Genomic DNA, 72089 nt, shown 5'->3' on the forward strand with positions numbered 1-72089 from the left:
TCAGTCTTTATATGTAAACACAGAAGTGGCTAGAAATTGGAAGTAATACAGAGTATAAGTTTAGATATTGTCCCTTTGTACCCTTTCTAACCTTCCCTTTGGTATTTGCTTATGAACAACCGTCTTGTTTTTACTGTAATTTATGTATTGAAATAATTAGTTTTTCATGAGATAAATGGGTTTGCTGTTATTTTAGACACATTAAAATCCCATTTTTGCATCTTTTAAAATTTTTTTTGTGTGGGGAAGGGGCAAATTTACCATTAAATATGATGCTACAGAAAATAAAACTAATGCAGGTTCTTCTTTTCTGTTCTGTTTTTTTTTTTTGCAAACGATAGAAATCTGTGACCGCAGAACAGACACCCTTCTCCATTCTCTCTTAAAGGTCAAAATGTAAAACCGTGGAGTAAACAGGGCCGTATTCATAGTTAGATTGGTTTCTCTACTTCTTTTTAACCTTTTTTACCAGATTACTGGGTCGTTCCTTCTTTATTCACATTTGTTTGCTCCAGCTCTGATGATAAATCAGGTTTTTGATAACGCTCATTTTCTTTTTGAATCCACATATTAAAGGGGTTTTCTGGGATTAAAAAAAATTCTATGATTCTGGAACCATGTAAAATAAATAAGTAATACTCCCCTCTTTCAGTGGCTCCTTGTCCAGCGCTGGAGCCACTCTGAACCTGGATGCAGCAGGCTGCGGTCATGTGCCATTCATGTGATCGCTCAGCCAATCACAGGCTTCAGCATTTACATGCCATTCATAGCAGAATAGCTGCTGAGGCCTGTGACTGTCTGAGCGGTCCTGTGCGCAATGAATGGCGCATGACCACAACCAGTTTCTTTTGCATTTAGAGCAGCGAAAACCATGGCTCCAGCGGTGAACGAGGAGCACTGAGAGCGGGTGAGTATAGCATTTCTTTATTTTATAAGGTTCGCGGCCATAAACTTTTTTTTAAAGTTCTTGAAAACCCCAATAAATATTTTTTAAATTCATTTTCTTCATTTTTATCCATTTCTATGTTCTCCTTCTCCATCATAGCCGTTTCAGAGACAGAGAAGGGGGCCGGATTAATTATTGGAATGAGGCTGACTGCCCGCCCCTTTATGCACATCGCTGACCCAAGAAGTGGGAGGAGTGCTCTCCTGTGTCAGAACAAATGTGGAGGTATAGCAGGCAGAACTCCAGACTGATGCTGACAATGGGACATCAGTATCACCTTCATAATGACAACACATTAGCAAGTTACATTAAACAGTAGCCCTTCCATGGCACTCTGATATATATATAGTTGGTGCTGGAGTAGGGGCCCACTCCTTAAAATACCAAGCAGAACTCTGAACACATATCAAGTCTTTTGAATTCTGTAATTTTATTCAGGGCAATCCACATATCTGACCTTTCGGTCCAGAGGAACTTTATTTATCTGCTGGATGGGTGAAAACTGATAGATCGGTTGGGGTCTGTCCTCTGGGTCCTCAACCAATCCAGAGAATAGACTTCTGATTGATCTCCAAGGAAATAAGACTTGAGGTTATGCAGGTGCATCACTGCTACATTCACTTCAATGTTTTTTTTCTCATCAGTCTCCGGTACTCTCATTGTAATGAATGGCGCAGTGGTGCACCTGCACAACCTCTGCTCTTTTCCCTTGAAGACCCCATGCTCATGATCATTGTGGGGCCCAGCAGTCAGACTCCCACCAATTTATCAGCTTTCACCCATCCAACAGATGGGTGAAAACTTGAAAAAACTTTCAGTCTCCAGAATACCCCTTTTAATTTCAATTGGGTAGCAATAAATAACATTATATTTACTCAGAGAACCCCTTAAGGGCTCGGTCAGAAGAGCGGAGATCCACGCGTTTTTCCACGCGGAACAAAAAAAATGCACCGCATGTGCGGGCAGAAATTCGCACCTACCAAAGATAGAACATGGGTGGCAATGGACGTGGTCATGCAAAACGTGTGGCTCTCCGCTCGTCTGACCGAGCCCTTAAAGACCCATATTTACACATCTTTACTGTAAATGGTGAGGACACTAGATAATGAATGTTCAATTCATCTGCAACACTGCCACAAGCTACATCATGCAACACATAGTTCTCAATGAAATCAATGGCGGTCCACGTAGGGCGTAGAAAGGCTGGTTCCTCCAGAGGAAGAAATTATCATTTTAGCTGCTGTCCATTCCGGCCAATAGATGATTGCCCTGAATATAAGAGTCCTTTGCTATTAATTCAGTAGCGTTTTTAGAAATGACTTCACTTAAACCAGACAATCATGTTAATATTCTTATTACAATGTCTCACTGTACCACAATTTTATAATTATCCGTCTTAGTCTGAAGTATGGGCAGCAGTCGTTACATTGACATATATATGAAAAGTGTTCCATACCACCATTACTCAGTGGTTTCAATTATGAAATGGAAATATTGAAGTTTCTACAGTGAATTGTGCCGGCATTAAGAAGCCAAATAGGAGAAGGTTCACCATATACCTAACTTTCATCACTGTCCTGCTTCTCCAAGGCAGGAAAGACTTCTGACTTGTCATGTAAACTTGCCGATTTTTTCCTTTTACTCTCTGCTCCCATACTTGTAACGGAGTGCTTCCTGAAGGTTGAGAGTCTTCTTCGAAAGTTTTCTCCTGAGAAAAAGTAGAGCATGGGATCAAAGCAACAATTAGAGGCTGCAAGGGCCAATGTTATCACCACCTTCTTCTGCTCCCATAAGGTATCTTCACTACATTCCTTATTCTTGTTAAATGTGTGAAGGTGTATGGCCCGTTGGATGTGATACGGCATGAAGCTTAAGAAGAACACAGTCATGACAATGATAATCATTCGAATGGCCTTCTTTCTGGAGGTTTGTTGCTTCGTCATAGAGTTCTTGAGCAGTGTCTTTATAATCAAGGTATAGCACACCAATATTACGATAAATGGGATAATGAAGCCAATGGTGAAGGCGATGTAGTTGAGCGTGAAGACCATTTTTTTACTACTTTCAGTAAGTGGTGGCTCGAAACACTTGGTTATATTGGTTTGGAGGTCTATATATGACCCACTCTTTAGAAATGGTGAACTTGTCAAAGTGACAAAGAGCCATATTCCTGCACAAGCCCACTTTGCTCTCTTTATGGACACCAAATTGAGATTTCTAACAGGAAAGACTATTGCCAGGAAGCGTGTGACACTCATTGCCGTCAGAATAAAAATGCTGCAGTACAGGTTCACGTAGAAGACGTAGGAACTGATTCGGCACAAGAAATCACCGAAGTACCATTGTCCTTTGCTGACATAGTAAACCACCCTTAGTGGAAGGGTGCAGATGAACAGCAGATCAGAGATGGCGAGGTTGAGCATGTAGATATGGAAAGCTGTTCTTTGGTTGTATGTTTTTATCAGGACAACTAAAGCGAAGGTATTGCCAATGAGCCCAAATGCTGTGAACATTGAGTACGCCGTAGAGTAGACCTTGTTACGGAAATCATCAATGCTGCAAGAAGATGCATCACCATACAGGGCTGTAGTATTCGACATGGTAGGAATCTATGAAAAAAAAAAGGATAAATGTCTTACAAAACTGACCGCCATATTTTATTGTAAAATATTAACCCCGTGTTTTATTGTGTAATTGAATCATATTGACTCAATGAGATATTTTCCACTGGTCTCTATAGAACTGTTTTTTTACAGCCTGCACAAAGATTACTCATAAATGCCTTCCAGCACCTGATGCTGAGATGCATCCTCAAACATGAAGCTGGTACCACTGTGCCTTTTTGTTGGGGATTGCCCATTTATGATCGTGTGAAGTGTTTGGCCAACATTAAAGTTTAGTATCATTTAGAGGCACATGGTATATTATTTGGGAACTATATGACCCTTTTACAGCTTATGGGCAATTTATGCAGGTAGCATTAGTATAATTATTATTTGGGTACTATACGCAATATTACATGGGTTGTTTATACAGCATTAGGTTGGCACTATGTGGAAGAGGTATTTAGGCATTGCTTATACCCAAATATTGCTATAAACTCAGGTAAATAGTACCGTAAGTACTTTGATTGTTGCCCAGGGCCCCATTTTCTATAAGACTGGTCCTAAGAAGTATTTTTACTTAGAATCACCTACTTTCGTCAAGTAGTAGAACTGTGGAGATGTCAAATAAGTAGAGATGAGCGAGTATACTCGCTAAGGCACATTACTCAAACGAGTAGTGCCTTAGCTGAGTATCTTCCGGCTCGTCTCTAAAGATTCGGGGGCCGGCGGGGGGAAAGCGGGGAGGAATGGAGGGGAGATCTCTCTCTCCCTCTCTCCCCCCCACTCCCCCTGCTCCCCGCCGCAACTCACCTGTCTCCTGCGCCGGCCCCCGAATCTTTAGTGACGAGCGGGGAGATACTCGGCTAAGGCACTACTCGCTCGAGTAGTGTGCAAATAAGAGTTTTTTCCTAGAATGGTTTTCTGTCGGCCAATCTACCAAAAACTGCAACAAACAAAATTGACATTCTTCTCTACCATTCCAGCCATAGAAAACTAAACTGTTGTCATTAGTCCCTTGGTGGCCTCCCTCATTGATGCCCTCCTGGCACAGTCATCTAGTTCTGCTTTTGCCAGATTTAAAAAAATTTAATATTCTATATTTTTAATAATTTAATGTAATCCATGGCATAGGGGAGCCACGCTCTATAATATTCATATGCCCTGAACGTACATGTAGAAAGAGGTTGTTGAGCGAGGATAATTCCTTAGGGCCGCCTGCACACGGCAGAGCCGGATTCCGCATGCAGGGCAGCCACGCCCCCCATTTTGGGAAATTGTCATTGAGCGGTGTACCGCTCAAAATGTCACAAAAGTTTTGCCTATGTGGGGCTTGCGTCAAATTGTGCAACATTTTTTAATACCAAAAAAAGGTTGAAAAATTTCCCCCCATGTGTGAAACCAGCCTCAAGGAATTGGACTGCTATTCAAGGACTCATTATGTACCGGACTGGTGACCGGAAACATCTCAATCATTACAGAAGGTGCTCCAGAACGGCTGCGAGTTGTAAAAGGTCTTCTGTTTTTCTTGACCCTGGACTAGCTTCTTGGAATCTAGATTCTTGGTATGCTTGGCAAACCTAAAGGTAAAGCAACACAGTTATTACTTGCACTTTCCTTAGAAATACATTGTATATAAGACTATCAAGTTGTGTCATCTGAAGCGTCACCTTTTGTAGTTTTGGTTTCATTCTAGATATCAACACAATGTTACAGTCACATGTTGTAGTAAATCAGCCATTCCCTTACTGATGCGGGTTACCAAAAATCTCTGCTTTAGAAGAGGACTGGCGTGAAATCACTAAGTGCCGGTTCACACCTGTCTTAGATATTCTGTTAGGAGCCTCTGTTACAGTTTTCATCCAAAATACCAGAAAAATTAGTGCAGCTCTATATTTTTCATTAATATACTGGACACTATGACAGAAATCTGATGGACCCCATTGTCCTCATTAGTGTACCCATTGGTGTCCAGCATGTGTCAGATTGAGCACCGTCTACAGAAAGTTATAAGCTGTAATAGTGTGCAAACGCAGCTATAAACAATCTCTAACCCCAGGAAAATATGAAGAACTCTGCAGCTAATTTGGATGTAGGGTTTCTTCAGTTGGACGTACCTGCAGGTGTTTTTTTGCACACAAATTATAAGCGCGCAATACGCAGAGAATAGAACCCATTGATGTCAGCGGGTTCTTTCACATGAACAATCCCTGGCCACTCTACCTCCATTGACTTGAACATACTCAGGTGGCAGCCTGTGGGATAGCTGTCAGGTGTTTATGCACCCAACGGTCGTCCCATGTGAAGCTAGCTTAAGGGTGGTTAGCACTGTTGCCTTGTCCCATTGGGGTCCAAAGTTCAAATCTGACCAAAGCCAACATTTGCATGGAGTCTGTAGGTTCTTCCCGTGTTTCCACACTTCAAAAACATACTAACAGGCAAATACAGATTGTGAGCCCCCATGGGACGGGGCCCAATGTAAGTGATGACAATCTGTCTACAGTATTATAGAATACATATGCACAATATAAATAAGTTGATATGACTACATTTGCTTTGCTTGGACCTTTGTATTGCGAGGACATCGATTGTTGGTGTTTTAATCTTTCATTGCGAATGTCATTGATTTGATCCTTGACCTCCCCTCCACCTTGATATGAGATCATAGTGCATCTGAAACAGGAGGCTAGACCAGTGATGGGATGATTGAAAAAGTGACAAATGCTCCTTTGACCATAATATCTGCTTAAAATAGTATTTCCTGTATGCATTGTTTGTTAGTATGCATGTTTTGTTATAAACAGTATCTTTTCACCTAGACAGTGAGTGAGGAGACTCAAAAGGCCATTCATGCTCCTCTGGGTAATATGCAAATAAGGGAGATGGAATAATACCTCCACAGTGGGTCCTGTAAAAACACAAACCAAGACACCATAGTGAAAGAGTTTTCTCTGGAAAAAGCAAACAATTTATGAAGATTTATACTCCTGGCATGATACTGCAGGATGTGCTCAAGTCTTGATCTACATGATACGGCACAGAAGAGAGTGTGAGCAAAGGATACCATCAATTTACATCCTTTAAGCTAAACTGAAGCACTGGATTACGCCTCTTACAGATCCCGAACGACCAGAACAGGATTAAATGATGTGAAGGACATCAAAGTGAGAATGGTAGTTCCAATGCTGCCGTCTCAGATCCTGCACTGCATGAGGAATAACACTGTGTAGGCTTCTTGGAGTGTTTTGCTAAGCTTGCAAGTTTTATCGGAAACTAGTAGTGGATGTAAAAAAACAGAGATGTGAGACATAATTACAGAGAAGTCTGTGCTGTGCTTACAGCAAGAGATATACGGGAAAATGAACCCATGTTGCTTCTTGGTGTTCCTTGATTTCCTTAAAGGGACATTTACAACTGGGACCTTTAGGGCATATCCACGGCTTTATGCCATAAAAGTCTCAGAGAGGAGAATCCCACCTCTGGGACCCATACCTGCCTTTAGAACCAAGCCGATCACAATCTGGCAGCATGCAATGGTCATGGGTGGTCAGAAATGACAAACAGCCATGTGGATACTCTGTTTTGTTTTCATAGCTTCCATAGAAGAGTTATGGAAACAGCATGATACAGTGAGTTACGTTGTTTCAACAACTTCTGAGTTATAGAAGTAGCTTCTATTCTGTTCTATGAAAATTACTAAAACAGTGTAGAGCAGCCCACTTGTCTGTTTCCACAACTCTGGTTCACCTCCGGAGATAGGCAAGGGTCTCTGTAGATATGCCATAAAACTTCCAGATGAAAATATCCCTTTAAAGTGCCAAGTGCACCCTCCAGCAATACTCTTGCTTATCATTTTGATTCCAGTGAGCTATTGCATTTAAAGGGGATTGGCATCTCTGCTATACGCCCAGGTATTTCTCCTGCAGTGGCTGCCACATGGGGAGTGTAGCATTACATGGTTGCTTGCAATGTGGCTCTCTGTTCTGGCTTAGAGGAGGGTCTCGAGCTGGGGACCCTACTATATTCCATCCATATGTCTTAATAGGGCCTATGGAGAAGAGTTGTGTTCATCAGACAACCACATTAATAGCTAGTTGTTATGTAGGTATGTTCAGCTTTAAGGAATTACTAGGCAATTGAAGAAGTGATTCCAGTAATATCAATTTATTAGAGAACTGCTTCATTTTAATTACCTAATAAACAGGTCAAAGATCTACATAATGTTTTTGAAGAGAAATCTAAAAAGACTAGAAAAAGAAAAACAACTATTTGTGTGATTTATGAAGTTGACAACTATGAGACTAATGACCTGGAGTGCAGAAAGAAATAGGAAAGTTAGGATGGACAGTTATGGAAGACAGGAAATGTTTGCCTAGTTTCTCAAGTTGATTGATATGCTATTAAATGTCCAAGCCCTACAGTAGTCACTGAGAAGTACTGCAATGCGTTATCATAGCAATCATAGCAATCATAGCTTTTCTGGTTCAAGTCCTTCTCAGTGACATAAAAAATGTAAAAAAAAAAATTAAAATAGTAACCTCTCCCCCACTTTATATATAAAAAAAATAATTAAAAAAGCACATATTTGGTATCATTGTATCCGTAATGACCTGTACAATAAATTGAAAGCACTATTTACACTGCATGGCAAAAAATTATAAAAACTGAGCCAAAATGCTCATTTCGCAAAAAAAAGATGCAATAAAGGTGATCAAAAAAGCCGTATGCAGCCCAATATGCTACCACTAGAATTAAAGATGAAAATCCTCAAAACATCGTTGCATTCTTATGGCCAAAATAGGCCATGTCCATAAGGAGTTAATGGCGATCTAAATAAAAGATACGCTTTTAAATATACACTTGCACCTGGAGTTCTGGAAGACTCAAGCCGGTGTAATAGGAATGAGGCTGTTGGATTCCAGCTGCTTGTCTTTTTATTCTCGGGGAGATAAGCTGTGGCCATAAGTGTCTGCCAAGCGTACATGTGTACGGGGCTTTCAGGTGACATAGCTGACAATTGTCTAATCTGCATGGCTACCCGCACAGACTAGGTTATAGTCCAGAGCTACATTCACAAGTCACAATTCGAAGCTGAAATTTAAAGGGATTCTGTCATCAAGCTCATACTGCCTGAATCTCTTAAAATTACATCCCCCGGCTCCCTATCACCTCATCTAACAGCACCATAAGTTATTTTACGGTGCAGTAGGCTGGTGACAGGTTCCCTTTAAGTTGGCTCAAGCATTTCCTGATCTGCTGGCTCTGCCTGATTGATAGGTCAGCAGATCAATCAGCATCCCTCCCCTGCAGAGCTTGCTATATGACCCTGCTCCGCCTTCTGCTTATGTCAGGAATTGAGAAACTTTTCTGATGTGTGAAAAGTTCTGAACATGATCTGATTTCCTGTGTACCTGTGTACCCTTTCTATTATCCTATCTGCCTATCTATGATTCGGACTTCGGCTGCCCTGTCTGGCTATCCTGTCCTGCTGTTCTGTACCTTGTAGTTCTCCTGCTTCTGACCCTGCTTTATATCTGACCCTGATTCTTGGTTTTCTTTTGGCTCTGTCTCTCTTCTTTGACCTCCTGGCACTGACCCCTGGCTAGTTTGTCACCTTTCAATAAAGTGTGATTGTTCTCAGTAAGAGAAACCAAGTCATCTTGTAGATATGATACCTTTTAATGACTAACAAAAATACATAATGTTATAGTGAGCTTTCCAACCTACGCAGGGTTCTTCACCTTTTAATGGCACCAGCCACTGTTTAATGGCACATCAGGGATTTATAGCAACAGAAGACCGTATTCCACTTGGATGGGGTAAACGGTGGAGACCCACGGTCCCTGGGTGTTCCTAGCCAGAGTAGCCACCTCAAAGTTACTGTCGTGGCACATTTTGTTAGAATGGTATTTCTCCCTTAATGTAGAAACTTTACAGAAATGAAGCCTATGAAGAAAGATGAACCCTTCCTAGAGAGACATGTGGTGGAGGATCCGTAACGTTGTGGGGTTGCTTTGCTGCTTCTGGGACTGGAGGCCTTGAATGTGTTATAGGAACAATGAAATCAGAGGACTGTCAGAGCTTTTTAGGGCAAAATGTGCTTCCAAGTGTAAGAAAACTAGGTTTGCATCAAATGAAATGGGTCCAACAGCAGGATAAAGAGTCAAAGTACATCCAGTTGTACACAAGACTGGGTAAGAGGGAGAAAGGACTGTTTATCCCTTTCCAATCCACTGTCTGACGTCTGAAGACATTCTGATTGAAGGCTATACAGCTTTGATGTCAGAAGATGTCCAGCAGGGTATTCTTACTGTATATTACTGGCTGCTCTGTTGTTGGGGGCCTCTCCAGCATGTCACATACAGCAGTACTGGCTCTAGCCAGCAGATGGAGCCATTGTAAAATGGCAGAAAGAGAAAGCCCCCTAGAAAACCCTGAATCTAAGATTGCATTGCAAAGGGTTAAAAGCAATTAGTCCTAATCTCAACCCAATGGAAAATCTTTGGAGAGAGCTGATATCTGCTATTGGGAAAGCAGCCTGCAATCATTGAAGAGCTTGAGAGACTTGCAGTGCAAGAAACTACCAGCAGATGAATGCAAGAAGCTCTCCGATAGCTACAAATACATCTGCAGGCAGTCATTGCTGCCAAAGGTTGTGCAACTAAATATTAGGGAAGGGTATCTGTAATCCTGTCCATGAAGTGACTGCAACTTTTTTTCTTGAATGCATTTGAACATGCCAATAAAATATTGTAATAATACCACGTTAGTCCATATCCACTGATTTCAGATCACTTTGGGCTTTTTTATATTAAGCAATCAAAAGCGCCAATAATGCGGACCACCACTGTAAAGTGCACTGAACTATGAAGTGATGTCTACTATCTTATAGAATGGAGGTATTCAGGCTTATTTACTATTGAAAATTTGACAATTTTTTTTGGTGCAAATTGTGCCAGAAAGCTGTGAAACATTCTTTGTGCCACATTTGCTATGTGTTTTATACACTTTCAGACCCTTTTTTCACTGTCTGACAAAGGGGCGGTCCGCCATAGGAAAAAGAGTGTGGCCTAAAGGCAACACTGTCCCAAAAATTACACCGAAAATTATCCCTTTTTTTGTCATAAATTAAAGGGGTTGTCATAAATTAAAGGGGTTGTCCCGCGACAGCAAGTGCAGTTATGCACTTCTGTATGGCCATATTAATGCACTTTGTAATATACATCGTGCATTAAATATGAGCCATAGAGAAGTTATATACTTACCCCCTCCGATGCTGGCGTCCCCGTCTCCATGGCAACGACTAAACTTCTTCTCTGGTCGCCGCAATAGTCGCGCTTGCGCAGAGAAGAATCCTCTTCTGAACAGTCGTGCTAGCTCACAGAGGATTCTTCTCCTAGATGGTCCGGGCTCACGAGCTGCGTCCTGGCTCCTCCCCCTTCTCAGCGTCATCGCGTAGCTCCGCCACCGTCACGTGGTGCCGATCAGCCAATGAGGTGGCTGTAATCGGCAGTGGAGCTCAGACTGGAGAAGAACATCCACGGTGCACCTTGTGCGGGAGAAGACCCGCAGTGCACCATGGGAGAAGACCAGCGGTGCACCTTGGGAAATGACGGCGGCCATCTTGGAAGAAGATTTTTATAACTTCATGAAACAGCTTCATGGTGAGTAGAAACGCTCTAAAAACCGATTTACATGGGTAGTTTGTGATGCTTGCTTAACATGGGGGACTGGGGTGTGAAAATTTTTTCGTTTTGGCCGTGGGACAACCCCTTTAAGTCAACTAATAGGTGGAATAAAATTAGACTAGACGATCTTAAAATGTGACAGATTTATAACCCAGCAGAGTCACTAAAGCTTGTCTAAGTTTGCTCTATTAGATATTATTAGTAAATAATCCCCAGTATTCATAATTTCTCAGCTGCTGCAGAACCTCTGTTTGAGGAGTCATGGGAAGATTCTTCTTCAGCATTGATCAATATGAAATATTCTTGTCCTTTATCAAAAGGTCTCCATCGTGTAAGCTTTATGTGGAACGCATGCAGTAACTATCTAACACACATTGCTGGACAAGGCGTCTTAGAAGTGAGACCACGCACTACATGTCAGGCCATCAGTAGTTGGCACAGGAGTAGGGTCCATGAACAGACGGGAGATAAGTAGTGTTTGTGCAGCATCACTTATCTCTCTATGATCACCAAGCGCTGGCATCAGAATGAATGTTAACAGGAATTTCCAATGATGTGTTTATATTGGGAGCAGAATTCCTAATCTATTCTGGAAAGGAAAGGAGATTCCCATAAATGGTCCGTCTGAGATTACAGTAGAAAAAGCATTTGTAGATATTCTCTTCTCTAAGTCCGAATTTCTCCATTAACTGAGCGATAAACAAAGCATTTGTGTTCTCCCACAGCCGTATCCTAATGGTAGATTGCCTTTGGAATGTTCTCCAGACAGCTGATGTAAGTCCAATAGTGGCGTAGTCAGTCTATTGTGTGGTCCAACTTGTGGAATAAGCCAGAGACCTCGTATTACTCTATATACAACATTAGAACGTTTTGTATACTTACACAGATGCATATTGTCAGTATTGTACAATGTAACATTGTATCATGATGAGCTTTTGCAACCTTTACAACCCTCCATCGCTTGATATACAGGTTTTTTTTTTAACTCTTCCTGTACCTATGAGTGATGAGCCATCTGGTTGTCAGACCTCGGGGTCTAAAGCTTCCGTTTGATATGATCTGTTTGATATGTTTCCCTTTTGTATGTTGATTCAAATCCTTCTAGAATATTGTTTCTGGCCACAAGCCGTTCTTGATAGCTCTCAATACAGACAGTTGCAATCATCAAGATGGTCAGCTTGGAGAAACCGTAGGCTTTCATATTAAAGCGACTGCTCATACTTGGACATTTTGCTTTTTTAATCTAAGTAGATCCAACATTTTACACTGATCCATTTCTTAAAGCATATTCAGGCTTTCAGATGATTATTCACAATAAGATGCCATGTGAGCAGATGAGGAGTAACTGAATTACTGGCATAGTACAGCTTGTGTCCTGCCTGGTTGATCCTCTGCAGGCTGTGGGCTCAGTCAGACGGGCGTTTTTTTCGCACGATTTTTGGTTCTTGTTCTTAGGTGAGTGCCATGGCGAGTGACAGCTCATTCATTTGTCATATAGCTTAAGAGCAGCTTAGTGCCATTTAAGTGAATGGAATTGAGATACTGCATCAGATACCGCCGCTGCAAAATGCACAGCACTGGGCCTGGAATGCAGTGAAGTGGCCATGGCACTCACCTGAACTCCATGGCCACTTCAAACAACTAATTGTCAAAGGTTCCAAACAGCAGACCCCTGACTACCAAATCTTGATGACCTATACTACAGGGGAGTCCCAGAAAACCCTTCTAAAAGGGTTGTCCCAGAATATCACTAATGATGGTATAAAGAGAATAGCGATCCCACTTTGCTGGTTGTTCTCTGCTTTCACTCTGTGAGTGCAGGTATACTCACTTCCCTCCACACCGCCCAGTCACAGCGGCAATCCTTTACAGTTGGGAACAGAAGGCTTCCTGAAAGTAACTCTGCTTTATTTAGATGGTGCTCATGTTACAGGATAAAAACCAGGAGAACGTGTTTCAGTTCACAAGGAACCTCGATCACCTCATTTGCATTCTCTTTCCTGTTCCCTTAAAACCACTTTCAATTAAAAACTCACCTGAAACTTTTAGACGCAACGATTATCGCTCACAATTCGCCCAAAAGCCGTCTTTTGAGCGATAATTATAATCGTTGTGTGTAACTGCACTGACATCGTGCATTGATTTCGTTAAGCCGTTGCTCATCGTTGTCTTTCAGCGTGCTGATGATCAGCCGTATCAGGGATTCACAGCGGGATACAGCTGATACTATTGTTTCAGCTGTATCCCGCTCCCTGATAACAGGCTGGGTATGAAGAACAGAGCGGTCCAGCAGCGTTCTCCATACCTGACACAGAGCGCTTAGCTGTATAACAGCCGGGCGCTCCATGCAGAAACATCTGAATGCAGAAGACAAGCAGGGACACCCCGCTTGTCTTCTGCATCCTCCGCTGGCAGCGCAAGGTGAGCGATCATCTTGCGCTGTAAATGACACAACGATGATCGCTCAGAAGTCACTTGAGCGACATCTTTAGAGCGATTATCATTGTGTCTAAATGGGGCATAAACCCCTTCTCCTTCATATGGACGGACAATACCTGTGTTCACTTGTTCCTATAGCAAATACACCTGTATACTCCCTTTCTTATAGAAGAAGATGATATAATATAACACAGCTTTTCACATAATTGAAACACTTACAGAATTATTAGAGAAACTTACAGAACGCAGCATACTAACCTTAAGGCCTCCTTCACACGGGTGACACCGCATCGCATCGCTGCACCGTACAATATAGCTGTGATTTTCTCGCAGCAATACCGCGATTTTGTAGCGCTACAAAGTCGCATGTGACGCTACAAAATCACGCGACTTTGTAGCATCTGCTACTGTCAAAGTTGCATCGCATCGCATGCAAACCGCGTTTTCATGCGATGCAACAGAGAGGAAGGCTCCATAGAGAAACATGGGCTACAAAACCTAGCGTGTCGTGGGCATATTGCCGGACCTGCGAGGTTTGTGTGTCGTTTTGTAGCATGCTACAAAACGTCTCATGTGTGAAGGAACCCATAGGAAAGCATAGGCTTCTCATACATGCGATTTGTAGCATCGTAGCAATGCTACAAAATTGCACGACTTTGTCACCCGTGTGAAGGAGGCCTAATAAATGCCCAGACAGATCCAGCATTAGTGGAATAGATATTTAGTTACATTTTATTTCTCTTTCAATTATAATCTGCAACATTGTTTCCGGTTTCTTTATAAATAGTTTTTCTTAGCTTTTCTTTTTATTTATTGTATTAACTGCCACATTATATTTATAAACTTCACATGTTTTATCTTCAATTATTTATTTATTTTTGCCACATCTAATAAATATAGAGTAAATCCGTTTTGGTGTTCATTCCTGCTGGAGATCAGGTGTTCAATGTCAGAATCCAGTAAGCTTCCCTCTTAAAGACTATTTCTTTCTGGAATTTCTGACTTTTTCTATAGCAAAGAATGCAAAGCTCTTTACATCCCCTGAATGTACCTCTAAAAAATGTTTAGCCGCTCCTGAACTGTTCGGGTTGGAATTATGTACTTGTCTGACATGTTCTGCGATATGCGTGTTATTATTCTCGTAGTGCAACCCACATAATTAATATTACATGCAGTACAAGTTATTATATAAATAACATCAGAATTACAATTTATGAAGCTTTTAATATTACATTCCTTATTACCTTCACTATTACTAAATTTATCTTTTTTTTATTGCCACATGACAAACAGTGCAGCGTGATTTCCCACATCTGTAGAAGCCTCTGTATGTCATCCAACGAGGTTTACTTACTTTAGTTTACTCTGTTTTAGTAACAAGGGAGGAATAGAAACCAAATTATATAGAAAAAGTCCAGCAGGGAATACGATTCTTCATGCCGAAAGTGGACATCCAAATCATGTCATCAGGGCCATTCCCAAAGGGGAATTAATTAGGGCTAAACGAGCATGTTCCACGGTTAATGATTACAACCAAATCAAAAAGGCATCAGACAAAGGTTAAAGGAAAGAGGATACAGTAGAATAATAATAATAATCTTTATTTGTATGGCGCTAACTTATTCCGCAGCGCTTTCAGGCATGGATAAATGCAAAACAATGCAATTGCAACAATTACAATGTGAGGTACATTGGGTTAGACACAAATGGGTTGAGGGTGGTACAGGAGGTGCAGGGGTGGGGAACACAGGCAATAGGAAATTTCATGTACAGATCATGTATTAGAAGGCAAACAGGGTGGAGCACCATAGGGAGGGGCAAGGGACTATGTTACGGCACTCTGGCCCCCGAGCGCCAGTTGGGGTGCCCTGATCTCCCGCACCCCCACTGTCCCTGCCTACTTGCCTCGGCCCTGGCTAACCCCAGGCGGACAACTGGACGGCAGTCCCTGCCCTGGCTAGGGACCTGGCGACTGACAAGCAGGAAACTACCTAATGGGGGGAACAGAGTGCCGACAGAGGAGGCAGATGAATCAGACCAACAAAACATACACGGCTGGAGATGGGACTCACAGGCAAACTGGCAGGGTGCTGGATAGCAACTAGTACTGACTGGGCCAGACTAGATTAGAGGCTAGCAGAACCAACACAAACAGACAGAGTAATAGGGGACCAGAGGGAGCTGACCGACAACTAGGGACTGGCTGAGGCGAACCGCAGACAGACTGGCTAGGTGCATGCAGAACCAATAACTGGCAATGAGCTCACTTCACTGCCAGTCTTTTAACCACAAGGTTCCGCCCAGGGGCGGAGAGTGGGAGGAGGCAACTCCGCCCACTGCTGTATAAGAAGAACGGAGGAGGGCGGGCGGCACCCTACGGGCGACCACGCCCATGCCGCCGCCCACAGCTGCTGGGATACCCTCGACACAGGGCTCCAGGCCGCCGGAGCCGACGCCGGAGCGACGCGCCGCGCTGTATGGTAACATTACCCCCCCTCTGACGGGGGACCTCCGGGCCCCCGGAAGCTCGACCAGGCTTATCCAAAAAACGGCTGTGAAAACGCTGTACCAACCCGAGAATGTGACCCTCCCGAGCGGTCACCATGGACTGATCCTCAGGTCCATGACTTCGGTAGCCTGTGGCTGCCCCATTTCCTTCAGGGGCTCTCCTTTCTACATCTTCTTCAGGATCAACCGTTGACATATCGTCGTGTTTCAGGTCGTCTTCCGAGTCAATGCCCGAACGTTCATCACTATCTCTTGTCCCATCCTCGCTCCCAATGACGCTGTCTTCAAAATATGAGGCAACTCCAATTTTAAAATCACTGTCATCTGAGCTATCATACTCCAAAAAACTCTTCCGGGGCCCCAAATATTGTAAGGTTCCTGTACCCCGGCGAGAATCCGGGATCTCCTGAGCCTCGTGTTCAACTTCATCACAGACCAGGGTGGGCGGCGGGGGGCCGGAGGTGGGCATCACCGAAGAGACAACAGGTTTCGACAACGACTTATGGAACCCCCTGCGACCCCTCCTTTTGCGATTTCCAGAGGACCGGTACCCCTTCTGTCCCACCCTGTACGGCTCAAATACCGACAGACTCTCCTCACAACGCAACTGCCTACGAGACCCCACCCCTTTCTTCCGTCCCCTATGCAGGGCATCGGTGGCGACATCAGCAGCAGGGCGGGCGGACGGGGTTTGAAGGTAAGTGAGACCTCGGGGACTGAGTGCGGTATCGACTGGGCAGGGAGGAAGGGAAGCGTGATGGCTATGGCAGGATGGCCCCCACTGGGTTAGCTCCCCAGTGGCCCAATCGAATTGGGGGTTGTGCAACGCCAGCCACGGCATCCCTAGTATCATGTCTACCGACATTTTCTCCATTACCAGGAACGATAGACCTTCCGAATGGCGACCCCCCACCGTGAGTTGTAACACTGGGGTCCTCCATCGTACCAAGCCCGAAGCAAGAGGAGTAGCATCAATGCTAGCAAAACGAATTGGCGTCTTTAGCGCCACAAATTCAGCCCTCAGGGGCTCAACGAGACGCATGTTTATCAGGTTAGCAGCTGCTCCGGAATCAATAAACGCCTGCCCTAGGCGGGAGAAGTTCCGGAATCTAACCTGACAGGGTATCAGAAGTCTAGGACGTACCTGAGGTCATAGGCGACCCTCCCTGCAATCGCCTAGGACTGGAAGTCTTTCTGCCGATTCAGACTGTGGACGCTGAGGCCTCCGGGGGCAGGTTATCACCCGATGTCCAGCTTTCCCGCAGTAGAGACAGAGATGATGTAATAACCGAATCCGGCGTCGCTCCTCGGGGTCCAGCAGGTCCAGTTCCATAGGTTCGGGAACAGAGACTGGTACGGGCGGGGAGGGGACAGGACAAATGACCTCCCTGACTCTATGGGTCGGTCTATCTTGCTTCCCAGCCCTGAGCCTCCTATCTGCCTTCACTGCTAACTCCATAGCCTCCTTTAAGGACCTGGGAACGGGATGGGAGATCAACAGTTCTTTGACCGCGTCCGAGAGACCTTGCATAAAAACGTCTTTCAGGGCGCTATCGTTCCATGCAGTATCACCCGCATAGCGTCTGAAACTGGAGCAATAATCCTCCACACAAAGCGACCCCTGATGCAGCGCCAGCAACCGTGAAACCGCCAACCCCACTCTGTCCGGCTCATCGAAGATGCCCCCGAGTTCCTGAAAAAAGGAGTCCACCGAATGCAGGGAGGGGGAACCCTCGGGAATGGAAAAGGCCCAAGTCTGGGCAGAGCCCCGCAGCAGGGACATTATGAGCCCGACCCTCTGGACCTCCGAGCCGGAAGAGCGGGGACGCATCCGAAAGAACAGGCGACACGCCTGTTGAAAAACGAAAAACTTGTTCCTCTCCCCAGAGAACACCTCGGGAAGAGGGCACTTGGGTTCGGGACTGGTAACGGCATTCTGCTCCTGCGACAACGCCCACTGCTCCTGGGCCACCATGCGAGCTGACAAATCCCGGATCACCGGCACCAGGTCTTGCAGCTGGTTTGCAAGGGCGCTGATCGCCGCCATGAAAAGAAAAACAGTATTTTAAGGGCCAGTTATTATGTTACGGCACTCTGGCCCCCGAGCGCCAGTTGGGGTGCCCTGATCTCCCGCACCCCCACTGTCCCTGCCTACTTGCCTCGGCCCTGGCTAACCCCAGGCGGACAACTGGACGGCAGTCCCTGCCCTGGCTAGGGACCTGGCGACTGACAAGCAGGAAACTACCTAATGGGGGGAACAGAGTGCCGACAGAGGAGGCAGATGAATCAGACCAACAAAACATACACGGCTGGAGATGGGACTCACAGGCAAACTGGCAGGGTGCTGGATAGCAACTAGTACTGACTGGGCCAGACTAGATTAGAGGCTAGCAGAACCAACACAAACAGACAGAGTAATAGGGGACCAGAGGGAGCTGACCGACAACTAGGGACTGGCTGAGGCGAACCGCAGACAGACTGGCTAGGTGCATGCAGAACCAATAACTGGCAATGAGCTCACTTCACTGCCAGTCTTTTAACCACAAGGTTCCGCCCAGGGGCGGAGAGTGGGAGGAGGCAACTCCGCCCACTGCTGTATAAGAAGAACGGAGGAGGGCGGGCGGCACCCTACGGGCGACCACGCCCATGCCGCCGCCCACAGCTGCTGGGATACCCTCGACACAGGGCTCCAGGCCGCCGGAGCCGACGCCGGAGCGACGCGCCGCGCTGTATGGTAACAGACTAGGTCAGGACATTTGGTATGCTTCCCTGAAGAGGTGCGTTTTTAAGGCACGTCTGAAATTTCGTGGATCATGAATTGTCGGGATGCCTTGGGGTAGAGCGTTCCAGAGGATGGGTGCTGCTCTGGTGAAGTCCTGTAGGCGAGCATGTGAGGTTCGTATTACAGGGGTGTTTAGTCTGAGTGTGTTAGCCGATCGGAGTGAGCGGGCTGGGTGGTGTACTGACAGTAGGGAGGCGATGTATGGTGGGGCAGCGCCATGCAGAGCTTTGTGAGTGAGGTAGAGGAGTTTAAATTTAGTTCTGCAGTGGATGGGCAGCCAATGCAGCGACTGGCATAATGCAGAGGCGTCTGAGTAGACATTTATTACGGGAATCATCTAGTGTAGGGAATAATTTAAAAGAGAAAATCTTGTAAAGGAGAAAAAACTGGAAGATACTGAAAATAAAAAGAAAGAGCATGAAATATTCTCCAGCGCATGTAGCAAAGACTTCAGTATGAGAAGGAAGGGATTGTATAGATTCCTTCTGATATTTAAGTCAAGTTGAAGTAACCAACAACATTGTGGATAAATGAGTAATGGTGGTGGCAAAAAGGAGTAAAAACTTAGGAGATATATTATATATTATCCCCGAGCCTTTCTTCCCCCACAGGAAAACAAATCACAGTGGCTACAATATAAGGGCTTTGCTAAGTGTGGAAACATACGATGTAGTGTGTGCCATTTGGCTAAGAAATGTAATACATTTACAGATAGTACCGGAAAGAAGGAGTATAGCATCAACACCTATATCAACTGGGATTCTATACATGTTATTTATGTCATTGCTTGTACCATATGCAATATATACTATGTGGGGTGCACAACCAGAAGATTAAGAACACACAGCCGAACATGTACGGCATAGAAAAAATTCAAACATAAATCATTCTGGAGCAACAAAGCACTTTATTGAGCAACATTCCAAAAGCAGGAGTAGTCTGTTTATTATGGGATAGAAAAAGGAAACTATAAAAGAAAACAACAGGTTGCTTAAACAAACATATTAAAAAGGGAGGGTTACTGGATGTTAACCTTGGGAATGAGGAGTCCTGTAGGTATGAACATAAAAACAGACCTTCTTTATAATTTTTAACATAGACTATGGATTTTCTTCCTTTTTTCTTTTTGGGGACTATATATGGTATTACTAGCTGATGTACCCGGCTTCGCCCAAGTTAATTTGGTACTAGTGTTTATCTGGTGTTCACACGGAAAATCTTATGAAGTCGTGGTTACTTTAGAGATACCGAGGAAAAAAATATGTTCACCATTTTGCATGGTTCTTTGCGGTACCCAGGAAACACCACGTGGAGGTAACCATGCGATGTTTCCTTTATATAAAATGACATCGGGAAGTGAGAGAATTAGATTACGTACGTAAAGTTTAGACACTAATTCTTTTGCGCTAGAATTGAATAATCGATTTGGGACCCATTAACTTTTCCTATTTATGACATAATCAATGCCCATGCCAAATTTCGAGTTTCTATGACATCGAGAAGTGGGAGAATTAGATTACGTACAAAAAATTTGGACGCTAATTCTTTCGCGCTTACAATTGAATAATTGAGTTGGGACCCATTAACTTTTCCTATTTATGACATAATCAATGCTCATGCCAAATTTCAAGTTTCTATGACATTGGGAAGTGAGAGAATTAGATTCTGTACACAAAATTTGGACGCTAATTCTTTCACACTTAGAATTGAATAATCGAGTTGGGACCCTTTATCTTTTCCTATTTATGACATAATCAATGCTTGTGCCAAATTTCAAATTTCTTTGATATTGGGAAGTTAGAGAATTAGATTACGTGCGTAAAATTGCAATGCTAATTCTTTTGCGCTTAGAATTAAATAATTGAGTTGGGACCCATCTACTTTTCCTATTTTGGAGATAATCTATGCTTGTGCCAAATTTCACGTTTCTACGACATTAGGAAGTGAGAGAATTAGATTCCGTATATAAACTTTGGACGCTAGTTCTTTTGTGCTAGAATTAAATAACCAAGTTGGGACCACTTTACTTTTCCTATTTTGGACATAAACTATGCTTGTGCCAAATTTCAAGTTTCTACGACATCGGGAAGTTGGAGAATTAGGGGCAAGTCAGTCAGTCAGTCAGTGAGGGCTTTCATCTTTATATACATAGATGTAAAATGGATAACAGAAATCACAGAGGTGAGGAAAAAAAACAAACATTATTCACAGAAAAAGCCAAAAATACAATACCTGAAGGTCTGCAAAGCAGACACGGTCGCCATAAGCACGATCGCCATAAGGCAGGCACAATCGCCACCGGCACAATCGCCGTAGGGCAGGTGCAATGGCCATAAGCCCTGAAGATATGCAGTCAGCCAGACAATAATGTGGAGGAGCAGCTTGTTCATTGCAGGCTAATATGCAGTCACCCACTCAACCCAGCCCAGATTGGGGAGGAGTGACTGCATATACTAATAGCCTGCACATGTGAACGATACCAAAGATGTCAGCCATAGATGGGTGGTGACCCACCATACAGGATATCAACCCTAGGTGATATAACAGCGGGTTGCCCTGTATCTCTAAAGTGGGCCACACTGGTTGACATCTTGGGCTCCCCCACCAACTAGCAAACTACATACAAAAGTACTAATGCATACTAATAAAATGCGGGTGTTGGTACTGCATTTTGGCCAACAGCCTATGCGTTTTGGCCAAAATGCAGTACCAACACCCGCATTTTATTAGTATGCATTAGTACTTTTGTATGTAGTTTGCTAGTTGGTGGGGGAGCCCAAGATGTCAACCAGTGTGGCCCACTTTAGAGATACAGGGCAACCCGCTGTTATATCACCTAGGGTTGATATCCTGTATGGTGGGTCACCACCCATCTATGGCTGACATCTTTGGTATCGTTCACATGTGCAGGCTATTAGTATATGCAGTCACTCCTCCCCAAACTGGGCTGGGTTGAGTGGGTGACTGCATATTAGCCTGCCAGGAACAAGTTGCTCCTCCACATTATTGTCTGGCTGACTGCATATCTTCAGGGCTTATGGCCATTGCGCCTGCCCTACGGCGATTGTGCCGGTGGCGATTGTGCCTGCCTTATGGCGATCGTGCCTATGGCGACCGTGTCTGCTTTGCAGACCTTCAGGTATTGTATTTTTGTCTTTTTCTGTGAATAAAATGGATAACAGTAATCGTAAAATCCAACAATCTCAGACTAGAATGCCGAATTACCTGAATCCATATTTCTCATTATGTGCCAGGGCAAAACTGAATTTTTTGCCAGTAACACTATAACTAATAAGATCACAATTGCATCAATAACGATAGTGTCAGTTCAGAGTAGATTATAATATGATGGGTTAATAGAGGCAAGAACCAGCGAAATATTGTTACAAATGTAACTAGACGAAAAGAAATAAAGAAGAAATTAATGTTGAGACGCCTGTAACTCATACAGCAGAAGGATTTCAGATCATGGAAGTGATGTATCTAATGGGACCCAAGCAGCATTATGACTCTCTCTATGGGAACAGAGAAGTCATTTCCCCAATTAAATCCCTAAGAGGTTAAAAATCAGGTTATTTTAATGAATTTTAATGAATGTTGGTTTTTAAGGGAACAGGAATTGATGTCAAGATGGGGTGAACAAGGTTCAGAGCAATCGAAACGCGTTCTCCACTCATCCTGATGTAGCAGCACCTATTGTTCAATAATTCCCCCAGCCCGAGCTCCCAGAATCTTCGCGATTATTCCATCCAGACGCTGCCGGTGGCGATTATTAAACACCAATGAGCGGCCGCTGAACTTTGCACTATGGTTGGTGATGCCTTCAGTGATGCTTTCCTGGTACACATGACACTGTAGATCGAGGAACGATAAATGCCCACACAATTTTGAAAATAGAATGTTCCATCCATCTGGCGCCCACAATCGCGTTTCATTCACACCCCGATAATTCACAAGGTCTTGCCATCAGCAATGGTGACGAGTGTTCCAGCGCACTCACAAGAAAACACCTCCCAACCTACACAGGTGTGGACGTTCCCAAGCCGTCACCTGAGGTAACGCCAGTTCATCATTAATTTACATACTGCTATCCCATGACTTTTGGCATGCTGGTGTATAATCTCAGTATTTGTGCAGAACTATTGGAATGGTGTCAAAAGTTGTTGTGTCCAGTAATTATCAGCACTAATCTCTGCCAGATAAGGATGTAGTCTATTTTTTTTAGAGGAAAGTGAGCCATATGCTGTAGTTCAGGTGATTCCGGTCCTTAGAGGAAACAAGCAAGAGAGTCAAAAAAAGAAAAACTAATTTTAAATTGAAAACATCCGTTTCGCCGTATCTGGCAGCGTCTCTACATGTAAGGATGTTAAAGGGGCAGAGTGCTTTATTTTTATCCTTCTAAATGTGTTGGAAATGGTTTGCATAGTTTACTTATATACACTCATAAGGCAATCAGCGCCGACATCCTCCCGCACGCGCGCTGTGTTCCATGCCCAGTGTATTTCAATGGAGGAGGCTAGTGGACAGGTCTAGTTATATGCCCCTCCGTCAGTGGCCATGATTGGAATGGGAGCACTGGGCAGTCCATGGATGTGAGAACAAAAAGGATATGTGACTGCACCCACTGTAATCTCTGCATGTCGCGCACGGAATGTTTGTGTGTGCAAAAACATGTGCAAATACATTCGATTGAAGGAGCCCTCACTTGCATCTATATTTCTGTTCCATTATAGAAACCGAAAAAGAAACATGATGGCAGGATCTGTCACATGACTGACGCCAACAGCCCCTGCCGGACCTCATCGACTAGAATGCGGTCCATTAGTATGAGTGATGGTGTCTGTCAGTTTACTTTAAAGAATACTGCTACATGCTGCGCTATTATTTTCAGCATTCAGAGCGGAATCTGCAGCGGAGCTAGGATATTGATGACCTCACAAAATAGCAGTGACATACCGACAATGTAGGCAGACCATGCAATCTCTACAGGGCCCGGCGTGCGGGGGAAGCACGTGGTTGCCTGTGATGCATGGCTCCACCACCTTTCTTACATAGTAACATAGTAACATAGTTCGTAAGGCTGAATGAAGACAACGTCCATCTAGTCCAGCCTGTCTAGCCTCCTGTTTTGTTGAGGAAGGCAAAAAACCCCAAGAGCAGAAGCCAATTAGCCCTTTTGGGGAAAAAATTCCTTCCCGACTCCCTAATGGCAATCAGACTGTTCCCTGGATCAACCCCCTTCTTGTTCCAGCAAGTGCCATACTCAGTGTGGGGAATACTTTAGGCCGGCTCTAGCTTCTAACCCTGCCAGTTTTCACTTGACTGGGCTCCAATATTTGGTGGGGGCGCGGGCCTGCCCCCTGGTTTCATTGCCAATGTCTGAGGTCCGTGAGTTGGCATGCTTGCAATGTTTGACAAAGTCACTCACTACTCTGTACGCTGCTACTGCTGATCTAAAAGGGCAGAGGGGTCCAGTTCTTGTACTGAAGGCTGTTCTTATTCTTGCTATAGAGCCACATAATGTCTCTGTACACCCCTGACAATAGGGCATCAATATCAGATTGGTGGAGGTCTACTACTCAGAACCTCGACGATCAGCTGATTGAAGAGGCCATGGCACTGAAGTTAGTGCTCCACCCTCTTCTCAGACCTGTGACTTCATATTCATTAGTCCCATGGCCTGAGAGCAGCTTAGTCAAGTTCAAGTGGCCCCGGTGCTCAACTGAACTGATTGTTCGGTGTCCCAAGTAGCAGACCACCCACGGATCAGGTATTGACCTATCCTAGGTCATCCATATTGAAGTCCTGAGTATCCTTCCTATAAGTCTAGCTCATCATGGCTTTACGGCAGGGATGCACAGAGTTGCAGGGAATCACACAAATCACAGAAAGCTCTAGTCCAGTATTCGAGGCATTAAAAATTCACAGCTTTATTTACATTCCAACAAAATCCAACATGACAAAAAACAGCTGATGCTGAAGAATTTCAAGCCAGTACAGTCCTTCGTCATAGCAAACATCAGACAGATCACGGGCATGATCAAAGAAATGATCTACCGTGATCGGAGTTGGTCACATGGCCACAAATCCCCCAAACCCGGTAAGGTAAAATAATACTAATGTAGAGTAATACACACAGGTTCAAGGATATTAGTAAGGGCCCTTTTACATGGGATGTCCTGTCAGGCATCTGCACTGAGAGGTTGTCCTAGGGATAATGATTCCTGCGCTTTCACACAAGAATGAGTGGAGACAGGGCGAGTTGGGGATTGTTCCGGCCCGCCTGCCTCCATTCACAGTAAACAGGCAGTTGTCCATGGATGAATGACTGCCTGTTTATACAGGTCGATCCGTCGATCAGTTTTATGCATGCAGGAATTGAGTGATGAATGAGAAGTGAACAAACTCTCATTCATCGTTGAGTCGGGGCATGCCTTTGCACTGAACGATAATCATTCATATTCCCGCTGGATGCAGGAATCTGAACAATTTATCGGCTTGTGTAAAAGGGCCCAGTGGCTTAAATGGGTTTTCCAGTTCTAAAAAAAATGCATGACCAATCCACAGGATAGGTCATCAACAACTGATTGGTGGGGGTCCGCCACCCGTTACCCTGGGCTGATCAGCTGTTCACTAGGCAAGTACCTTGTGCAGTGGCCCGGTGTGGTACTACAGGCACCGCTACCATTGAAGTGAATTGTTTGGACACGGTGACTACTCTTCAACAAATGCATCTGTCACAGTGGATTCACATCCTAGTGTTTTTATGGAAAACAACACTTTTTGGTATAGTTTTTACTAGTGTTTTTCTGAGCGTTCATTTTGGCTTCAGTCAGAGATTAGCTGTAGGGAGCGATGAAGTGCACTGCAAACAGCTTGATTTGTTCAGGGAGATGTTTTTTCTTACTTTTTCTTCTTTTTTGTGTCATTCTATTTTTTCGAAGTAGGCTAAGTATGGACGTTATTTTCAGAACGTTTCCCATAGGGCTCACCATAGAAAAAAGGAAAACCTCTGAAAAAAGACATGTCAAAAGTGTGTCAAGAAAACAGCTACAAAAAAAGGTGGTCAAGATTATGGTGAGTCACAGCAAGTTGAGGAAATGATGGTGAGTCACAGCAAGTTGAGGATGAGGAGTAGGACACCGAGTTGGTGAAATCAGATTTTTTTTTAGTTTATGTTTTAGTTTTTTAGAACCACAGATGGGATTAACAGCTCTAACGGTATAAGGTTACACAGGGATATTGTTCTTTGCACAAAGACTTATTGGACTGGAATTACAATACAAATTCGGCAAACTGTTTCTTCAATACAAGGCTTGAATAACAGATCACTTATGAAGTAAAGATCAGTCTTGGTTCATAAGAAAATCTAACTTTACTTATAATGAAAGTGGGATAATAAAGGCTTTACTCATCCGCGAACACCAGGAACCAATAACCAATGTCCTTTTTATACTCTTTACTAACATGAAGACGAAGAACAAATAACTTGCGATCTCACGGAACTCTTCATCATCGCAAACCCCTAATCTTGCCCCGGGTTACATTCCTCTATTTATCAGCCTGGTTTTTCCTCAGTGAAGCCACTTTGGCGGTCAGTAGAGTAGGCGGAATGGGACTAGCCCAAACACTGAGTGGTCGGCGAATCAATAATGAACTCTAACTACGCTCTCTCAGAGTATTGCTACAGTCTGTCTGGTGAATTCAGACAATCATATTTCTATCTTTAAAGAGGTTGTAAACTATTGATGGTCTATCTTCAGAAAAGGCCACCAAGAGTAAATCAGTGGGGATCCACCACCCGGGACCCCCTATGATCTATTATTCACCAGGCTGGTGCGCTTATGCACTCAGGTGATTTATGCAGGAAGCAGACAGCTTCATTCTCACTGCTGGGCCTGCAATAACTAGTCAGGCTTGTTATTGCAGGCCATTTACTTCAATGGGAACACAGCCTGCAATACCAAGAATGACCACTGCGGTGGGAACGGAGCTGTCTGCTTCTTGCAGAAATCAACTGAGTGTATGAGCGCGTTGGCATGGGGAACAGCTGATCACAGGGCAGCAGACCTCATCCCATCTGCTATTGATGATTTATTCTACAGATAGGCCATTAATAGTACATTTCAACTGGACAACCCTTTTAAGGAATGATAGGTCTCTGCAACCTTAAAAGTCAGATAATAAAAGAGGACACTGCAATATGTTAACATGACTGTGAAATGCCGGTGGAGTTGCGTTGGGGTCCAGTTAGCATTATCATACTCACTCTCCTCTTGGAACAGCATTATCCGAATAATGGCGGAGGTGGGAAAGAACTTGAACCTGGTTGGCTAGTTGCCTTTGCCCCTCAATCAATCGGAAGATACTGGTAGTTATTTGGAGGTCTCCAGCCCACTGAGATACTAAGTAACACAGTGACAAGTCTTCTTTGCTGCCCCTCTCTCTTGAAAATCATTCCCTTCTGCTCTCAGTTGCACTATGTTCTCCATTCAGATGGTGGTACCCCAAGTCACCACTGCTCATCACAACAACCTCCTCCTCCAATGGCTCTGATGTCAGACCTACTGTGCATTTCGCAGGAACAAGTGGTGACATAATGTTGCACAGCTCACTGAATCAGCTTGCAATACAGAAAATCCCTACTGGGGGTATTGCAGAGATGCAGAAAAATGCATTCCTGATTACACAGATTTCTGTCTTCCTGCTACAATACTCCTTTTCTTCTAACTACCACAAACTTAGATCACGTCTTACAAGAAAATGAACATGTACAGTATATATACATCATCTGTGACCATTTGCCGGTTAAACAAAGCTGTACTTCATAGACGAAAATGGCAAGAGTTGATCCATAGGGTAACCCAGAATCGGCAACGACTCAATGGTTAATCATCAGCATATACATCATCAGAAGAGGAGGGGAGCCGCATTATAACATTGGCCAATGATACATTGCATTCTTCTTAAAATGGCCAAGAGATCCATAAAACATCTGGAGTTTATATTACAGAACATTAACAGACCTCTAGAGATACACAAAAAGAGTTTAGCCAGTAGCTGAGACGGTGCTCATGTTAGTACGGCACACGAGGATGCCCCGAGGTGTCAATGATGTCTCACAGTCTCTATCAAATTCCTGACCTCAGTGTTAACCTTTGATACCAATCTCATATCACATCAATCAAGACGGTTTACATCTGCATAATGGAAACATAGATGCAAAGCTTGACGAACAGCAACATCTCGCAACAGACCCTAACGGCCTATTATGAGGGCCATCAGGTTACATCCAGGTGCCTGACGAAGCCTCCAATGCAGGTGTGAACAGAAGCGGAAGTCTTAAAGGGGTTGTCCCGCGGCAGCAAGTGGGTCTATACACTTCTGTATGGCCATATTAATGCACTTTGTAATGTACATTATGCATTAATTATGAGCCATACAGAAGTTATCAAAAGTTTTATACTTACCTGCTCCGTTGCTGGCGTCCTCGTCTCCATGGTGCCGACTAATTTTCGGCCTCTAATGGCCAAATTAGCCACGCTTGCGCAGTCCGGGTCTTCTGCTGTCTTCAATGGGGCCGCTCGTGCAGAATGCCAGCTCCGTGTAACTCCGCCCCGTCACGTGCCGATTCCAGCCAATCAGGAGGCTGGAATCGGCAATGGACCGCACAGAAGCCCTGCGGTCCACAGAGAGAGAGGATCCCGGCGGCCATCTTCAGCAGGTGAGTATGAAGACGCCGGACCGCCGGGATTCGGGTAAGTACTACCCGGTTTGTTTTTTTAACCCCTGCATCGGGGTTGTCTCGCGCCGAACGGGGGGGGGGGGGGGGGGTGTTAAAAAAAACACAAAAAAAACCCGTTTCGGCGCGGGACAACCCCTCATGACAGCTGCAGATACAGGAATGCCCTAAATTGCACAATTTGTGTTACTGAAGGTGATAATAGTTTTGTTACATAGAAGTTGACTTTACGGTAACTATAAAGGACTGTAACTATGAGAGATCTATAAGTTTAATCATACCGACCCGCACAATAAATGTGAATGGGTTGTCTGGGTCTTTTACTATTAGTTGATTGGCAGGGGTCCAACGCTTGGGATCACTGTGATCAGCTGATCGCTGGGCCCGCTGTCAGTGCGTCCATGGTAAAAGTCTGAAACGTCCATGTGTGAAAATAGTAATCAGGCTATGTTCAGATTTGGCTGTGGATCTGCGCCAATTCCATTTGAATTCTGCATCAAATACACAGCAAAATCCACACAAATGCAGTAGGCGCTCCTTTCACATTAATGGGAATCCATACCATCATTTATACACCGCAGATTTTTTCGTGCACGAATTTCCACTTCAGGTAGTGGAAAAAGAAGTGAGACGGAACTCCTTAATATGGAATCGATCAATGGTCTGGAAATCAACACACAGATTTGCCCAATTGAAATGAGCAAAATCAGTACGCGGATCCGCTGCAACTGTGTGTGCAAACCCGCTGTGGATATCCACATTTAGCGCTTTTTCACGTAGGCGATTTTCCCGCTTGAGTTCCGTCTGATTGAGATTTTGCTTTAATTTTTCACTCGGACCGATGGTCTTACTTTGAAAAATTACTGCAATTCCTGCCCGCTCATGAGAACGAACCCCGTTGAAATCAATGGGTTCTATATGCCATGTTTTGCGGGCATGACTCTCACACACCCCAAAACGTGCGCAAACACATTCATCTGTTTAAGCCCTCAATGTGTTGATTTCCTGCGGCAGATTTCCACTACAGAGCGGAGAGAATGAAGGGTGTAGGACATGGACTATGAGAGGAGAACGGCAGGGGGATAAAAAGACAGCAGGGGGTATACAGGGTTTGAGGGGCTGTAGGGTATAAGGTCATATTTACATGGGCGACCGCGATATTGGTCCCAGAAGCTTGCACTTGCAACTTTACTTGAAAGTGTGATTTATGCGCAATTTTCACAACTGTTTTTCATGCATGTGAAAAATTACATGTTGTTTTTGAATAGAAAAAAATTAAAAATTGCATCGCCCTCGCATGAAAAGCGCATCTGTATGTGAGTGAGAAGCAATTTTTTTTCACTCCCATTGAAAATAATGTCCGATATCACCAGAAATAGGAAATGCTGCAATTTTTTTAAATCACTCATGTAAATTAAATAATTGAAGTCAATGGATTATTTTCCTGTGCAAGTTCTATCCGTATCACGAGCACAGGAAAGTCGGCCATGTAAATGCGGCCCAGGCTATCAGGATAAGAACATAAGACTTCTCTGTGCTACTTGGTGCTCTCCACAATACTAGTACCCTTCCAGGAAGAAGAGTTATATGGGGTCTATAGGACAGTATGGGGGGGTGCGGTAATATACTCCAGTATCAGCCGGTTGCAGTGGTGGCTTCTGTTCTTCTCTCCATCTCCCCCCTAGACCCTCTTTTTATCCGCATATTAGCCGTTTACTACAGTGCGGTCTCCGCTGATTAGTCGGGTCATGGGGTGAGTGTACATTTACGGATGGAATGTGTGTTTATATACAACAAATTAAGGAGGGCTGGGACGTGTTGGGATATACAAGGGAACTGGTCTCATGGGTAATAATTCTCTCTCACCCCCCCCCTGCTTCCCCCGTCGCCCCCCCCCCCCCCCCCCCGAGCCTGCTCGGACGAGTATGCAGTTACTCAAGAAGAGCGATGCTCGCTCAGCTCTAGTGATAATGATTAGCCCACTATATCTCCATCTCAACTGCTTGACATGAGCACGATACCTGGGATACACAAACACATCCGGAGCTGTGAAACTAATGCTCAGACCTAGAGTCCCTCACCTAACCCACACTCCTCCAGGGGCAAACACAGGAATGTCCCAGGAATTTACTGACGTCTGCTGGACATGCAAGAACCAAGCTAATACGCTCCAGGTGGGGTGAAGAGTTGACCATCCATGCATAACTTTGTGTGAACACTTCCCTCTACATAAACTAGGCTGGAATTGCTGTTTTATTGTTCATCTCACCTCCAAAAAATGTAAAAAATGGATTAAATTAACATATAGTCTCCAAAATGGTACCAATAAAAACCAAAGCTTGTCCTGCCAGGGGCAACCCCTCACACAAGGGGGTTATGGCCCTCCCAATATGGCATAGTCATTAATGGGATTTTCCCATGACTTAAAATTGCTTCCCAAGCACTTAGAGAATAAACCCATTAAAATCAATAGGTTCTATTGTGGGCGGGACATGTTTTGTGGGCGGGATTTCCCCACGTGCAAAAACGAGTAAAAACACGCTCATCGGTCAAAGCCCTTAAGGCGGACTCACACGAGCAAATGCGCAAAATGCATGCAATGGCGTAACGTTAGTCCCCAGTGTGAAATTGTGCAGCATATTGCGCAATCGTGTGGGTCTCAGATGCACATTGGCGCACGCTGTCTTCTGGCTTGAGGTTGCCACGGATAAACTCCCATTTGAGGCTGAGATGTAAAAGCCAGTGAACGATGGTGGGGTATAACTGACCGGAGTCAGCTTAGTTCTCCCCGGCTCATCATCATCCAGAGACCGACTACTGGCGCTGTTTCCGGAGGCCCCCCGGTATTCTGCTCCCTATATATGTGCTCCCAATTCCTCACGGTCTGGTCCAACCTTCTCTCTGCCCAGTCAAACCCACCTTTACCCATGCCCAAACCCTCTGTGGCATCTGTGTATCATCAGCCCATCCATCTGTATTAGACAGTTTTGTAAATCTTAATGGCTATTTGAGCCTAATGAGGTTCAGATGTGTTCTGTTCCCCCACATTTCGCACAGTGTCACACCCTTCCCCTTTACGCACCTTCCATAAACTTCTATGGGACCTGTGCGAAACGCAGAAAGATAGAGACGGCCCTACTTTTCAACACACGCGCAAACCACGCTCTTGGGAACGGACCCATTTGAACTCACTGGGTTCTATTCCCTCTGTTTAGCCCGCACAGATCAACCACACAAACACGGTCGTGTGAAGAAGCCCTAAGCGTTTTGGTTTGTAGTATTTTTGTGGTGTTTTTGGAATTGGCATTTTTTTTTTCAGAAAACGGCATGTTCTGGGCATTTTGTTTTTCCTGTCGTTTTTCCTTTCTCTGTAGGAGAAAACGACAGGAAAAACATGTACAAAATGGCACAACATAAAAACCGCTACCCAGCACTGCTAGAGAATAGTGTTGCCTACTGCAGCCCCGTGCTGCTGATACTTTACTGACTGTCTACAAATGAAGTGAAACCTTTAAATCCTGGTCCTATGAAATAATAATGTCTGGAGGGCCCCAGGACCGCTGCTACATTTAGTATCCATCAGTGGGTATCGCAGCGAGGTACAGTAGCGCAATAACTTCCCCATGCTGCTGTAGAACATGCATTACATAACAGCGGCTTGGCACAGCTCTCTTACACACAGCTATCAGATTTCAATTGCGTTGTGTTCCTTCTCTTGAGATATAATTAGATTATGTTACAAGAGCGATGACATAAATACAGCCTCTACTTTGAGGTCTTAATGGGGTTTGATACGTCAAGTTTATGAAACAAAGCAAAAACACGTATAATAATAATACTGTATTGTTATTACTAATTCAGTGTATTATTAATACACCGCATGACATCCCCAAACACCCTTCTGGAAGGCATTTCAGACAATGGAGGGAGCTATTGCAACATTTAAAGTAGGAATTGAGGGACCCTAAGTGAGCTTCACATGTACTGTCACCGGCCACAACACGCAGCGCAGTTACGGATTTCATCACATAATGCTGATTTTGTAGTGTTTTAACTGTAAAATGCATTTTGCTTTGCAGAATTTCTTCCTTTTTTCTGCAGAAATTAATTGTGGCATTACATCTCTTCTGTATGTTAGAAATCCGTGGCGACAATCCTGCAAGATGTTGTGAAATTCGCAAAGCAACCTATTCCACTGTGGAAAACATCAATACGGATATGAAATGGTGTGGATTATGGGGTTATGGATCTGTCCGGGCCGACAATGTCGGTATCTGGGCTTTCACACACATTGGGATTTTCTGCAAACAACTGCGGAATATTCTGTGATGTGGAAATATCTGCACTAGAATGCAGTCGGCCGCGCAGGATTGTAAATGGCTGAAGTCTGCCAGCCATTCCGCATCCAAATCCGCATTTAGGCATCCAGATTTTGGTGGAAATTTTGACAGCAGAATATTTTGCTGCGTCTTGCAGGAGTCGGTGGAATATTTTGGTGTGTGTGAAGGTGCTCTAAGGCCAGCTTCAGCCGGGGCAGAAAGTCCACAGAATTTACAGTACAAGCCATGTGGAGATTTCTAAAAATGCTGCACCAAAATCCGTACGTTAGCTGAAGGGCATATTCCACAGCGCTGTTGCAGAATTGCAAAACATCTATCTATTTATCTATCTATCTATCTATCTTCTATCTATCTATCTCCTATCTCATATCTATCTATCTCATATCTATCTATCTATCTCCTATCTATCTATCTATCTATCTATCTATCTATCTCCTATCTATCTCATATCCATCTATCTATCTATCTATCTATCTCCTATCTATCTATCTCATATCTATCTATCTTTCTATCTGTTTTCTAGTATCTATCTATCTCATATCTATCTATCTATCTATCTATCTATCTATCTATCTATCTCTCATATCTATCTATCTATCTATCCAACTATCTATCTATCTTATATCTATCTATTTATCTCTCTCATATCTATCTATCTATCTATCTATCTATCTATCTATCTATCTATCTATCTCTCTCTCTCATATCTATCTATCTATCGCTCTCATATCTATCTATCTCATTTCTATCTATCTCTCTCATATCTATCTATTTATCTTTCTATCTCTTTTCTAGTATCTATCTATATATCTATCTCATATCTTTCTATCTATCTATCTCTCATATCTATCTATCTATCTATCTATCTATCTATCTATCTATCTATCTATCTATCTATCCAACTATCTATCTATCTATCTATCTATCTTATATCTATCTATTTATCTCTCTCATATCTATCTATCTATCTATCTATCTCTCTCATATCTATCTATCTATCTATCTATCTATCTCATATCTATCTATCTTTCTATCTTTTTTCTAGTATCTATCTATATATCTATCTCATATCTATCTTTCTATCTATCCCTCATATCTATCTATCCAACTATCTATCCCATATCTATATATCTATCTCATATCTATCTATCTATCAATCTATCCAACTATCTATCTAACTCATATCTATCTATTTCATATCTATCTATCTCTCTCATATCTATCTATCTATCTATCTATCTATCTATCTCATATCTATCTATCTATCCATCTCATATCTATCTATCTTTCTATCTCTTTTCTAGTATCTAGCTATATATCTATCTCATGTCTATCTCCTATCTATGTATCTATGTATCTATGTATCTATCTATCTATCTATCTATCTATCTCCATATCTATCTATCTATCTATCTTATATCTATCTATCTCTCTCATATCTATCTATCTATCTATCTATCCAACTATCTATCTCCTATCTATCTATCTATCTCATATCTATCTATCTATCTCTATCTATCTCATATCTATCATATCTATCTGTCTATCAATCTATCTCCTATCTCATATCTATCTATCTCATATCTATATCTATCTATCTATCTATCTATCTCCTATCTATCTATCTCCTATCTATCTATCTACCTATCTCATATCTATCTATCTTTCTATCTATCTATCTCTCATATCTATCTATCCAACTATCTATCTATCTTATATCTATCTATTTATCTCTCTCATATCTATCTATCTCTCTCTCATATCTATCTATCTATCTATCTCATATCTATCTATCTCATTTCTATCTCTCTCTCTCTCATATCTATCTATCTTTCTATCTCTTTTCTAGTATCTATCTATATATCTATCTCATATCTTTCTATCTATATATCTATTGTCATATATTTCTATCTATCTATCTCTCATATCTATCTATCCAACTATCTATCTATCTATCTATCTATCTCCCTCTCTCTCTCTCTCTCTCATATCTATCTATCTCATATCTATCTATCTCTCTCATATCTATCTATCTTTCTATCTTTTTTCTAGTATCTATCTATATATCTATCTCATATCTATCTTTCTATCTATCTCTCATATCTATCTATCCAACTATCTATCCCATATCTATATATCTATCCCATATCTATATATCTATCTCATATCTATCTATCTATCAATCTATCCAACTATCTATCTAACTCATATCTATCTATTTCATATCTATCTATCTATCTCATATCTATCTATCTATCCATCTCATATCTATCTATCTTTCTATCTCTTTTCTAGTATCTAGCTATATATCTATCTCATATCTATCTCCTATCTATCTATCTATCTATCTATCTATCTATCTATCTATCTCCATATCTATCTATCTATCTATCTATCTTCCTCATATCTATCTATCTTCCTCATATCTATCTATCTCACATCTATCTATCTCATATCTATCTATGTATCTCATATCTAGTATCTATCTATCTATCTATCTCATATCTAGTATCTATCTATCTATCTACACACACTATATACAATGCAGTAAATTACTGACCAATTCAATGGGTTCATGCACACAAATAAGTAGCTAAGTGTTTCCATCCTGTATAAGTGCGCACATCTGTATTTGTCCCTGTTGAGAGTCACAATTTCCGTAATTTCCTACATGAGATGTACATACATCTAATTCCATAGGAAACCAATTAACTGTTCAGTAGAATTTTAGGATTGTAAGAGTGGAGGAAATGTATAGAAAACACAGCGAGAACATATATACTTCATTCAGAGCACCACTGATTACATTACATTGTGTCACCCACATGTTCCAGGGACATTACAATCAATGACCCCCTAAACCACAGCCCCCAGGATGAGCTCTCAGGACCACATTGTAACACAGTTCACAGCAGCAGACCTTAATAAAAGCAAGATCTCAGGGAAGTCCTAAGGAGAGATCCAAAGTTACCTATCGTGACCTTTAAGTTTTAACCCCCTCTGCTTCTAGAAAGCCACATTTTACAATTGCATCTAAGTAATTTATGAAGACTGAATATCTCATGGACTTACCGATTAAGTTCTTGCAGAGTACATGTCTTAATTTGGTCTGAGATTAGCACATGCTGCAGAAGAGAAGTGGAATGCTGAATGAGAGTGGAGGATATACAAGCAGGCAGACCCACATCTGTCCTTGTCAAGAGGCAAGTGATGTGAGCTATGAGGACTGAAGACTAAAAAATGTGCCTGCATGTACCTCCCCATGTAATACGCCCAGACTATCACTGAGGCAGCTCATCTGGCGTCCATAAAGCCTCGCGCTACAGGAAGATTACCTGACAAGGGAGTTGTTGCTGAACTTTGCTCACTATATTTCTCATATTTGCAGAAAGCTAATTGTCACATGTCGTTCTGTATGATTCAAGTCTGTATGATTTTAGTCTGAATGTAGTGCTGTGGCTGAAAACTGCAATGTACCATACTGTAACAAAATGCTAGCTAAAAAGTGTGTAAGTACGAGGGATTTTTGTTTGAAAACTTTTTTAGAAAAACATCCTATTGAAAAGCACATCGCCATCCTGTATCATAGTAGGGAGGCCGGTTATGCAACGCAGCAGAAATGCTTCAAAATCTGCAACAAAAGTGTATTTGCGGATTTTGTTCTCCATTGATCTCTATAGAAAAAATCTGCAACTTTTTTTGCGCAGTTTTTGAATAGATAGATATGCTGTTTATTCGTAACCCACAATGCTTTTTGAATTTCCCGTGTATCTGCAGCAGAAAAATTTCACTACGTGTGAAGGAGATTTGTAAAATATTAGTCACTTGACTTGTAATGTAAGGCTGCTTGTCCATTGGCGTTTTAGCATTGCATTCCCCGTGGCAATAATCTGGCCGCTGGGAATGCAATGCATGCTTTCTATAGTGTTGCTATGGAAAGCGCTTTCCCCCTGTCCACGAGTGGAGAATCATAGCGATTCTCCGCCGCGATTCTCTGCTGTCATCCTATCTGTCAGATAGGCTGACCGCGGAGATCTGTCTGCAGGCTCCTGCTCCCGGGCGGCAGCTCTGCCGCGGGATATCGCAAGCCCATGGACAGGCAGCCTAAACGTTGCAGAATTTCCAAAGTGGTTCCACTAGCGCAAATTCCACAGTATTTACTGCCTGTCTGAAGTAAGCCTAAGAATGGAAGTAGCTGTTGATTGCAGCAACAAGTATTTCCCAAGCACTACCTAGTGTAAGGTGTGTGCTGATTCCTCTGGACTTGCTTGCTGCTAAGTCGGTAACGAGTTTTGCCCTTTCCATAAACCTCTGTAAACTGTGACCCATACACTCAGCTGTACTCCATGCAACAGGGCCCACTTCCTAACACCATCTGGTCAAACTCAAAACTGGACCTCTATGAGCCCCCTCTCCCCACTGGGGAGTAAAAGGTGGTAACCTTCCTGTGGTTGATCTGACTGGGCTGTGTGCTTTGGCCCCTACTGAACCCCTAACTGGCGTTCCTATTACAACTTTTTGCATGCATTTTCTTTTTGTGGTAAACCTATAAACATGCAGTATTAGTGTAGTATGTCTCCACCGGAAATATGGGTTTGCCAGGCTCACCTACATATAACGTCCAGGTCACAACCAAAGCTGGCAAAAGATCCCAATCGGTGGAGACATACTACACTAGTACCACTCAATACTAGTAGGCAGCTCTCAGCTCCAGCATGACTACAGCCAGGAAGCTCCCGTACACTCCTTCCGAGTAGTGTTGGACTGGAGGGCTGACACTCCGGCACCAGTATGGATGCGGAGGGCTGACATTCAACTCCAGCATTACTGCAGCTAGGAAGCTCCCGAACACTCCTCCTGAATGGAGCCGGACCAGGGGGTTGGCACTCTGGCACCAGTCGGGTTGCGGAGGGCTGACACTCAGCATCGGCATTATTGCAGCCAGGAAGCTCCCAGACACTTCTCCCGAATGGTGCCGGAGCGGAGGGCTGACACACCAGCACCGGTCGGGATGAGAAGAGCTGGGAGCCACCTACTAGTACTGAGCAGTATTAGTGTAGCTTTTTTCTGCCAATCGGGAGCTTTTGCTAGATTTGGGGGTGACCTGGTCGTTACCTGTAGGTGAGCCCAGCCAACCCATACTTCCGTTGGAAACATACTATACTAATACCTAAACATACATCCCTTAGGAACTGCAAATATAAAGGAGGTCATTGGTGAAACAACCATATCGGAGGGCAGATGTAGATTAGTATCAGACAACAGTCATCTGGTATGGTCGCTACATTAACGACCTTCGATGTGGAGGCTAAACTACACTTTACCTAATAATTAAATAATAATTGTATGAATCTACTCTTACAATATGCGACCACCAATTTATACCTCCTGGAAGCCACAACACACACTTATCCTCTCTTCCTTGCAGATGCTGATCCCTTATGTCTGCCCTGGGTCTAACAGCTACCCTAAGGGTGTGCACATCTGGTGCACTCTTAAAAAGCCGGTGCACCAAAACAATGCACTCCCCTGTCAATCAGCTGCCATGTCCGACTATACCAGGAATCTTCTCCCTAAGGAAGGTGCCTCAGTATTTAGGTCATATTTAGGTCACGGTTTCCAGTTCTGTCTACTGCCTGCCCTAACCTCTCGCCTGAATTACTACATTGAACCTGTTCTCCATGACCTGACCTCTGGCTTTGTTCCCCGTGCTGAAGTATGCTGCCTGCTTGGACCCGGACTTTCTAATACGCAACTGTTTACACCCTCAGTACCACGCCTAAGCCTATTCGTAGCGTCAGCTATCACATTACTGGGATCACTTCCTCAGTAACAACCTGAGGACCCTGCAGTGATACCCACATCCCAATTGTTGTGGTTAAAGGGTAAGGACTAAGGTTCCTCAGGTGTCACCTCAGAGTTTGACCAAAAGCCAAACCAGTGTGTTGCACAGTGGAACCACATCTGCTGAGCCTGACATCTATGTTTTATGGTTGGCTTTGACAGGCTGTAAATTACTTATCTAGATTTGATACACAGAGGTGACAGCACTAATAAGACAGTAAACTCTACTAAGTACAGTACGATACCGCAGGTAGTTCCATCTTGCATGCATGGTCATGTTTTCCTCTACATATTATGAATATTGTGGATCAGATGACCCATGCTTGTCAACATTGTTCTTTTAATAACTTCTTACTAGAAATGGAACGTATATCACAACGATTGGAACAATGCAGTTATCCAAAATGGCTCTAACAGGGGTCCAAGAATATTGATATCAGCAAAGATAGGTGGAATCTGTTAGACGCTCACCCACCATCTGCTTTCGCTTCCATTTCCATTTCCATTCAGCTTGTAATGTTGCAAAATTTGTAATGTGAATCACAAAGATGTTCCAATATTACATCATAAACCTACATTTTCAGAGGTCTTTAAGGCTGATTATACACTGAATGATCACTACATTCGGAAGAGCTGAATCATCTTGTGATTATTAAAACAGTACCACATGGCTGCTTCATGACCTGCTCTCAGATAACATGGTGAAATCTCCTCTGCACGATTTGGCAGTCATAGGTAAATGTGGTGACTTGAGTGACTTTGACTGCAAGCAGATTGTTGGTGTCCAGAGGGAGCGCCAGTATTTCTAGAGCAGTTGCACTTGTGGTCTGTTCCAGAACAACATTATCAAGAGCGTACGAAGACTGGTTGAACCATGGATAGACATCTGACAAAAGATCACACAGTGGAAGGTCACATGTCATTGATCTTATAGGCCAGTGTTGGATGGAACATCTGTACCAACAGTAACAATGTGCCATAGTGGACCAACTGACCAGCGGTACGACAATGGGAAAGTTAGACACATTTCCACAATCATCATGCAGTGTACTTTGCATTGACTGGGGTTGAACAGCCCAACACTGACAAGGGTGCCCCGAATATCACCATGTCATCACCAGCATTGCCTTGCATGGGCACAGAAAAAATGTCAATGGACCTTGGACACATGACAAAAGGTTGTCTGGAGTGGTGAGTCACTTTTCCTGCTTAACCATACAGATGGCCAGGTCTGCATCTGACGTAAACAGCATAAAGCTGTATCAAATAGGTGCACTGTTGGGGTACAACAGGCTGATGGTGATGGTGTCATGGTGTGGGGGAGCATTTTCCTGGCATGGTCTAGAATCATTGGTCATCATACCACAATGCTTGAATGCTGAATGCCACAGAGACCTGTTAGTTGAACACAACAACAATTTCTCCACTCTGCCTTGGTTTTCAAACTCCACGGGCTGATGAAGTAAACCAAAGGAACATAGTTTACTGAACGCTTGAAATATTCAGTAACAGTTCACACTTTGCATTGATTACTGACTCTCAACTACGCAGGGGCAAGTTACACTCACTGTTTTGAGAAGTCCTCCTTCTGTGTGTTCCTGCTCCTTACTGTGACTTGTTCCTGGTCCTTTCCTCCAATCCTGTACTTCGGTAACTGGTTACTTGCTGCAGCTCCTCACACTGCTTCCTCTCTCTTCCACCTCCGATGATTAACTCCTCGGTTCCTCCTTCACTTCTTGCTACTTTCAGCACTTTCTTCCCCTCTGCTGACTCACCTCATCCTCCACCCTGCTAATTTTCCCGGACTTCACTCAACACTTCCCACTTCACTAATCAGGGAATTTACTAGTAAGCAGCCAATCGGAAGCAAGTGGTTACCTGGCAGAATAGCTTTAGCCAGATATCAGGGAAAGGCAGTGTCTTTCTCCTACAAGATACTTTCTATGTATCTCAAGGAGAAAGGTATTCAGGACTTTACTGACCTTCTGACTATCCTGTAGTCACTACAGTTTCTTCCTAATTAAAAAAACAGAGCCGCCCTTGGCGTAAAACCAAATCCATAGGACAAAGCAGCTTGTCTGCCTAAATTTATAACACTACATTAATATTAAAGAGTAGAGTACTTGTAAGTACACATTTTTAAATGAGCACGTTGAGCTAAGATGGAATCTTAAGTCCCAGCTAGCTATGGGGCCCTTACATTATTCTTCTCCCCACATAAAAATGGAGTAATTAACCAGAGCCAGCATGGGTTTGTAACAAACAAGTCACGCCAGATGAATCTAATTTCCTTCTATGACAGAATCACCAACTGGGTTGATCAGGGAAATGCAGTGGATATAGTATATCTTGAATTAAGTAAAGCATTTGACAAAGTATCTCATACCATACTTAGTGAGCGGTCTGCAAATCATGTCCTATGAGGAACGGTTACAGGATCTGGGAATGTTTAGTTTGCAAAAAAGAAGGCTGAGACGAGACCTAATAGCGGTCTACAAATATCTGATGGGTTGTCACAGTGCAGAGGGATCAGCCCTATTCTCATCTGCACAAGGAAAGACTAGAAGCAATGGGATGAAACTGAAAGAGAGGAGACACAGATTAGATATTAGAAAAAAAACTTTCTGACAGTGAAGGTGATCAATAAGTGGAACAGGTTACCACGGGAGGTGGTGAGTTCTCCTATCAATGGAGAACAAAGGCTGAACAAATATCAGTCTGGGATGATTTAGTGAATCCTGCACTGAGCAGGGGGTTGGACCCGATGACCCTGGAGGTCCCTTCTAACTCTACCACTCTAGGATCCAGAAAGAATTGCATAAATCACAATAATGCATAGAATTATATTTCCATATGTGCTGTAAAGTAGAAAACCGAGAAAGGAAAGAATTCAATGGGTTATTAGTAGACAAGAGTCATATCTCACAAGTCTTTGGAAAGTCCATATGCATTAAACAACCTGAAAAGGAAAACATGCATCATTCATTACATTATTAAGTCCAAGTTTGCAAACTTCCTGGATGACTGTTTCTCCGAAAGAAAGTGCTAACAAGTTTCCAGGTGCAGAGAAGTATAGAGTCCATTATTTCTGGATCTATGGGAAACAACAGGCAGAGGTGAAGAAAACACAAGAACAAGAAACATCAGCATATGTCTTCAAGTAGTCTCTTGAGGCACACTCTTAATCATTGCAAACTCCTCTGAGTAGTCACTCAGGGCACAAGCCGTGGGATTTGTAATCCATAAATTGGGGTATAATTACAATCCATAGGGCGTAACGGAAAAAAAAATGTCGACAATAAAACAACGACTGAAAAATAAAAATTCGTTTTGCGCACAAAAAAGGAAGAAATAAGTCATTATTCTTGATAGCGAAGTGGCAGCTGTCCTCGAGTAATCTGAGTAATTGAGTAATCTTCTGGCTGCTAATACCAGAATTCCTGAAAGTCTTCTACTTGGTGCAGGCATAGGTGGAACAGGAATCTGTGGTAGACGTTGTTGTGGAAGTTGTGGTAGAACCTGTGGATTTGGAGACTGTAAACTTGCAAATGGGTTCTGGTACCAAAGTATCACGTTATTCACATCTAAAGGGGAGTGTCTTAAGGTTCCTCTGAATCAGTGTCTGAATCAGTCTGTCTTTTCTGTATCAGAGTCTAGTGATTCAACTACTGGTGGGGTTGCAGAACATATTTTAAGTATATTGCGATGCACCACTTGAGGTCTTTTATTTGGCTGGCTGATACAATACAGTCCTTTGTCTGCAGACGGTACAGATAAAATAAGGTAGGCTTGTAGTTCCCAATGAGAGTCCAGTTTACCCATACAGTCATCTTTAATAAGCCATACTTTATCTCTGATTTGCAAAGTAGTAGCATGAGTATTTCTGTTGAGGTTTCTGTTTCTTCTGGTGTACCTCCTCTAGAGCAAGTGTTGACAATGAGTTGGGCTTCCTTTAGACGTCGTTAGTGATCTTGCACCCATTCTGTGGCGGGCAAAGGATTGATTTCATCAGGTACCTGGATTCCTAACTCTAAATCTGTGGGTAGTTTTGCTTGTCTTCCAAACATGAGGTAGTAGGGGGTATACCCAGTAGAACAATGAGTAGTGTTGTTATAGGTATAAATGAGTTCTGGAAGAATATCCGGCCAACAAATTCTTTGGTTTTGAGGGATAGTTCGCAACAAGTCCAGAATGATGGCTTTTTCACAAAGTCCATTCCCTTGTAGGTGATAAGCCGTAGTTCTCAGTTTTTTTTTGCACTGCTATACATTGCGAAGTTCATGAAACAGCTGTGACTCAAAGGCAAATGCTCGGTCTGAAAGAATCTTTTCTGGACCGCCATAGCACAGGATGAAGTATTTCCAAACAATGGCAGCGGTGGTCTTGGCTGTGAGATCTTAAACAGGGATTACAACAGTGAACTTTGTGTAGCGATCTATCATGTTCAATCCGTAACTGTATCCTGTAGAGATAGTTTCTATTTTTAGATGATCGATTGCTAACAGTTCTAAAGGTTTACTGGAAATAATGGGATGTAGAGCAGCTTTTTGATAATTTTTAGCTCGCCGTCTCGTCTCACAAACTGCGCACTCTTGGCATCACTTTTCTATATCATCTCTCATTCCTTTTCTAGTAAAATCAATGTCAGGTAGTAGATTCAGTTTTGTACATGTCGAAGTGTCCAGATTGATCATGATAGGCTGCAAGGACTTGACTCACATTGCAACGTGAATTAAAGGGGTTGTCCCGCGGCAGCAAGTGGGTCTATACACTTCTGTATGGCCATATTAATGCACTTTGTAATGTACATTGTGCATTAATTATGAGCCATACAGAAGTTATCAAAAGTTTTATACTTACCTGCTCCGTTGCTGGCGTCCTCGTCTCCATGGTGCCGACTAATTTTCGGCCTCCGATGGCCAAATTAGCCGCGCTTGCGCAGTCCGGGTCTTCTGCTGTATTCAATGGAGCCGTTCGTGCAGAATGCCGGCTCCGTGTAGCTCCGCCCCGTCACGTGCCGATTCCAGCCAATCAGGAGGCTGGAATCGGCAATGGACCGCACAGAAGAGCTGCGGTCCACGGAGGGAGCAGCCCCCGGCGGCCATCTTCAGCAGGTGAGTATGAAGACGCCGGACCGCCGGGATTCAGGTAAGCGCTGTGCTGTTTGTTTTTTTAACCCCTGCACCGGGGTTGTCTCGCGCCGAACGGGGGGGGGTTAAAAAAAAAAAAAAAACGTTTCGGCACGGGACAACCCCTTTAATGAATGTGAGATAGGATTTGTAGAATTCCTTAAAATTAGATTTTTCTTTAGAAACAATCTCTTTCTCTGTCTCCAGAGACGTTGAATCTGGATCTGATGTTTTGTGGAAAATCCCTCTGGGGATCGCTCCAGACAGCAAATACTCCTGCAGATCTCCAAAAGTTCTGCTATATTGTTGTAGCGAGAGCCATTTTTGGTGAGTATCACGGGAGTCCTGAGATTTATTGATTGAGCCATTGGAAGAGGAGCAAATTTGTTGTGTTTGGCGAACCCCAAAGTCAGGCATTTCAATATCTTCCCACTGATCTTCCTCCGGGGAGTAGTCTACTGCTTCAGGTAACGTAGAGAGAGCATTTGTATTGGTGTTAGTTTTACCAGCGCGATATTTGATGTGGAAATTGGCTAGTCTAGAGAGCCATCTTTGTTCCAATGCTCCGGCTTTTGTCAAATTCAAATGAGCTACAGGGTTGTTGTCAGTATATGCCACAAATTTTGCAGCCACGAAATAGACCTTAAGTTTCTCTGTTATGGCCCATACAAGGGTGAGCAGTTCTAATTTGAAGGAGCTGTAGTTTTGATCATTACACTCTGAGCCTTTCAGAGAGCGGCTGACATAGGCAATCATTCTTTCTTTTCCCTCCTGCACTTGGCTTAGAACAGCAGCTAACCCTTTGAAGCTTGCATCCATATAGAGGTTGAAGAGTAGAGTGTAGTCAGGATATGCCAGAATTGCAGGGGTGAAAAGTTTTCCCTTCAAAGTTTCGAAAGCATATTCCTGTTACTCTTCCCAATTAATGAAAATTTGTCTCCAAAGGGGTTCTTTTGGGTGTCCTCCTAGCCCTTCTTGTAGCTGTGCAGCAACACAGCCAAAGCTCAGTATAAACCGCCTACGAATCCTAGAAAACTGTGGACGTCTTTTAGAGTTTTAGGAGTGGAGCAATTTTTAAGAGCATCATTTTTTTAGGATCAGGATACACGCCATCAGCACTGACAATGCAGCCCAGGTACCGGACCTGTGTTTGTAAGAGATGACACTTAGACGGTTTTATCTTAAAGCCATGATCTACAAGGATTTGGAACACTTCTCTCGGGGGTTTCAAATGGTCCTCGTAAGATTTAGAGTAGACAATGACGTAATCCAGATAAAGCAATGCTGTTTCGAAGCTTTTATGTCCTAGACAGCATTCCATCAGTCATTAGAATGCCAGGAGCATTACACAGTCCGAAGGGCATACAATTAAATTCAAACAAGCCCATGGGAGTAGTGAAGGCTGTTTTTCCCGGTCAAGTTCATACACGGGAAACTGCCAGTAGCCGCTAGTGATGTCAATCGTGGAGAAATATGTGGCAGATCCTAATGCGGTCAAAGATTCATCAATGTGAGGCAGCGGATATGCATCCTTATGGGTGATGGTATTCAGTTTGTGATAATCAATGCAAAAACGGACACCATCATCCTTTTTCTTTACTAGAACAATAGGTGCTGCCCAGGGGCTATAGCTTTCCTTGATGACTTTATGATCTTTCATAGATTTCATTTGTTGATAGGAAGCAGGTGGTATGGCATAAAACTTTTCTTTGATTGGAACGTGACCATTCGTGGGAATGGTGTGGGAAATACCCTTAACATGGCAAAAATCCATACTATGCTTACTGAAAGCCGTTTGTTTCTCGAGTGCTACCTCTCGTATGCCTTGAATCTGCTTCTCGGAGATCTGTGAGTCTCCGATATGCAACTCATCCAACCAGGACTCCTGATCTGGAGGGGTTAGACCAGAAGTCCCCAACTCCAGTCCTCAGGGACCACCAACAGGTCATGTTTTCAGGATATCCTATAGTAGGAACACCTGTGGCAATGTCTCAGGTGCCGACAATAATTACATCACCTGTGCAACACTGAGGAAATCCTGAAACCATGACCTGTTGGTGGTCCCTGAGGACTGGAGTTGGGGAACACTGGGTTAGGCTGTTCTACTGACTACACTCTTGTACCTTGGCTTCTTCATAGTCCAGCACATCTTCTGGCTGAAGCAACGAGACTTGGGCTACTGCAGTGTATTTTTTTTTAAATGCACAGGGATATTTCCTATATTAACAAGACGACTGGAGACTTTCCCATTAGTGACTGTGATGAGGCATTTGGGAGCCTTTAGGAAAGGATGTCTTTCAATTGGAATCGTCTCTACTAGTGCCTCATAATCCTTTCCTTGCAACCCAGGATGTGTCTGACACCAGAGCAGGAACTCCGATTCTGGGGGTACTATTACTGGTCTCACATCCTTAATTCTAGCTTGTCCCACATGACCTTTTGGGTTGGTAAATCTCTGCTGTGCAGACAACGCTTTAATAGCTTTTTTTAATACCACATATTGAGTTGGGAATGCTGCTGGAATGGATTGTTGTAGCGTTTCCAACATTTCTTCGTAACAATTGCGTAGAATGTTCATCCCAAGAGTTATGATTTAAGCATTTCTGTCAGCAACATCCTCCACTAAGATGCCTTGGTTTGGCAACTCAGCTCTGCCGGCGAGAACCATAGGTTCCCAGTATCCAGCTATTGGGACCAGCAGACCGTTAGTACCCGTGACATTGATTAGTTACTTGGGTGGACAGGTGTCTGCTGTCCAATATTTTTCAAAGTCTATTCTTCTAATGGTGGTCACCTGGGACCCAGTTTCTAATAAGGTTGCAAAGGGTATGTCGTCCACATAAATGGTGACTTCCGGACATGGCCCAACATACTTAGTGATCCCATTGGAGGGGGTTGGACCTACTTTTTGTCCACCTGGGGGGCGGTCCGTCAGCTTTGGGTATGCCCTTTTAAAGCCCAGCAAGAGCTTTCTTGATGGCCGTAATGGGGACAGTGATCGCAACAGAGTCGCGGACTATGGGGTTAGTTCCTCGGCGGGTCGCGGTGGCACTGGAGGGGGCCTACACTCAGCGGCCACGGGTGATAATATTTGACTTTCCAATTTGCCAATTTTTTTGCACAGAGTAGCCACATTACAAATCAGTTCTGCCATCTGCTCTTGCGTCTCATGAAGGGGCTCCTCCGCGGGCACACTAGCTTGGGTGGCCTGTTGGAACAGTTCCCGTTTGCGGGGATAGAGCGACTTACTCTCTCCCAACAGACTGGTACAGATTTTGGGGTCAACTACATTGGCCAGCTGGGGTTCTCTACCCAGTACCTTGATGGCCAGTTCTTTAAATTCTAGGAAGCTGCTTTCAGGGTGTTGTACCAATAACATTTTTAACTGCCTATGGAGGGTTTCAGTCTGAGTCCCTTCTATAAACTGTTCTCTCAGAGCTTGATCAGACCCATCAGCCTCCTTAGGGTTAGCTTGAGCTACAGCCTTCATAACCTCTTGTAAGGATAGAGCATATTCTCGGAGAGATTCGCCAGGTTTCTGTTTTTTATTAAAAAAGCATTTCTTGATCTGTAACATGGTGTGCACATGAAAGATACCTTGCAGTCTCTCAAATATATCCTCAATCATTTTTTTATGCTCTCGGGGCCAGGTTTTGACTTCCCAAGCCGCAGCTCCCTCTAACGAGGATCTCTACTTTCTGCTCAGCAGTGAGCACATAGAGCCAGAACACAGCTCCCATTTTGCTTTTAAAGTCCCATAAGATATGCTTCTCTCCTCTGTACTGCGGCAGCCATGGGTTGCCTAGGCAGTATGGCATTGTCAGTGGAGTGCTAGGGGCTGGAGGAGTGACAGGTGCTGGCAGATTGCCAGGTTGCTCATTGTCACTTCCATTAGACATTTTATATTACTATTTAGAGTGAATTTTATTTTTGGCATGCTTTTTCCAAATGAGGCACTGGCCTTTTAAATTTCAGTGTTTTGTGCACACATGCGAATTAGGTCAACTTACTATCCTGTTAGTGACGCCAAAACTCGTGGCAGCTGAGCGCAGGCCTATGCCGGGAGACAGCGGGGGACAAGATGGTTGTCCACGGTGGCTCTGTCGTCTCTCCCTGAAATAGCGAGACGCGGCTGCACACAGTGGTAAAAGTAATAAGAGTAGTATTAAATGCTATGACTTGAATGAGTTTGCGATGCCAGTACCCTTTAAATGAAGCGTTCTCGTGGCGGTGAAATAAAGAGTCCAAACCAGTTTTGTTGAAGTAAACCGAAGGTACACAGTTTACTTAACATTTGAAAGATTCAGTAACAGTTCACACTTTGCATTTCTCCAATGAACATTTGCTTTAGCAGAGTTATGGTAAGCCGTAGAATTACTCGTACTGATGCCTTTCCTTGTTCTCTAGTTGGGAAGATAGTCACACCAGTCTAAATTATCTGGAGTTTCTTCCGGACAGTTATTTGCAGAGAAATTGAGGGTTTAAGCAGGGTTGACTGTACTTTTACTGAGTCTCAACTATGCAGGGGCAAGTTACACTCACTGTTTTGAGAAGTCCTTCTTCTGTGTATTCCTGCTCCTCACTGTGACTTGTTCCTGGTCCTTTCCTCCAATTCCCATACTCTGGTAACTGGTTACTTGCTGCAGCTCCTCACACTGCTTCCTCTCTCCTCCACCTCCGACGATTAACTCCTCAGCTTCTCCTTCACTTCCTACTATTTTCCCGCACTTTCTCACCCTCTGCTGACTCACTTTCTCCTCCACCCTGCTCATTTTCCCGGGCTTCACTCAACTCCTCCCACTTCACCAATCAGGGAATTTACTAGTAAACAGCCATAAGTTCTATGTATCCTAAGGAGCTCATAGCAAGGTATTCAGGACTTTACTGACCATTTGACTACCCTGTGGTACCCTCTGGGTCACTACATAACCCCAATGAACATGTTTGGGTTATGATGGAACTGGCTGTGAGATCCGTTCCCATTTACCCACAAAATGAGCACCAACTGATGGAGCTGCTGCAGTGGGCATGGGTTGAGCTGACAATGGAGGAAGTTTGCTACATTTTGGAATCTGTTCCCCAACATCTAAAAGCCATGATCGCCCCAAAACGTGGATCAATCCATTACTGAATAGGTGTTCCTAATGCAGTGATCATTCACTACAGATGCCTTTCAAAAAAGCACAGACTATTAAGCAGTAAACATCTCCTAGCCATTTGTAGACACATTGAGTGCAATCGGACATGGCACCTTGAGGGTGGATTCAGACTACCGTATATCGGCTCGGTTTTCACGCTGAGCCGATATACGGTGTCCTCATCTGCAGGGGGGGAGATGGAAGAGCCAGGAGCAGGAACTGAGCTCCCGCCCACTCTCTACCCCTCTGCACTATTTGCAATAAAAGGAGGCGGGGCTAAGTTACGAGAATTAGCCCTGCCCCCGTCCCGCTTCACCCCATTGCAAATAGTGCAGATGGGCGGAGAGGAGGCAGAGGGGGGGCAGGAGCTCAGAGCACTGCTCCTGGCTCTTCCAGCCTCCCCCCCTGCAGAGAGAGACGACGTATATCGGCTGGACGTGAAAACCGAGCCGATATACGTTAGTCTGAATCCAGCCTAACACAGGATGTTATAGCTGCAGACAAAACAAATGCTTACGTTGCGATGCAATATGTATATATCAAGAATTTAAGTCTTAAACAATGTATAAATAGCAGCGCAGCACTTGTAGTGTTCGATGACCTGTTTAAGGTGCAATCTATGAAATACAAGTTGCAACACAGGAAGTTTAGAAATATGGATATTCTGATATCTCTAATACAAGAGCAAAAAACATATCAGCACTTTCTGCACATTTTATGCAAATCCATAACTGTGACGCATCGCATTCTTCTGCAGAGAGCAATGAACAAGTTATTCCGTCTCCTCGGGGCGAGGATTCCAGACAGATGCTTCTCAATTGTGTAACTTCTCCATGTTTGTCTTTAACATGTGCGTTCTCCATGGTCTGGATCGGAGGCAGAACCTAATCTTTCATTATTAAGGCTTATGTAGACAACTGTATATACAATTGCGCACACTGCAGCGCTACGCATGAACGAGGCGCATAGTAATGCACTTTTTGCGCACGAAGGGCCTGTTCACACGAGTGCGCAAAACACCCCCGAATAGATTTTAAAAACTACTTAGCCTAATGAGGTTTAGATAGGTTCTGTTTTTTTACGGAACTACGCAAAGTATTTTGCATTTGCGCATCTCCCATAGACTTCTATGTGGGCTTTGCTGTCCGATGCGCAGAAAGATAGAGCAGGTGCTATGTTTGTTGCCCAGGCACGAAATGTGCGCGCAAAACCGTTCCTGTGAACGAACCCATTGATATCAGTGTGTTCTATTCTCTGCGCATTACATGTGCCACAACGTCGTCTGAAGAAGCCCCCACCAGTATCTACTAGTTTATTTGTATCTGTACATAAATCTTTGTATTTCCAGTATATTGTTTGCACCCATATGTCTAGTATGATGACTTCTGTTTTCTCTTATCCGCTGATTGCTGTATCCATATATCTAGTCTCCCGAATAACGACTTCTGTTTTTTCTTATCCGCTAATTGTAACCTATGGATTTCATACAGATACACAATAAAGCTTGAACTTTTTATTCATTAGTGGATTCATTTCTCCGTTCATCCTCATCCTGTTACCGACTGAGCCGGATAAACTGTGTTTGTACATAGAAATCAGCCTTGCTTGCTCTTTTCTCGCAACTCCCTGGTGGCTCCAAGCACTCGGAGTCTTGTGGTTTCTGACCCACTCAAGCGTTCTTAGTAAGTAGTGCTGATCTCCCACAGGTGTCGGCTTGGGATGACCCTCCGCCACTTTCCTTATCCGGCTCCTGCTTGAAGACTTCTGTTATCAGTGAACAGCCTACAGAACGCACCTCAGCAGCCCTATACGAGAACTGTAGAACAGAGAACAGGCACCTGGGTGGTACCAGACCTAGGGCTTAGACACAGGGGCGCATGCACTAATACACTCGCCCCTACGGCACGTATTAGCGCATGAACCAGTATTTAGATTTTTTTGGCTATTCAAACTCAGCGCTATTGTGCACACGTTTGAAAAAACAAAGTGGAACGATAGGTCCTGCCATCTCGTTCTCACACTTAGAAAAACTGCGTGCAAGAAAGATGGGGCAAGTCCTATCTTTTCTCACACGTAATATTAACGGGCAAGAATCCTGATAGTGAAAAGGAAACCATTGAAATCAATGTTTTGGTTTTGTGCCATTTTGCAGCCGTGATTTTCATGGCCACAAAACAGGACAAAAACTCGCCCACGTGTTTAAGGCCTCAATCCTTATAGTGGCATATATACTATTTTTCTAATTAGTTTTTTTTTTCTGATACATTTTTCCGTGAATGAATATGAGGCGGCCATGTTCGCTGAGCCGCAGTTTGTAACATTTAGGCTGCTCTCACACGACCCGCTTTTAATGTGGAACAATGCTCCCATTGATTTCAATGGGGCTTCCCAGACCAGCGCTGTCTGCTCTATTTTAGCGCATTTTAGTGCTTTTTAATGCACCTTATCACCCATCGCATGGATATATACATGAGGGTGCCTTACAGATGCTCTACAGCATCCTCATGGATAATTTACACAATACAGAGGACTGGACCCATTGATTTTGATAGTACAGTATTCTCAGCATACTCATTAACCTGTCCAGAGGTCATTGTGCAGGAAGGGGGGGAGGTGAGTTCTGACATTCCCTAAAAAAAAATTGGATTTATACAGTTGGTCATTTTCTGATGACACATTCCCTTTAAAAGCATTTCCCATCCCGTATTGTCACACCGGATAAAAACGTGTTAAAAGATGCATCAAGCAATTACAATTTCTTATGGAACCAGTGTGTGGCTGATTCTGACATCTATGTTTTATGGTTTGCTTTGACAAGCTGTAAATTACTTATCTAGATTTGCTACACAGAGGTGACAGCACTAATGATAACAGATATTATTAAAAACCTTCCCTGCACACAGTTTTCTGGTATTAGTGTAGTATGTCTCCACTGGAAGTATGGGTTCGCCGAACTCACCTACAGGTAACGCCCAGGTCATGCCAAAAGCTTATGATTGGCTCCTGCACACACACTTTCCCAGATTCCTGAGGTCTAAGCTGATGAGCTGCCGAGTGATCTGCCCCGAGGCTACAGCCATGCCCACATGAGCTCTGAGCTGATGGGCGATCAGCCCGAGGCTACAGCCACCTCCGAGCTCCAGACTGGCTAGCATACATTTTCGTTGCTACCGAAACTAGCTCGCTGGTGCTCGGGAGGTGGCCACCCGGGAGCTCGGAGGTGGGCGTGGTGGATGCTGGGAAGCTCGGGTCGAGAGCTCAGAGTTTGGTGTGGCTGTAGCCTCGGGGGTGATGGCTCAGCAGTTCGGGCTTTTTGGGAGCTCGGGTCGAGAGCTCGGAGGTTGGCGTGGATGTAGCCTTGGGGCTAACTGCTCTGTAGCTCAGACCTCTGGAATCTGAGAAGGTGTGTGTGCAGGAGCCAATCAGAAGCTTTTGGCAGCTTTGGGCGTAACATGGACATTACCTGTAGGTGAACCCTACCAACCCATACTTCCGGTGGAGACATACTACACTAATACCCAGCTTCCCTACACACAAACTTCCCTGCATTCAGCTTCATTGCACACAATCTCTCTGCACATAGCCTCTTTGCACACAGCTTCCCTGCACAAAGTTTCCCTGCACACACTCACTTCCTGTTCGGGCCAAATCGTCATCCTAGGCCTTTCCGATGACTCTTTGATGTGCTCTGCAGTGTAATATAGGAGTACAAGAAGTAGGTGCTGCAGCAGTGTCTCTGCGGGTTACAGTCCTTTTAGCCCTGGAACAAATGTATCTGATAAAAATAATAGGAAATTGTTACATAAGTCATTCTCTATTATGTTCTTTAAGATTCACTAACAGGAAATCTACTCTGTTAATTTCCTAGGGAATTATTTTAGATAAGGGGTAACCAGAGTTAAATGGGGTTAATAGAGAAAGTCAATATTATTACAGCTAGCTTCATTATTTGAAGCTGTGATATCATGAAGGCATGAGAGAAGACGGGAGAAAGAAAGCTTGTCTGACGATTAGCAGAGGATGTGAAGGTCTACCTAACTATTCTACATAACGATTTCCTCAACCTGCCTCTCGGTACATGTAAGGTTTGTAACGACAAATAAGTCACGTAGAGGCAGTACATTATATAGGAGATGGAACATTTGTCATGGTTGCTACAAGCAGGAATATGCTTATCATGATCAGGACTCTGGATAGGAGCTTGGCCTCCCTGTACTACTATTAGATTTGGTTTGTGCCTAAATGGGAAGGAGAGGGTAACACTACACAGACTTTAATGTTTATCATGGGGATATAGACTTTGCATAGGGACTCCCCGGAGTAGTCTCCAATACCAACCACTGACTACTTGTAGATGGAATTTCAACAGTGAGGTACAAAAATTAATAAAGAGAAGTGTGGTTATACAAGTTGATTCGAGGTCGGGGTAGGCAGCAATCAAAGGCAGAATCAGAAAACAGGCAAGATCAAATCTAAAATAGCAAACACTTCAACAGGAACAGACAGAAGGAGAAGCAGAATAAAAACAGTCCACGTGTCTCCTGCGCTGTCAGTAGGGGGGTCCTTACCGGCAATCACATTATATTTTCTTGTGGGGTGATTGCAATTCATATTAAATAGGAAAGACAACGAGCCAATGACCGGTGCAAGTAAGAAGATTTCGGGAAGGTATGGTGATTACTGAGATTATAAAGAAATTGAAAAAAAAGATACAAGAATATGCCCCCAATGGGTTTAATACATAAGGTTTAGATTGAGATTAAAAGAAAGGTTTGGTATAAAAATGCACCGTATTACATGCCCATATGGGGAAATCATAATCTGCAGGAGATTAATAAAATTAGGGAGATAAAAACTTTGTCGGGTTATGGATTGACGTATATAAAGGATTTTGTTTTAAGAAAGGTATACTTAGAAGTTTTCAGTATTTCCGGTCACAACAAGGGGTTTCATACGCCACCATAACTCCCAGACAGCACGCCCGCTGCCTTGGGGTCATATTCGACTCTGATCTCTCTTTTACCCCCTACATCCAATCTCTGACCCGAACCTGTCAGATGCACCTCAAAAATATCGCAAGAATCCGCTCTTTTCTCACTGTGGACACGCTAAAAACGCTCACTGTTGCCCTCATCCACTCCCGGCTCGATTATTGCAACTCGTTGCTGATTGGCCTTCCCTGCACCAGACTCTACCCTCTCCAATCCATCCTGAATGCGGCAGCCAGGCTCATCTTCCTGTCCAGCCGCTACTTGGACGCCTCTGCTCTGTGCCAGTCACTGCACTGGCTGCCCGTTAAATACAGAATTCAATTTAAACTCGCTACCTTCATCCACAAAGCCCTCCACAGCGCAGCACCACCCTATATCGCCTCCCTCATCTCAATCCATCACCCAGCCTGGGCTCTCCGCTCTGCTAACGGAACTAGACTGCGCACCCCTCTAATTCGAACTTCTCATTCCCACCTCCAAGACTTCTCCAGAGCAGCACCAGTCCTCTGGAATGCACTACCAAAGGCTACCCGAGCAATCCAGGACTTCAAGAACTTCAGGCGTGCTCTAAAAACGCACCTCTTCAGGGAGGCATACCGCATTCCCTAAACAAACCCCTCTGTACTCCGCCTGATAACATGCTCCCTGACCTACTGACTGCAATCCCTGCTAGCCATCATAAACCGCTCCTGCAGTCATACCGATTCTGCCATCACACGGCTGAACGGCTGACCATTGCTTATGTGTATAGCATCCCACACTCTCCACCTCACCATACCGTGCACATCCCCAGCCCCTTTACCTTCTGTATCCCCCCATTACTTGTAGTTTGTAAGCTCGTTGGAGCAGGACCCTCACCCCTATTGTTTCCATCAACTGATTACTATGTAGCCGTGGTTCTGTAATTTTTGTACTTTTGTCTTTCTGTATTCCCCCTGTCTATGTAAGCGCTGCGGAATATGTTGGCACTATACAAATAAAGATTATTATTATTTTAAGTATTGACAAAGTACACAGTGAGGTAAATGAAACATGAAACATTACAAGTAGTGAAACCACAAATAGTTAAAAACGTACATCAATGAATAAGTCATCAAGGGTCTAATGCAGACATAGGCGGTGGTTTACATGCTGATTACTGCTAGCCCAAGCCTGAGTGTTCTGGCTATTCACATAGGTACACAGATGGACATCGGGGGATTCACAAAGACAGCAGTTCCTGATCATGAAAATACTGAATGACTAATTTGTTAATCCAAATGGAAGTAAATCAGAGGAGGACTACTATTAAAACGAAACCTCTATTGGTTTTTGCTACAATATCACCCTGAACCGCACCTCAATAAATGTGCTTCAAAAATACTCAATATATAAAGAAAATCAGGACCAAAATGCCCGTAACAAGCTTATCCCTATAATGACTTTAGGGCACAATAGGACAATAGGACGACAATAAGAGGTTCCTTATCAGGGCGGTTACTCCAGTATCAGATAGGCGGGGATTACAATTTAGAGTCATTATAGGGATAGCTTCTTACAGGCATTTTGGTCCTGATCTCCTGTCTATATTGAGTATTTTCTGAAGTTCCAGTTTATTTATGAAAGTACAGTTCATGGTAATATTTTAGCAATGATCAACAAAGGTTAGGTTTTAATGGTAGTTCTTGATCTTGGCCTAAATTTCACCACTCCGCGTACTTCATACACTTCACTGTATCAGTTCTTGAACAACCCTGTTAAGCGGCTCTCATATTGCCAAGGACTTATTAGTTTCTTGTAATAGTCGTCAGGGACTTTTGTGGAAAATGGAGCTAACATACCCTCACCTTTTTGTGCATCCAACAAAGTTCCTGTCATTTCCAGTTTGTTTGCTGGTCACTTATTGGTTGTCTTGTTGAATACAATGCAACCTTGAAACTTTGCCCAAATTGCCGCTGACATTCCACGCACGGACCGGTCACCCAGTACGTGAGTATCAGAAACATTTGCCCTTCTGTACAATACTCTGAGTAACCCATACTCTCAACAGTGAGGAAACCCTCCCAGATGACACTGTGCCTTATTTATTAAAACAGTCCAACAGGAAGACTGTCCTTGTTGCCCATAGCAACCAATCACAGCTGAACTTCCATTTCTAAAACCTAGTACAGTGAAAGCTGAGCTCTGATTGGTTGCTATGGGCAACAAGGACAGTCTTACTTTTACACAACTTTAATAAACCGGCCCCACTTTCTCTGGAAAAGCGAACTGCACAGCAAGAAGTGCCGCCCCCTACAGAGCAATATACCTGTGGTGATAAAACAGGACATGAGTCGTTGATAGACATTAGACTACTAAAAATCAGTACAATTCTCTACAAATTATGAGCCAAAGCTGACTGCTTTGAGCAAAACAACATGTATTAAAAAGTGGTATGCGCTGTTATTTTTCTCTCCAATGCCCCCTATGTGCTCATTTCTTTGTTTTGTTCATGTTTTGTTGTCCCCACTGTTTGCAATGTGATGTAAGCGGAGAAACTACATCTCCCATGATCCTCTGCTTACAAATTCCTCAAGATCCTTGACTCCCCAAGTTCGGGAGGGGGGGGGGGGTATTTGATTGAATTTATGTGGTTATCGCAAATAATCCCACATTATTGAATTCGAATGTCATGCAATCCCATAGGAATACATGACATGCGATCATTGTACACATCTAGTCACTGCTGAGCCCTAATAAGTGTAGGCCTTTCATTGTCCATTGTTACTATGGAGCTGGTGGACCTGGAAGTGTCATTATGTGATAAATCACAGTATTTATTGTCCAGGGGATTACTCATATTGCTTTCCTTTGTGATGAAATAGAGGTGTAATATCAGGTACATGCACAATAGCGATTCGCCCAAAGGACTAAGCCTGGGATTATGTAACATGCAAAAGTGATATAAAATGTAAATAGGATGAAAACCATAAAACAAAACATAAGGATGGTTTTAATTGATTTGTTCTGGTCCAAACAACAGACCAAAGAGAACAGAATGAGGCCATATAAGGTATCCTAAATGTTCATTCATACACTATGTCTCCATGGAATCATTTACAGCTGATATTGTGAATTGTTGGTCACGATGACGATATAATGAGACTCTAGCGGCTGTACAAATCGGTTTGGCCGACGTCCCACTCCTTGGTTCTGCAATAACATCAGGCTACTTTCAACAAATGAATTCACGGATAGCGCTCCAATCAATGGATATTTGATCAATTTGGAGGGTACTCACCTGGTGTGAAATGCCCGTTAGGTGGTGGGCATCCAGACCGCTGGTCCAAGGGGGCCTTGTATTCTATCCAATACACAGATCCCTGGTAGCATCTTCAAGGACCACATGGAGAGCATCAAGGGCAAAGAACTACCTCGTCGTATAAACACAATAGGGTAATTAAGTAAAAATCGAGGATTTTACTTCATTACCCCATCAGGCTACTTTCATCACTTCTTCACACACTTCTATTTCAGTGTTTTAAGGGTCCTTTTACATGGGATGACTGTCAGGCGCTGCAGCGCCCAAAAGCCATCCCAGTGATAATCGCTCAGTGAATTAAGTCAGGTTGGCTGGAACGATCTCCGGTCCGCTTGCCTCCATTCACAGTAAACTGGCCGTATACTGTTACACAGGTTGATCGTTGTTTGATTTTTTTTATGCCTGCAGAAACGGAACGTCCAATGTTCAGTTGCTGTGGGCATTTACACTGAAGGATCATCGTTCTGATTCCCATCATACAGTCATATAATCTGAACCATGATCGGGCCGTGTAAAATGGCCCTAAAACTCTTTAAAAATAAGATATATAACACATTTTTTTAGAACCAGTTTTGCTGATATTTTTTATTTTATAACACGTTGTTTTGGTGTTTTTGAAGTCCTATGGAGAATGCAATGGAAAAATGCTAGAAAAAGGTCCTACCTAGAGTGAGGTGCATTTCGAAAAAGCACCCTTGATGCCAAAAAGGCAACAAAAACACTAAGATTGAAAATGTGGTGTTTATAGATTTTAGACTGTTGGACTATGGACTTTAAAGTAATATTTGTTAGCAAGAACACTGTGCAAATGCCAAAGAGATGCCAGAGCTCCTCAGACTCTGACCGCCAGTTCTCTGGCATCATTTGTCATAAATCTTCCTCAGTTTATTCGTACTACAAATATCCTCACTATAAGAAGGTCTGTGACAATCGCAGAACCCTCAGCATTCCTGCAAACAAGTCATTGGCAAATAGGTTTAAAACGGGGTGTGAGATGAAGATGTTTTCATGTAAATGACATTTGCTTACATAATAAAGAATAGCTGGAGGCTCTGAAGGTAACTAGTCAAGGTCAATGGTGATATTGTCTGTGCCAATGAGTTGTGCAATGGGCATATTGAGTTATTTGTATTCAAAAGGGAACATTTACCCAGGAGGGTGGTTTCAGTTGTTCTTTTTATGTCTATTCATACTTTAACAGGAATTTCTGCAATAGAAGTCATTGCCAGAAATGCCTTTTCTTGGAAATGTAGGTGTATGTACAAAATATTGAGCTACAAGGAAAGTTACAGACAGTGTTGGATTGAAGAACTTCGGTCCACCGCTTATATGGGAATAAGGAATAACAGGTTGTTTATGCAAATATTTCCACTAAAAGTTATAAATTAGTGAGTCCCAATGCCATTCCACACCCTGTCCAACTGAGCCAGTCTGACGCTCACAGGCACTAATTTTACTCTTGCTATTATTGCTAAATTGTGTATCAAATCAGTCTATAATACTACTAATTATTAGGAAATTATAGTACCAGTGCTTCTAGTGGTGCAATGCATCACACAGCTCTCCTACATGCATGTCTCACACACAGCGCTGCTATATACATGTCACACGCACAGCTCTGCTACATGCATGTCCCACACACAGCTCTGCTACATGCATGTCACATGCAGCTCTGCTACATGCATGTCACACACACAGTTCTGCTACATGCACATCACACACACAGCTCTGCTACATGCACATCATACACAGATCTGCTACGTTGCTTTCACATATGAGCTGACGATATTTACAAACTTCAGCTGGTGGCTGAGGTGAAATCATGGCTTGTCGCTGTGTCATGTTAGCTGCATTAGCTTAATGGTGACATTGAACCCTCTGTGGTGACATGTTTGCACAACAGCGACGGTTAGTTACAATACTGAACAGCGGTTGACGATTATATGAAGGCTGGACTGGTGTTGGTGGCATTAGCACTTGAGATGACATGATATCATGTTCAGGAGATGTGAAGATAGCGGGGAAGGATGATGCTTCAATGTTGTTGGTCAATGTGCACCATCAGCCATGTATGTGGACATTTGTGACGTGTCATTTATTGGAGTCTCCACACAGGTGTCCAGCTGTCTCACAACATACAAACTGCCAGACTGAATACTGCTGTATCCATAGCAACTGAGGCTATGGGGGTTTGTGGGGGATATAGTCCACCCATAATCCCTCATTCAGCTCAGAGACCATGTGACTGATCACATGATGGTGACATCATCACAGGTCCTGTCAGCACACGAGCTATGTATGTGTACATTTGTGAGGTGTCATTTATTGGAGTCTCCACACAGGTGTCCAGATGTCTCACAAGCAAGTACAAACTGACAGACTTAGTACTGCTGTATGAATAGCAACTGAGGCCATAGGGGTTTGTGGGGGATGTAGTCTACCTATAATTCCTCATTCAGTGCAGAAGGACGATAAAGTACTTGTAATGACGTCACTGTCATGTGATCGGGGGAGAAGCTAAGAGCCGGTATGTGTAAATTTGTGAGGTGTCATTTATTGGAGTCTCCACACAGGTGTGCAGCTGTCTGACAACCAGCTACAAACTGGTCGATTGAGTACTACTGTATCCATAGCAACTGAGGCCACAGGAGATTGTGGGGGATGTAGTTTGCCCATAATTCCTTATTCAGTGCAGAAGGAGGATAAAGGACCTGTGATGACATCACTGTCATGTGATCAGGGCCTGAGCTAAAAGCCAGTAACTTACATCACAGGTGCTGTCAGGCTCTGCATGTAACTCACAAACACATACAAATTTAACGGACAAGTGGTCGTTAGTAGTTTGAAGATATTAAAGGGTATTCCCATTTTGGCAAAACATACTATGATGGGAATACTGCTCTTTCTTGAGGTGGCTAGATGACCAGGGGGATGGAAACAGCCAAGAGTGGCTTGGCTACCTTGTTTTCATAACTCCTATAGAAGTCAATGGGAGTTACTTAAGTGTTGCACAGAGAGCTATACAGTTTCCATTACTTGGGAGTTGCGTTTGCTGTGCTACGCTGTTTAAGTTCTCCAACTGACTTCTATGGGTGTTACTTAAATGGCATAGCAAAGCCCCCTTGGCTTCTTTTGTAATCCTGACCACCCCCAGCCACCTCAAACAGTTAGGTCAGGGTCAGTGGGAGCTACAACTAGAGATAGGTGCTGGTCCTAGAGATGGGACCCACATCTATCTTTAATGGTACGTTCTATGGATATACCATAACAGTCTGAAATGCAAATACCCTTTTAAGATGCACCATCCTTCTGTTACATGGTCAATATTAAAAATGATTATTAATTATATTTATTTATACTTTATAACTCCTTTATCTAGTGTTCAGTTACTTATCAAGAGAAGAACCAGGGGCAGGCAAAGTAGGCAGCTGTCTAGGGTGTCATTGAGGGATGGGTGCAATTTATGGATAAAATAATCCCCATAGTTGAAGGATGGTGGTGTGGAATGGACTTTGAAGAGAGTGAATTACATTACATTACAAACCAAATAAATAACAATAAACAAGTGTTGGGTACAGTGTGCCTATCGGGATTAAGGATGGGGGTAGATTTTGAAAACCCGGTCATCGACAACAAGACAATTTCTCACACCCCTGCTGGCCATAGATTGCCACATGTCCCATCCATACTAAATAGCAGTGAGACACCCACCTAATATCAGTTCCCCAAAATATTAGAGATGTGATCCATCCTGTCTAGAAGGAATCTGAAGTGGTGCCGATTAGAGATGAGCGAGTATACTCGCTAAGGCACATTACTCGAGCGAGTAGTGCCTTAGCCGAATATCTCCTCGCTCGGGAAGGCGGGGGGCAGGGAGCGGCGGGGGAGAGCGGGGAGGATCTCTCCCCCCGCTCCCCGCTGCAACTCACCTGTCACCCGAGCCGACCCCGCATCTTTAGAGACGAGCGGGGAGATACTCGGCTAAGGCACTACTCGCTCGAGTAATGTGCCTCAGCGGTATACTCGCTCATCTCTAGTGCCGATGAATCTCTGGTCTGTATCAATTTCTTTATTCCTACAACCAATATCGAATGCTGGTACTCAGACGTAGTTCTATGTGTCAAATAGGTAATTTTATGGCTTTCGTGTTCTAGCTCTAAAGTGAAGATATCAGACCCGTGATGTAATGTTTCCCAATAGGCGAAGACGCTCCTGTTCCTCGAAAGGACGACAGCTGAAGAAATGTATAATAATATGTCAGCGATACAGAGAAGGAGTCCATCATCCGAGGCAGTAATTACCTGCTTGGTACATATTTTCTTTTTATTACGTCTGAGATCTGTTTGATGTGCGCTATGACTAAAGACCATACTGGCCTGAAACGCGTAAGCCTCGGCTGTTCTGTGTCACGTTGGATATTATGGAATGTAAATAAAGCAATGACTTTTCTTAGCTTGGATGCTGGACTCCTTCTCTGGTCCGGTGATTTATGTGCTCCCTGCACCTCCCTACATCCAGATGTGAAGTTGTGATGAGCTGAACGTATAGTGTCTTATGATAATATATCATTTACATTAGCTGGAAAAGGTCTTTAATACAATGAAAATGGATTAGTTGATTTAAGTCCCTGTGCCCATGGCATTGCTGTATGTGCGGACCTTGTACGGCAGCACAAGGAGGTCTGCATTACAGACCCTGAAGTTCTCCATGTGCTGCTATTAGGTACCTCCTTGAGGCATCATGTTATTCCTATATCTCTGTAATACGTCATACAACGGATTCTTTCTGAATTGCAGATTGTCTTAGAATCAGTAAAACCCCTCCATGTTCATCTGTATGTAAATGTTGGCACACTGAGATACAGTATGGATACAACATAGATCTACAATATTGTGCAAAAGGCTTAAAGGGGAGGGTGGTTTCAAGATAAAAGTTTTTAAAGGCTAGGCATGAGTTATGGTAAAAAAATTAAACATACTCACCTGTCTTTGGCTCCTCCCCAGGGCACAGCTAACCGGCTCCTACTGCACCATCCTCTGCCATCAGAAGTCAGGTGACGGCTGCGCCAAATCAGAGGCTGCAGCATCACCTTCCAAACTCCTGGAATCATTGCTCACATCCTGGGCATCATGATGCCAGGATTTCGGGATGGTGATGCTGCGGCCTCTTATTGGCTGCGGCAGTCACATGACTTCCACAGTGTAGGTTGGGGACATGGCAGTGGGAGCTAGTTGGCTATGTTCCCGGGAGGAGGTAAAAACAGCTGAGCATGCTTTTTTATTCTAATTCATTCATTTTCTTGAGACCACACAACCCCTATAAGACAGGACATTTCAGCATTGAAAGTGCAGAGTTTTCTATACTTTCGGACAATTTATGGATCAGCCCTCTCTACGGGGTTCTGTTTTCTACTGATTCTCTCAGTTTGATCACTTCCATGTTGGTGTCGGCTTTGATAATCTCTTTGGCGGCCAGGTCTTGTTTTGTCGCTGACCACTCTGAACATTATCAATGTTTCTAATGAATTAGCTCGCATTATGTGGCCAAAGTTTGAGAGTTTCTTCTTTCATAATTTTGCCCTCCAATGAAAACTTTGGTTTGTTGCGGTCTAGGACAGTTTTGTTTGCGATCTTGGTGGTCCAAGGAATTCATAGGAGTTTCCTGCAGCCCCAAAGTTCAAAGGCATCAATCTTCCTCCGGTCCGTTTTTTTCAGTGTCCAACGTTCGCAGTCGTAAATTGTGATTGGGAAGAATAGCAAATATCAGTCAAACCTGTAAACTGAAAATACTGCACATTACAACTGGGTAGAATTCACCAACGGAAAATGGGCTCATTGATAATAAAGAAGTATCATTTTTAGAGAGTTCTTCTTACATTTTCGATATCTGGACAATATGCTGTTCAACAAAATGCCAAATAATACTGTTATTCAGTATCCCAAAAATATCGCCATACATTCCCTGAAAAATACCTCCATACAATATCCAAGTAATACTACTATATACTGCTTACAGATCATGCCATATATACCATAATACTGCTATGCAATGCCCAAATAAAACTGCCATTCTGTACCCAAACAATGCCAATTTGTGGTCATAGGTCTGTGAGAATCTTCCTTTTAATTCCAGCACAAGATAAATCCCCAATACAGAACTCTGCCTTGGCTAACTGGCAGCACGAGGGGGCAGGCTACTTGGGTTGACACTTGCCTACATCGAAGCCAGAAACACAGGAACTAAAGCCGCAGAATGGTGGTAAGTGAAATCTTAGACGCGACTAATGATCACGCCGATTCAGGTAGAGAAAAACAATCTAATGGCTGCATGTGCCCTTAAGGCTTAGAGCTTTGGGTACACTTTACTAAAAGACTAGTATTAGTACTTTTGCATATCCCGAAATAACAGGCCATTAAATAGTGTTAGTTAGGTATAAAAGATATTCCCACAAGGGTCATTTTAGGACATTGCTAGTTCAAGTTGAAAGTCATGAGTGGGACCCCTGAAACAATGTATTTCCTGAATCGGCTTTGTCTGGTGAACTTCATACTGACTAGAACAGAGAGAAAACAATATCCATTCATAGCCGTGCTGATTCCCAGTTACTGGTGTTCTGGGAGATCCTTCTCCCGCTCTGTGTGGCTGTATCTGTCGTCACCCCATGGAAGAGAAAAGGAAACCTCACAATAAATATCCTCACTTCTACTTCCAGAGTTGACAATCCTCCAAAAACATACTTTGGCTCCCTTTTTTACATGCAGACAAGCAGACTGTAATACGGTGATGTCCTGCTGCCTTCACTGCCACGGCTATAGCTCCCTGCAATCAATTGATACAATTGTTAAAAAGGCAAAAAGGGCACTGTCAGCTGTCAGGTCTGTTTTAGTAAATTATTGTATTCTTTATGAAATAACAATTCTGTATCATATTTTCTTAGAACCCTGAGCTGCGCCGTCCATCTGTTGTTCCTCCTAGAAATGTAAGAATAAATTGACAACTGGGTGTTACCAGTAGATATTGTGTCCCTACACATGGTCACACTGTCCTATCAGCTCTGAAAATGACACTGTGTAGCAACACACCCCTTTGACAAAAGTAATGGTGAAGCCCAGTTGTCAGTTTATTCTTATGCGGTGGATCTATCATGGAAAGTAAGTGCAAATGGTCGTGGAAGATCATAAATGCGGTCGTGTGTGGATGTACACTATGCATAGCGTATTGTCCGTGCGTAAGACAGATCTATCGCTCCTCTCCAGCCAGTATTCTGGCTTTTGGATCTATTTTCCTATCACGTGGCGAGCGTTTCCGCTGCTAATGCACAATGTTAATTGCGTGGAACACTAAAATAGAGCATGCTGCGGTTTTTTTTTCTGCTCACGGAATACGCAATTCGTACTCGCAAGTGTGAAGAAAAATTTGAAAATACATGCCTTTCAATGCCCACGTTTTACCGCGTATCTTCAGTGTGAATGGCAATCATGGATTCCACAATTCAAATCCGTTCGTGTGAGACTGCCAAGTTGTGCAAACCGCATAGCTCACAGTACTACACAATTTCCATGACTCTCCCTTTTGGTCCATTTAGATGGGACGAATGTCCGGCAAAGGATGTCCGACACTAGTCCCTGCATACACTCAAACCCATGTTGTTGCACGGGAGCAAGTATCGCTGGCTCGCTTACAGAGCGGCCAGCTGGGGGGCTGCAGGAGATTCCTCTCCTCTCGCTCCCCCACCCCTCTCCATTGACTTAACATAGCGGCCATTCCATACTTTATGTAGCATAAGCGATGGACAATGAGCTGATCGCTCAGTGTAAATAGCGGCTGTTCAGTGCTGAACAGCCGCTATGTTAAGTCAATGCAGAGGGGCGGGGGAGTGCCAGGAGAGAAATCTCCTGCAGCTGTCCTGCTGTGAGTCAGCGATACTACCTCCCGTGCAGCTGCACGGGAGCAAGTATGTGTGGGGACAAGTGTCGGGCATCATTTGCCCGACATTCATCCAGTCTGAATGGGCCTTTACTTCTAAGGGAGCTACAGAAGCAACATACAAAAAGCAGCTTGATGGTTTCTGTAATCCATCCCCCGGTGGCCGCAGGATCCCCATGTCAGCCATGATTACCTTACTTCATTATTCTATGATTGTCGTTAGAATATTATTACTTTGTATCGATATACATATTTTGCATTACTGTTTCAGTACATACGCATTTGCGCACTTTAGTTAGTTTTGAATGACTGTATATTTAGTAGTTTATATTACGCAATTTTTTGGAGTGCGAATGCGCTTTTCTTATCTTGAAGTATGAAATCTGTGCGTTTTGGATAACTGAGCACTTGCTAGTTTGATCCTCATAAGACCGTTATGCTGCGCACACATACGCTCTTCTCCTTTTTACGTCTGGGTGTATACACCTGGAAATAGGGATTTAACCCTCTGATACATGCGCACTTTCTGCCAAGGGACGCCAATACACATGGAACTTTGTACAAGCAGGTGAGATTGTTTTGTAATTGCCTGTAGACATGATTAATAATAATAATCTTTATTTTTATAGCGCCAACTTATTCCGCGGTGCTTATATTGTATGAAGGGCATTATTCCTTTGGCTGTTATGCACACTGATGAAGCTGTCTATGACGTAGTGATACATGTAGGCTATCCTTTTGCTTTGGCATGGCACCATGGATGACCCATTATACCCCTTATACTTTTTGGGGCTCATTTTTTACATCTTACTGTTCAATATGTCGCATTGTTTGATGTTTATTGCCTATTGGATGCCTATATAGTGAGAGTCTTTGGTCTCTTGGTCTATTCAAGATTGATCACCTTCCTATATGTATTGTATTTCGGTTTTCAACTGTTCCCCATTATTGTAGGGGTTCTGGGTTTCTGGATGGATATTACATGTTTCATCATCACTTCATGCACTTTAACACCTATTGATATACAAATCTTTATTACAGTGCCCATCTATGCCTATGGTCTGATTCAGGGAATACTCCTTTAATACTATAATAATAGACACTTTTTGTAGACCAGTGATTCCCGGCCTTATTATCACTGGGGCACCTTTAAAGGGGTTGTCCCGCGGCAGCAAGTGGGTCTATACACTTCTGTATGGCCATATTAATGCACTTTGTAATGTACATTGTGCATTAATTATGAGCCATACAGAAGGTATCAAAAGTTTTATACTTACCTGCTCCGTTGCTGGCGTCCTCGTCTCCATGGTGCCGACTAATTTTCGGCCTCCGATGGCCAAATTAGCCGCGCTTGCGCAGTCCGGGTCTTCTGCTGTCTTCAATGGGGCCGCTCGTGCAGAATGCCGGCTCCGTGTAGCTCCGCCCCGTCACGTGCCGATTCCAGCCAATCAGGAGGCTGGAATCGGCAATGGACCGCACAGAAGAGCTGCGGTCCACGGAGGGAGCAGACCCCGGGGCCATCTTCAGCAGGTGAGTATGAAGACGCCGGACCGCCGGGATTCAGGTAAGCACTCTCCGGTTTGTTTTTTTAACCCCTGCATCGGGGTTGTCTCGCGCCGAACGGGGGGGGGGGTTAAAAAAAAAAAAAAAACCCGTTTCGGCGCAGGACAACCCCTCCACTCCTGGAGAACCCCTCATGCTATTCCTACCTGAAAGAAGCATGGTGACAGGGCCGGTACATCATTCTGTAATTCTTTCCCAGTGCTATCATTTCAATTGGACTCATTTACTGCCCTCCACTGCATCTTTGGGTAGTGTGAAATTAATTTGCTTTCCCTATTGTAAAAGTGACAGGTCTTGTAGTTGCTGCGTTCTGGGGAACCCCTGATCCAGAGCAAAGGGAGCCCCAATGTTCTAAGGGACTCTGGTTGGGTACAGTGATCTAGACTGTGAGCAAATAGATAAGACATAGCTAGATGATGTGAATATGTGAGAATCCAGACAGGATGCAATCATGGAGAGCAACATGATACAACAGAAAGACATGTTACGTGGTGAAAATTGTGTGTACAGCAAGATGCAGAAAGTCATAACCTCCTGCTGCTGACAAATGCTATATGCTAAAAGAAGTAGTGAAAGTACATGTTTATTTAAAATTGGATACACATATTGCAAAACTATGCAACATTGTGCAACATAGAGCGCTTGTATAGAAATGATACAGTCACACCATCCAATTATTGTATTACTGGTTCTTCCTCAGTTTTTCAAAGGCTGCAGATATAGGAGGCCCAGGTCACTATTACATTCCCTCATTATGATATCTGCAATGAGAGGAGACATCTGGATGTAGGGGGCAGGGTGACATTTTCATAGCATTGCACTGTAGTGCTTTCCCAAAAAGTGGAGGATAACTGATTAAGAATGGAGGTTGGTGTCCCCCTGTATGAATGGAGCTGAGCATGCATGTGTCACTCCATTCATCTCTATGGGACGGTCAGAGACAGCTGAGCGCTGTACTCAGCTTGTCATTGAAAGTCACCTGGAGATGAATGCATCTGTAGTGCGCATTCCCGTCCCCCACATCATTCATACACACCGACACACGACCTCTGTTCAGGATAAGTGATATGTTTATATCTTGAGAAACCCCTTCAACCCATTAGCCCCCTAGGACATATCTTCACATCTTGGGGGGCACAGGGTTTGCATAGAGTGGGATTGGAAGCCGATCCTGCTCCATACACAGTGGGTGACAGCTGTCTTTAACAGCTGATACCCACCCGCAACAGCTTTGATCAGGGTCCACGCTGATCGCAACTGATAACCTTTTAAATGTCGCTGTTAATTCTGGTAGTGGCATTTAAATACCCCAAACAACAACGTTGGGATGAGATTGTGAGGTGCTATTTTGTTGTCATGGGAGCTAGGCGTCTTCTGAAGGCTCCCAGGGTTGCCATGAATAGTCACCTATCAAGGTGTTCCTGTAGCTCCCCGAGTACAGTACTGTATGAGCAATCAAATGATCACAAGTTCAAATCCCCTCAGGAGACAAAAAAAATAAGTATTTTTATATCCTTTTTACATATTTCAATTTTAAAAAAATCAAAACAAAATAAAACAAAAATATTTTTGGCATCACCAGTGTCAGAGTACCCCTTTAAATTTAGCATCGACAATAATGCTACCGAGATCTGAGTTCTTTCATGTGTCCAAATTAATTAACGTTGATCATTGGACAAAGAACAAAAGACACCAACTGTGTGTGAAGTCACCACTGTGCTCTTTCCTGAAGACTAGCCCAGTGTTAACTTTATTTATTTATTACTATAACTAATAAATCTAATTCTCTCTCAGACTCTTCGTAATAAACTTATTCATCATGTTCCTACAGAATCTAAGAAATGTTGTCGTCACATCCTATTGACTGTATGTATAGCAATGGGTGAGTCTTGGAAACTTTTCATGCTCAACTTTTATTTGGTAAAAGCCAAAGCACAAACTTAAGGCATTTTCTGGAGGCCAGAGGTGTGACTTCATAGTTTCAGCAGTGTAAATTCAGTTCTCCTGTGATGGTAGACCAATCCCACTAAAGGATACCTCCCTTCCCAAATATCTGTCTGCCTTTCCTCTGACATACTCCCATTACTTGTCTTTTGTTCTCTATTTCTGAAAACTGGGAGCTGAAAACATTTCTTCTACAGTTATTGTTTGAGATGTTGGACGTTGACACTGGGATTTGGGAGCTGGAATTTGGGAGGATTATACTCACATTTATATCCACACCCAAATCATATGAAAGAAGCTACTGACTAAGACTGACATTTTAAATGCCAATCTTAAATAAAAAGTTAATTGGAGTAAATTGTACCATACAGACTAAGAGGTGCATGGCACTTAATGAGTGCAGGGTACCAGAGAGCAGAGGTGTCATTTAAATGAATCAGTTGGCATAACTTTGCCTAAAGTCACTTATGAAGCAGTCCTACACAGATCAGTCAGTCCCTGCAGGAAATCTAATGTTGCCCGGGGTCTGGACACCTGAAGGGATTTGAGTGTTGCCTTCATTATTATCCGGCACAATGATGACATAATCAGCAGCAGAGTCTGTATATCACTATGTAGAGTCAAGTATTCAGCGTCCAGGGCAGCTCCCCACTTTTAGGATCCTGAACTCTCAGCATCGCTGATACTGTTGGCTATCCCCCATCCACCCCCATACAGCTCCCTGCTGTGCGGCTCCTGCTGTTCCAGAGTCTGCAGGGAGCGCTGCACTCTTCTATGAGGAGGTATATATCATGACAGAACTGCCTTTAGATGTGTGATCTGTCCAATAGCAGCTTGGTTCTGTGGATATAATTATGTTATAAGCATGGTTCTGGTATCGTATATATGTACTGAGGTTGATTCTGGTACTGTATTTATGTTATGAGCTTGGTTCTGTGGATGTAATTATGATATTAGCTCAATGCTTAATTTATATACTGTGCTTGATTCTGCTACTGTATTTATGCCATGAGCTTGATCCTAATATTGTATCTATGTACTGAGGTTGATTAGGGCTCTATTTATGTTATAAGCTTGGTTCTAGTGCTGTTCTTATGTTGTAAGTGTAGTTATGGTACTGTATATGTGTTATGAGTTTGATTCTAGTGCTGTATTTGCTAGGAGCTTGGTTCTGGTACAGTATTTATTGACTGAGCTGTTTTGGTGTGGGTATGCTTCTACCTCACTGCTTTCTGTGCAAGAAGAATACAAGCTGACTGCTTATCAATGCAATATATGGGTTTTTCTTATAATGGGAGGAGGAGGACAAAAATAATTCCACACAGGTTGCCATTTAACCTAAAGCTGGGATTGGCGTAGATGTGCACCGAATTTTGCATCATTTTCTGTCTTTAGACTTGATACAGAACTTACATTTATCTCCTTGGCCATTCACATGTAGACTTGTATTTGTGGTTGATATCTCACTATTCCTGTGTAGAGCACCTCCAGCTTTGGTTACAGCAGCGATCAGCTACCATTCCGCTTAAAAATCTCCAATACAGCGCAGAATCCATGATTTCTGTAATAATAGTAAATTGTTCATGTCCTGAAACTGCAAAAAAACCCACAACTTCTCACTACGCTGGAGTATGGTGTTCTTATGGGGGGTTCCTTCCATACAGTAGATGAAGAAATACATCATTTCTGATCTGTACTTTGTGGTTCCTTGAGTGTCCTTTGTCAAACATGAGATATTTCTAAACATAAAAGACCACTGATTATGGGAAATCTGCCATAACGGAGGACATCTGGATGTGGGAGCAGGGTGGAATATGTTTTCACAGCACTGTGGGTCTTGCTTGTTACCTCACTTAGTGCTTTCCTTAATACTGGTTCTTCACTTTGTTTCCTGCTGGACCTCAAAAGGTCAAAATATGTCACTGAATGATAAATGCAGCTGACGAGCCGCTCTGGATCACTCCAATGTGAGAGCACCATAAGGTAGCGCCTGTCACACTGATTACAGTGATACGTCTGTTGTGTAGATCTGTGCAGTAGTTTGGGAGAAACTTGTGTTTTATTAATAGCAGCCAGATACAGAACTAGTCCTGCATATTAATGAGCTGCAGTCTAGTCACACCCACCCGCCTCCAGCCAATGGCTGACAACTCTCCCTCTCTATGCAGAGTAATAGGCAGATAGCAGTTAATTGAGGACTGGAGGTCCGGCTGGGTGTAATCCAATCTGTAGTACATGAATATCCAGGACTACTTCAGGTAATCCTCTATGCATGTGCTGCCACTGCTAAAATGCACGTTTCTCCAAAACTACTGCACAGATTCGCACAGCAGACATATCGCTATTATCAGTGTGACCGCCACTACTTTATGCTGCCCTCGGAGAGGGGTGCAAAAAGATGATGACAGAGTCCCTTTAAGTTTAGTTCAATCATTTCAGTTTATACATATAGAAAACCCAAGCAATCCCTTAATAAATGTGTCTTTTTTTTCTCTGGTTCTTTATGAAAATTGACCTGGATGAAGAACATGGAATAGATTTATGAAAACTGTCTGGAAAAATACTGTCTTTTGTCTACAGCAGCCAATCACAGCGCAGCTTTTATTTTTTAAGAGTGATGCATGAGAAATGAAAATGGAGTTGTGATTGGTTGCTATAGGCAAGAAAGAGAGTTTTTGCTTTGGAAACTGTCATAAATCTCCCCCAAGGTGTATTGAACCGTCACAACTTGCAACGTAGTGGACTGTACCCGCGGCGTTGAGACATGACCATTAACTCCTTAATGACACGGCCTATTTTGGCGTTGAGGACCAAACGATTTTTGGTATTTTTTCATCTCCATTTTTCAACAGCCATACTTTTTTATTTTTCCGTCAACGCGGCCGTATGAGGGCTTGTTTTTTTGCGTAGTGAACTGTAGTTTTATTGGCACCATTTTTGGGTACATAGGCTACATTGTAAAACTTTTATTATTTTTTTATGATCGTAGGGAGAGAAAACGCATCAATTCTGCCGTAGATGTTTGGGGGTTTTTTTTAGAGCGTTAATTATGCAGCATAAATGACACAACACATTTTTTTCTGAGGGACGGTACGGTTACAACGATACCAAAATTGTTATATATTTTTTAGGTTTTTCCACAATAAAAGCCCTTTTTTGGAAATTAATATTTTTTTCTAAACTCACTGCATTCAAAGTGCTGTAACTGTTTTATTTTTCCATGGGC

General features: G+C 43.4%; 1 protein-coding gene across 1 annotated transcript; it reads right to left on the reverse strand.

The window, feature by feature from the left end:
- Window positions 1-1357: 1357 nt before the first annotated feature.
- Window positions 1358-36277, reverse strand: CYSLTR1 (cysteinyl leukotriene receptor 1). The gene is made up of 3 exons (XM_066581886.1): window positions 36121-36277; window positions 4996-5129; window positions 1358-3555 (listed from the first exon to the last, which is right to left on the reverse strand). The coding sequence occupies exons 2-3, from the start codon at window positions 5023-5025 to the stop codon at window positions 2506-2508; spliced, it is 1080 nt and encodes a 359-aa protein (XP_066437983.1). The 5' UTR covers window positions 5026-5129; window positions 36121-36277; the 3' UTR covers window positions 1358-2505.
- Window positions 36278-72089: the final 35812 nt, after the last annotated feature.

The sequence above is a fragment of the Eleutherodactylus coqui genome, chromosome 10 (assembly GCF_035609145.1).
Source record: "Eleutherodactylus coqui strain aEleCoq1 chromosome 10, aEleCoq1.hap1, whole genome shotgun sequence".
Taxonomy (NCBI): Eukaryota; Metazoa; Chordata; class Amphibia; order Anura; family Eleutherodactylidae; genus Eleutherodactylus; species Eleutherodactylus coqui.

Bases quoted from the DNA above. Each gene is read 5' to 3' on its own strand.
- CYSLTR1 (XM_066581886.1), bottom strand. From the start codon at position 5,025: ATGATTGAGATGTTTCCGGTCACCAGTCCG. The intron at 3,556-4,995 runs GTACATAATGAG...TTTTTTTCATAG, and splicing joins TGTTTCCGGTCACCAGTCCG to ATTCCTACCATGTCGAATAC.